Genomic DNA, 72,089 nt, shown 5'->3' with positions numbered 1-72,089 from the left:
TTATTCTGAATATGACAGAAATTAAAGAGAATGTTTTAAGCATGAGCATGATGCGACTTGAACTATGCTTTAAAAGATCAATCTGGCTAGGAATATTAGTGTTGATAAAATTAAAATAAGGCCCACAGTACTGGTTTGCTCCCCTTTCTCCCAGCAGAATCTCTACTGGGATTGTCACAGAGAATAAGGAAGTAAGGTTGTGAGATGTGATAAATAAAAATACAGAATGCCCAGTTAAATTTAAATTTTACACACACAAAAATTTAAATATCACATAAACATTTTTTTGTATAAAATTTCCCAAATGATGCATTTGTTATACTCCTACTAAAAAAAATCACTTGTGATTTATCTGAAATTCGAATTTTACCAAGTACCCTGTTATCATAGCAGGGAAGTGGCTATTATAAATGCTATCATGCCTTCTTTTTCTTCTCTTTTTTAATCACATCCCCTTGTACCTTCTTTTCTGAACCCTCACAGGCTCTCCTTTTCGAAGCACACTCCTTGATGGTAGGGCTCATGTTTTTCTCAGTAAACTCCTTGAGGGCAGAGCTTATTCACCCCTGTGCTGAACATAATGCCTGCTTGTAGTAGTTACTCAGTAAATACATTTGGAGTGAAAAATAGATTATGGAAACGCTTGAGGTAAAGATGACCTGAAGTACCACAAATCTCATTGTTTTTGGTTTCTCTTCTATATTTTTGAGTCAGTGTAATCTTACCAGTCTATTGGGAGATGATTCTAATTAGGACATTGGGTGACTTAGGGAACTTGGAATGTTAGGAGGAACTGCTTCCCATTTTTTGAACTTCCAGACTTAGGATGATGTACATTAGCTTAAGAGCTATGAGTGAGGCCTCTTGGGCTGTGTAGGCTCTTACCTTCTCTTCAGCAGCACCATTTACTCCTTGGCTTCCTCACTCTATTGTATCCCCGCCACCGTGCCCTGTGGGAGAAAAGCTCAAGTCTTTTGACTACTGGAAAATCCAGCCTCTTAGTTCTTCAGAATTGTTTTTTAAAGCTTTCTTTTCTCCTTCTGAGAAGGATAAACAGAAACTTGCAACTATCACATGTATTTTGTGTGGTGCTAAATAATTCAACCATAGATACTTTTTATCAGGTAGAGGCAGAAATCCAATTCTAATGACAGTGTGTATATGTGTAACTGAATCACTTTGTACAGCAGAAATTATCACAACATTGTAAATCAGCTGTACTTCAGTCAAACTTAAAAACTTAAAAAAATACTAATTGTGGCTCGACTATATTGAGAAGGGGCAGAATGAAAGACATTTTCCTAGGAAATGTAATTATTGCTATCTATATATTTTTGCCTTGAAACTTGGTGTCATTAAAGAATAAGGCTGGGACATGTGTCTATCTCTGCCACTCCCATACAGCACAACATTTATGCATATATATGTATTCATGCTTATATATATTTGCTGTTGTGCATTACACATGTGTATATGTATATCAGCTTATGAATCCAGGTTAAATCAAATCTGGTGGGAATAATAAACACTAAGACCTACCTTATAGGAGAAAAAAATGGCACACAGATCCTCAGAGATGTATGTGGAGGGGAAAGGAAAGTCAAATTTGAGAAAGAAGAAGTGAGATTGTATGGGTCAACTGAATACGTATCAGCCTAATACCAGGTAGCATTCTTTCTTTATCTTCTCAGTTCCTCCATGAATTTTAGAGCTTGCCCTGTAAAATCAAATGTGTCTCTTAGGGATGAACAGCTTGTAATTAATTTGAGACAACCAGTAGCTAAATGTATCTTCAAAACTGGGGTGCCTGATGTTTGAGCTGATGCCTTGACATATATGTACATAAGGAATTCTATCTTTACTTTATGGAAATCACCAATCACCTTGGTTATTTTGGTCTTGATTTTTTTTTTTTTTTAAGATTTCCGTATCGTGTCATTTTGGGTTTCTTGGTTCAATGTTGTTATATTTTTATCTCTTGGACTGTTTGTAGCACATGGAAAAGAGAAGTTCCTTATTTGAAACACCACTGACTAAATACTGTGGAATTTACTTTGCATTTGGGTCCTGAATTGGATCAGAGACAGGGATGGAGGTGAGTAGATAGTTCTTTGCTTGGTTTGCAAGGAATTGCTAAAATACCTTTATTGCTCACTTTCACTGCCTTCTTCTAATGTGAGGATTGACATCCCACTTGTGTTTGTAATTTCAAAAGACACTGTTCCTAGGCAAAGAGCCGTTCCAAATATGGATCCCAGGTGTGATTTTCCTGGATTCTGTGCTCTAGAGCGCCCATTGTGGATCATCTCAGTGAACAACAGCTCTAAAAGGGAACTGTTAGGGAAGGAGAAAGTAAATTTTTTTTTCAATTTTAGCTCTGTTTTATGCATTTTTTAAAAGTTTAATTTATTTATTGTTATTTCCCCAATACAATTTTTTTTCTTCTGTACAGCATGGTGACCCAGTTACACATGCATGTATACATTCTTTTTTCTCCCATTATCATGCTCTGTCATAAGTGACTAGACGTAGTGAGAGAAAGTAAATATTATATAATTAGGTAAAATTGACCATTCTACCATCATAGTAAGAGAATTTTGTATACTTCTCCAGGTAATTGATAGATCAAGCAGATAAAACTCAGTAAAGTCTTTGAAAACTAACAAAAGAATAATAAAATTAACAAGTTTGATCTAGTAGACGTAAGAAATTCAAATACTGTTTCAACTGCTAGAGAACAGAGATTTGTTTCAAGCATATAACAAACTAATCATCTAGTATGTCACAAAACATATTTTTAAAAGTTTTAAAGAATCTTTATCAGCAATTCCCTGGTGGCTCCGCTGGTTAAGGACTCGGTGTTGTCCCTGCTCTGTCACGGGTTCTATCCCTAACATGGTAATTTCTGCATGACCATTGCATGTCCAAAAAAAAAATCAGTATAATACAGATTATATTCTCTAAACAAATTACATTTAAGTAAGAAGTAAGACAAACAACCAATCTCCATATATATATCAAAATTTAAAAGGATGTTACTATTTTCAACTCATTGGTCAAAGAAGAAAACAGAGAAATTAAATTCATCTAAAATCTAATAATAAATAGTACTTATCAATGTACACTGAGGGAATACAAATAAAGTGATAGTTAAAGGGAAATATATAGCCTGAAATACTCAATGTAGATGAAATAATTTTCTTAATAAAATATCCAGACTCAGAAAGAAATAGAAATGGTAAGTTTTTATCTCAAAATTTCCCTCAAAGGAAAACATCATACTGGTATGGTTTATAGTTAAGATCTATGAAAGATGTAGGCACTGTATAATTCCAATCCCACATAAAATACAGAAAAATAGGTAACAGGCCCAAATCATTTTCTAGCCTATTAGTAACCTTGTCAAAAATAAGATGATATTAAGACAGAAAATTATAGATTGTCTAACTCACTAATATAAATTTTAGAAATAAAAAAAATCAAAATATCAGCAAATGAATTGAGCAATGTATAAAAGGGATAGTACAACATAACTATGTTACCTTTTTTAGGTATTAAATTGTTCAACATTTGAAACTCTTTGCAATTGGCCAATATCATCTTAAAGAATTAAAGCGGTATGATTGGTCACCTAAAGATATGCTAAAAACATTAGATTAAATTTAACATCCTTTGGGAGTTCCCATCATGGCTCAGTGGTAATGAACCTGACTAGGATCCATGAGGTTGCGGGTTCCATCCTTCGCCTCACTCAGTGGGTTAGGGATCCGGTGCTGCCATGAGTTGTGGTGTAGGTCACAGATGCGGCTCGGATCCCATGTTTCTGCGGCTGTGGCATAAGTGTTAGTTGCAGCTCCCATTTAACCTGTAGTCTGGGAACTTCCATATGCTGCGGCCCTAAAAAGCAAAAAACAAACAAACAAAAACTTAACATCCATTTGGAAATTCTATCCTCGTGTAGTGGGTTAACGATCTGCTGTTGTCACTACTATGATTTGAGTCACTGGTATGTCTTAGATTCAGCTCCTGGCCTGGGAACTTTCGCATGCTACAAGTGCAGTCACAAAAAAAAAAAAAAAAAAAAAAAAAAAATTTTCATTTGTTATATAATAAACACTCCTGGGAAATTGGGAATATAAGAATACTTCCGTCACCTGACAATATGTATCTTCAAAATGCCTTTATTAACTCATAATTAATCAGGAATTATTCAAAAGCATTGTTTTAAAATGATTTAATAAAAAACAAATGAAGCACTTGATCACCACTTTCCATCAGTTATACAGAGGTCCTAACTAGTGCAATGAATGACAAAAATAAGATTATATGGTTTAGAAAGATAAGAACAAAATATGGAGTTCCCGTCGTGGCGCAGTGGTTAACGAATCCGACTAGGAACCATGAGGTTGCGGGTTCGGCCCCTGCCCTTGCTCAGTGGGTTAACGATCCGGCGTTGCCGTGAGCTGTGGTGTAGGTTGCAGCCGCGGCTCGGATCCCGCGTTGCTGTGGCTCTGGTGTAGGCCTGTGGCTACAGCTCCGATTGGACCCCTATCCTGGGAACCTCCATATGCTGTGGGAGCGGCCCAAAGTAATAGCAAAAAGACAAAAATAAAATAAAATAAAATGCTATTATTTGCAGGTAAGATGTTCTATTTAGACCACTGAAAATACAAATCTATTTATTAGAATAAGATTTTAGCCATGTTGGTGGATACAAGATCAATATGGAAATACACAAAAATATACAATAATTCAGCATCTGCAGACACCAGTAACAATAATTAGAAAATGTTATTAATTATTTTAAAATACTATTTAAAATGCTACCATTTGAATGTGTAATATATTTATGGAATAAATTTTGAAACTCGTCAAAATCATTGCATTGAGAGATTTGTATTGTTCATTGAGAGGAAACCTTAATTTTATAATTATGTCAATTCTTTTCAAATTCACCAATTTCAATAAAAATCCCAATGAGATATTTTGTGGAACTTAAAAAGCTGAATTTATTTGTTTATGTTCATTTTAGGGTGGCTTCTGTGGCATATGGATGTTCCCAGGCTAGGGGTTGAATCAGAGCTATAGCTGCTGGCACACACAGACAGCCACAGCAATCCAAGTCGCATCTGCGGCTGACACTACAGCTCACAGCAATGCTGGATCCTTAACTCACTGAGCGAAGCCAGGGATCAAACCCTCATCCTCATGGATTCTAGCCAGGTTTGTTCATGCTGAGCTAGTGCAGGAACTTGTCAAAAGCTGAATTTAAAAATTGCAAACAATAAAGGAAAAAGATTGATAAATTAGATCACAGTAATGTCATGAAAGTGAAAACTAAAATAGGAGTTAAACCTGTCGACACATAAAATAGACAAGGGATCAGGTGCCGAAACCTGTAAATAACTATTCTGACTTGAAAAGACAAACATGGAAATGTTAATTCCAACAAATCAGTTCCATATTAGAATTATTGCTTTAGGGAGACAATTAACTGACAGTATAACACAAATTTCCAATAAAAATAATAGACTACAATGAGATTCCTACCACTTTACAATGAGATAACCATCCACTCTCATGGCTAATATGAAAAAGACTCATGGCACAAAATGTTGTCAAAGTTCTGGACTAACTGCAGTTCATACATTGCTGGTAGAAATGTAAAATGATAAAACTACTTGACAAAATTTACAGATTTTTTTTTCTGTGACCCAGTAATTAGACTCCTAGGTATTTATCCAAGGGATATGAAGACATCGTACACAACAAATCATTGTTCAAGAAAGTTCATAGCAGATCAATTCATAAAAAATGTCAAACTAGAAATAATCTGAATGTCCATCAACAGGCGAATGGGCAAGGTGTATATGCATACAATGGAGTATTAATCAGCATTAAAAATTACTACTGGTATATGAAATCATATAGATGAATCTCAAAAATACCCTGAGTAACAAGAGCATATATACTGTATGCTTATATTTCCATTAAGTTCTATAATAGGCATAACTATTCCACTGTGAAAGAAATCATATCAGTGGTTGCTTCTGGTCTAGGATGATGGAATTGCAGTGAGGACTTAGAAGGGACAAGAGGAAAGTTTCTTAAGCAGAGGAATGTTTTATATCTCAATAGGGATCTGTGTCACACAAGCTGTATGCACTTGAGAAATAATGATTTAAGGGCTGTGCATTTGTAGTGCATGTAAATTACTCCACAATTTAAAAATGTCTTATAAATGCTGAAAAACATTACTTGGTAGAAATAAAAATCAAAAGTTTATTTTAGTTTTAGGATATAATTTCCAGTTAAAACATCATGCTTAAATTTTAAAAAATTATATCTTCAACAATTTAAATAGAAGAAAATATAATTTTTAAAGTGACTGGGGAGTTCCCTGGTAGCTCAGTGGGTTAAGAACCTATGTCGTCACTACTCTGGTCCTGATTTGGTCCCAGCCTGGGAACTTCTGCATGCAGTGGGCATAGCCCAATAATGTGGCTCTGGATTTGGTAAAAAGAAGACACTTATGCTCTTTATGGATATAAAGAGAACAAAATTATGTTATGGACAAAATAAAAGTTCAATCTCATAAGTCATCATGGAAATAAAGGTTATAACTTCAATGTGATACCATTTTAATCCCATGAAACTGGCAAAAAATTTTAAAACCTCATAATATCAAATGTTGGGGAAGTGTGGAACTATTGGGATTCTTAATATACTAGTATCAGGCGTGTACTGATGTGGTTGAATTTGAAAATTATTTGACATTTCTTAGTAGGTTGAAGATACGCCCATCCTATGATATAGACATTCTAGTGCTGTATACTCTAGAGGTGCATGTTCTGTAGTTTTTCACATCTCCTAGCATAAGGGACCAAAGTCTAACAATTACCTACCAGATTCTGTAGAAGTCATGTTGGCACAACTTCGGATTACTTATCTGACTTCATGTCTTTTTTTCTCTGTTCCATCTTTTCTTAATGATTTTTTCCACTATAGTTGACTTACAGTATCCTGTCAATTTTTGCTGTACAGCAATGTGACCCAGTCATACACATATATACTTTTTCTCACATTGCCCTCCATGATATTGCATCACAAGTGACTAGATAGAGTTCCCTGTGCTCTTCAGCAGGATCTCATTGCTTATCCACTGCAAATGCAATAGTTTGCATCTATTAACCCCAAATTCCCAGTCCATCCCACTCCCTCTCCCTCCCTCTTGGCAACCACAAGTCTGTTCTCCAAGGCTATGAATTTCTTATCTGTGTAAAGTTCATTTTTCACCATATATTAGATTCCAAATATAAGTGATATCAAGTGGTATTTGTCTTTCTCTTTCCTACTGACTTCACTTAGTCTCTAGTTGCATCCATGTTGCTGCAAATGGCATTATTTTGTTCTTTTTTATGGCTGAGGAGTATTCCATTGTGTATATATACCATATCTTTATCCATTTATCTGTGGATGGACATTTAGGTTGTTTCCGTGTCTTTGCTATTGTGAATAGTGCTGCAGTGAACATAGTGGTTCATGTATCTTTTTCAGTGAAAGTTTTGTCCAGATATATGCCCAAGAGTGGGATTGCTGGGTCATATAGTAGTTCTATATTTAGTTTTCTGAAGTATCTCCATACTGTTTTTTATAGTGGTTGTACCAATTTACATTCCTACCAACAGTATAGGAGGGTTCTCTTTCTCCACACTCTACATTTGTTATTTGTAGACTTACTTATAATGACCATTCTGACAGGTGTGAGGTGATACCTCATAGCAGTTTTTATTCTCATTTCTCTAATAACTAGTGGTGTTGAGCATTTTTTCATGTTCTTGTTGGCCAACTGTATATCTTCTTTGGAGAAATGTCTAATCAGGTCTTTTGTCCATTTTTAAAATGGGTCTTTTGTTGTTGTTGTTGAATTGTATAAGTTGTTTGTATATTTTTGATATTAAACCCTTGTCAGTTGCATCATCTTAAACTATTTTCTCCCTTTCCATAGGGTGTCTTTTTGTTTTATTTTATGGTTTCTTTTTCTGTGCAAAAGCCTGTACGTTTGATTAGGTCCCATTGGTGTACTTTTCCTTTTATTTCTGTTGCCTTGGGAGACCTGAGAAAGGATTTATATGGTCAGTGTTATAGAATGTTTTGCCTATGTCCTCTTCTAAGAGCTTGACGGTGTCTTGTCTTATGTTTAAGCTTTTAAGCCATTTTGAGTTTATTTTTGTGCATGGTGAGAGGGTGTGTTACAGTTTCATTGATTTACATGCAGCTGTCCAGTTTTCCCGACATCACTTGCTGAAAAGACTGTCTTTTTGCCATTTTGTATTCTTGCTTCCTTTTTGAAAGATTAAATGACCATAGGTGTCTGGGTTTATTTCTGGGTTCTTTATTCTGTTCCATTGGTTTGTCTGTCTGTTTTGGTACCAGTCCCACACTGTCTTGATGACTGTGGCTTTGTAATATTGACTGAAGCCTGGGAGAGTTATGCCTTCTGTTTGGTTTTTGTTCCTCAGGATTGCTTTGGCAATTTGGGGTCTTTTGTGGAACATGCAGGTGCATGTGTATTTTTTAAGGAACGTTTTGTCCGGATATATGCCCAAGAGTGGGATTGTGGGGTCATTTGGAAGTTCTATGTATAGATTTCTAAGGTAGCTACATACTTTTCTCCATAGTGGTTTTACAGCTTTCATTCCCACCAACAGTGCAGGAGGGTTCCCTTTTCTCCACACCCCCTCCAGCACTTGCTATTTGTGGACTTCTTAATGATGGCCATTCTGACTTTTGTGAGGTGCTATCTCATGGTAGTTTTGATTTGCATTTCTCTAATAATCAGTGATGTTGAGCATTTTTTTCATGTGCTTGTTGGCCGTCTGTACATCTTCCTTGGAGAAATGCCTCTTCAGGTCTTTTGTCCATTTTTCACCTTGGTTGTTGGCTTTTTTGGTGTTGAGTTGTATTAAGTTGCTTGTATATTCTAGAGATTAAGCCCTTGTCAGTTGCATCATTAGAAACTGTTTTCTCCCATTCTGTATGTAGTCTTTTTGTTTTCTTTTTGGTTTCTTTCGCTGTGCAAGAGCTTGTCAGTTTGATTATGTCCCATTGGTTTATTTTTGCTTTTATTTCTGTTGCTTTGGGCAACAGACCTGAGAGAACATTTGTAAGGTTGCTGTCAGGGAATGTTTTGCTTATGTTCTCTTCCAGGAATTTGGTGGTGTCTTGTCTTTAAGCCATTTGGACTTTATTTTTGTGCATGGTGTGAGGGTGTGTTCTCGTTTCATTGCTTTGCATGCACCTTTGCAGGTTTCCCAGCAATTCCTGCTGAGTAGACTGTCTTTTTCCAATTTTATGCTCTTGCCTCCTTTGTCAAAGATTAATCGACCATAGGTGTCTGGGTTTATTTCTAGGTTCTCTATTTTGTTCCATTGGTCTGTATGTCTGTTTTGGTTCCAGTACCCACGTTGTCTTGATGACTGTGGCTTTGTGATATTGCCTGGGTCTGGGAGAGTTATGCCTCCTGTTTGGTTTTTGTTCCTCAGGATTGCTTTGGCAATTCTTGGTCTTTTGTGGTTCCATATATGTTTTTGGATTGTTTGTTCTAGTTCTGCGAAAAATGTCATGCGTAATGTGATAGGGATTTCATTGAATCTGTAGATTTCTTTGAGTAGTATGGCTATTTTTACAATATTCAATTTTCCAACCCAGGAGCATGGAATATCTTTCCATTTCTATACATCTTCTTTAATTTCCTTGATTAATATTTTACAGTTCTCAGCATATAAATCCATTACCTCCTTGTTCAGATGTATTCCCAGGTATTTGATTTTTTTGGGATGCAATTTTAAAAGGTATTTTTGTATTCCTTTTTTTTTTTCTTTCTTTTTTTTTTCTTTTTTTGTCTTTTTGCTATTTCTTTGGGCCGCTTCCGTGGCATATGGAGGTTCCCAGGATAGGGGTCCAATCGGAGCTGTAGCCACCGGCCTACACCACAGCCACAGCAACGCGGGATCCGAGCTGCGTCTGCAACCTACACCACAGCTCACGGCAATGCCGGATCGTTAACCCACTGAGCAAGGGCAGGGACCGAACCCACAACCTCATGGTTCCTAGTTGGATTTGTTAACCACTGCGCCACGACAGGAACTCCTGTATTCCTTTTCTAATATTTCATTGTTAGTATACTGAAATGCTACTGATTTCTGAATGTTCATCTTATATCCTGCTACTTTGCTGAATTTGTAGATCAATTCAAGTAGTTTTTGGGTGGAGTCCTTAGGGTTTTCTATATGTAGCATCATGTCATCTGCATATAGTGACAGTTTTATCTCTTCTCCTATTTGGATGCCTTTTATTTCTTTTGTTTTTCTGATTGCTGTGGCTAGGACTTCCAATACTATGTTGAGTAACAGTGGTGAGAGTGGGCATCCCTGTCTTGTTCCAGATTTTAGTGGGAAGGCTTTCAGCATTTCTCCATTGAGTATTATATTTGCTATGGGTTTGTCATAAATGGCTTTGATTATGTTAAGGTATTTTCTCTCTATACCCATTTTGGTGAAATTTTTTATCTTAAGTGAATGTTGGACTTTGTCAAATGCTTTTTCTGCATATATTGAGATGATCATGTGGTTTTTGACTTTTCTTTTGTTAATGTGGTGTGTGATGTTGATTGATTTGCATATGTTGAACCATCCTTGTGCACCTGGGATGAATCCCACCTGGTTGTGGTGTATGATTTTTTTTTTGATATGTTGTTGGATTTGGTTGGCTAGAATTTTGTTGAGAATTTTTGCATCTATATTCATCATAGATATTGGCCTATAGTTTTCTTTTTTGGTGACATCTTTGTCTGGGTTTGGAATTAGGGTCATGGTGGTGTCATAGGATGTCTTTTAGAGTGTTCCTTCTTCTTCAACCTTTTGAAGTAGTTTAAGGAGGATGGGTATAAGCTCCTCTTTGTATGTTTGGTAGAATTTGCCTGTGAAGCTTTATGGTCCTAGACTTTTTTTTGTAGTGAGTGCTTTTATGATGTATTCAATTTCATTTCCAGTGATTGGTCTGTTCACTTGGTCTATTTCTTCTTGATTCAGTTTTGGCAGGCTGTAAACCTCTAGAAAGTTTTCCATTTCTTCCAGATTGTCAAATTTGTTGGCATATAATTGTTGATAGTATTCTCACATTGTTTTTTGTATTTCTGTAGTATCCATTGTGATTTCTCCTTTTTCATTTCTTATTATGGTTTATTTGGGTTCTTTCTCTCCTCTTCTTAGTGAGCCCATCCAGAGATTTGTCTATTTTTTTTACCTTTTCAAAGAAATAGCTCTTGGTTTTATGAATTTTTTATTGTTTTTTGAATGTCTATTTTATTGATTTTCTCTTTGATATTTATGATTTCCTTCCTTTTGCTGACTTTAGGGTTTTCTGGTTCTTTTTCAATTTCATTTAGGTGGAGGGTTAAGTTGTAAATTTGAGATTTTTCTTCTATTTCGAGGAAGGCCTGTATTGCTATGGATTTCCCTCTGAGTATGATTTTGAGGCATCCCATAGATTTTGAGTAGATGTGTCTTCATTATCATTTGTCTGAAGATATTTTTTAATTTCCTTTTTGATTTCCTCATTGAGCCTTTGGTTTTTTTAGTAGCATGTTGTTTAGTTTTCATGGTAGAAGGTTTTTTTCTCATTTCTTTTCCTATTGTTGATTTCTAGTTTCATGCCATTGTGGTCAGAGAAGATATTTGAAATAATTACTATACTCTTAAATTTGTTGAGGTTAGCTTTGTGCCCCAATATGTGATCAATTCTTGAGAATGTTACTTGTGCACTTGAGAAGTTATATTCTGATTTTTTTGGTTGTAATGTCCTGAAAATGTAGATTCAGTCTAACATTTTTATTGTTTCATTTAGAATATCTGTTGCTTTATTGATTTTTCTCTCTAGAGGATTTGTCTATGGATGTGAGTGTGGTTTTAGAATGTCCTATTACGATTGTATTCCCATCAATTTCTTCTTTTATATCTGTTAGTATTTGTTGGAGGTATCTTGGTGCTCCTATATTAGGGGCATATATATTGATGATAGTGATATCCTCTTCTTGAATGGATACTTTACCCATTAAATAGTGTCCCTTCTTTGTCTTTTAATTTTAATGTGTATTGTATTTTTGTATTCCTGTTCTAATATTTCATTGTTAGCATACAGAAATGCTACTGATTTCTTAATGTTAATCTTATATCCTGATTCTTTTCTGAATTTGTGGATCAGTTAAATTAGTTTTTGGGTTGAGTCCTTGGGGTTTTCTACATATAGTATCCTGTCATCTGCATATAGTGACTCTTTTACTTCTTCTCTTCCTATTGGGATGCCTTTTATTTCTTTTGTTCATCTGATTGTTGTAGCTAGGACATCCAATAGTATGTTGAATAATGGTGGTGCGAGTGGGTATCCTTGTCTTTTTCCAGATTTTAGTGGGAAGGCTTTCAGCTTTTCTCCATTGGGTATTATATTTGCTGTGGGTTTGTCATAAATGGCTTAGATTATGTTAAGGTATGTTCCCTCTGTACCCACTTTGATATGAGCTTTTATCATGAATGGATCTTGGACCTTGTCAAATGCTTTTTCTGCATCTATTAAGATGATTATGTTGTTTTTGACTTTCCTTTTGTTAATTTGGGTATGACATTGATTTTTGTATGTTGAACCATCCTGTTGAACCTGTGATGAATCCTACTTGGTCATAGTGTATGATCTTTTTTATGTGTTGTTTGATTCGTTTGGCTAAAATTTTGTTGAGAATTAGAATAGTTTTATTGCTTTAACAATCCCTCTGTGCAACAGCATTTTTTCAGTAGTAAACATCTGGAAACAGCCCAAATATCCATTAACAGGAGAATGGTAAATATGTCTTGTGAGAAATATTCAACAATGGTTGTACACATCAGATTGAATGAATCTTACTAATTTGATGAATAGTTAACAAGCCGTATAAATGCACATGCTATGGTTCCCTTTATATAAACTAAAATATGTCAGAAATCAAATGTGCAGTATAGGGCCCCATTCCAATTTAATAAAACTTTAATGGAGACATAAATATATAATCAATCTGTCTTATGGTAGTCCTTATTTATCTCAGTGCAGGAGGTGATGGGATTGATCCCATTTTCAAATTATTGGCAATATCCTTTATTTTAAATCAAGTAATGGTAATATGCAATTTTGTTTTACTCCATATCCTCATGTTGTACATACAGTTTGTATGTGTTATTTTGTATACATACAAATTAAATTTTTTTAAAACCACAGAATGTAACTCTGAAGTTTGTACTTTAGATGGAGAGGTCAGAGATCATCTCTATGAGAAGATGGCATTTGATCTGATACCCCAACAATGTGGAGAAGTAAGCCGTGCAAAGATATAGATGAAGATGGTTTATAGGCAAAGAGAGAGTAATTCTCTGGACTCTGAGCAATGACTTAAGGAAGCCCAGAAAACAAAATGGTTGGAGAAAAGGAATAGGAAAGGTGATCCATTATATCTTAAGGACAGAGGTGGAAAAGGAAAGTTTATTCTGGATTGCCACAGAGAGGGTTGAAGTAGGCTGGTGGGTAAAGGTATAATGAAACATACATAAAAACAGAATTTTTACGAATCCAAGTCTTAAGAAGATACTATGTCAATAAATAGCAAGTTGGTAGTTACTGAAGTGATTCTTAGTAACTAGGTTTTTCATGTGTCTGTTTATGTGTATACTTAAAGTACAATTTCATTTCCCCTCTGTATTCATTTCCTCCTCTTTAGGAAAATAGTTGTCAATTTCCTTCAAGATGCCCTGGCTTATTCTATCCAAGTGGTGAGCTTGAAACTCAAGCTAAATACTTTTTTCCTCTCTCTGTCTTTCTTTCTGTCTCTCTCTTCCCCCTCCCTCCACTTCCTCCCATATCCTTAGTCCTCATCTTCCTGATCCCTATTAGGACAAGGATAGAGGCAGAACATCCATTCTAAAGAGCTTTCCAGTGACTAATGTCTGTCCTGGAGGGTTTTATAAGTGGTTGCCAGGTTTGATGACAAGGGCTTGAAGCTGTGTTTGCCTAACATTTCATTCACTTCACATATGATCAAAAATAAATTGTCCATGTATAAGAAGAGGGCAGCTCTTCTCTTTGATTGCATCTACTGGTGTACACTGAAAAGACTGTTGGTTAGTTTCTTTTATCTTTATGCCTGAGACTAACTTGTTCCTGATTCTTTTGGTTCCTGTTCTTTGACAGTTCCTTTCATTTCATGGCACCCTATTCCAATAATTTCGTTTTGTGTTGTTGGTTTCAACTCAGTCATCAAACTCAACATAGACTCTTTTGAGTTTCTTTACATTAATTAAATAGTGTGGTGCAGTAGTTTTGCTTCTAATTGTAAGATCTCAAAAGGATGGAAATACTTGGTAAATCATGAAAACTTTCAGTTGGCCTTTAGCGACCATTATGAATGGTGAAATTAATTGAAGTGAGATGGTTTCATCATATTCTCCCTTAATTTGGTCATTGAAATCATCCTACACCACTGCTTGAGTCCCTGTGGGCACTGCTAATAATTTGAGATGGTCTTTTAGTTAATTTAGTTTAATTTTGCAGGTGCTGTTAGGAAAAACCAGCTGGCTTGAATAAAATTACCCTCTAGATGCCAGCTACCCATGATACTATTGGCTTTTTGAGGGTTTTCAAAATAACAGATGAGAATATGGTAGTTTTTGAAAACCCCAGTTTATATCTGATTTTAGATCCAATGATTTCGAAGAAGCAGTTATTATTCAGTTTTATGCCTAATAAATTTCCCCCTCTTCTCCTCTTTCTCCATTTCCCAGCAAGTGAAATCTCTTCTGGCGTCTATCCCTCTCCCTTCCTCTCTCCCTCCTTCTATCCCTTCCCTCCCATGCTTAGTTTCTCTTTTACACACACAAGTGGACATGCTAAAACATAGTCGTATAGGTAGTGAGCAGTTCTCAAGCCATCCTTGATGCAACAGGAAAGTTTAACTTCCAACCCAACAATTGCAAATTGTAGAAATGTAAGATGGGCCTATGTGATAAAAGTTATCCACAGCAGTCTCTTCCACTTTTAAGATCTTTAGAGAAAATAAGACAAAGTATATCCATGCATCCTTTTTGAAATAAATCCCTTTTTCCTTTGCCATGTTTCCTGAAGTGTCCATGGTTATTCTTTTGAGCTAAATTATTAATGGAAAGACACAGTAACTTGGAAAGTTTTGCTTTAGGGGAAGTTATCTGTGAAAGAGGTTCATATCCTGTAAAGAATTAGGTGATGGTAGGTTTTTGCAATAAAACTATTACCCATCATCAAATCCTTTACTATGTTAGGGGATTTTTAAAACTATGGATGAGAATCAAGAGTTTGGGAATGGTTGGTAATTTGGATTGATAATAGGAAAAGCAGGACTTTAGGTTTCCTTTCACAGCTTTCAGTAGACTAATTCCATTTTCATGTATTATCTATTTAAGATTTTTATCGAAGACTTTCTTCAAGGGCTGAAAAATGTTTCACAACACTATTGTGACAGGAAAGGCATATGATTTTGGCAATGGGAAGGGTCATAGAGATCATCTCATTTCACAGATAAGGAAACCGAGCCATACACAGATTACATAGTTTACCCAACCTCATGTAGCTAGCTATCGGTCATAACCTCATGATCTTGGTTTTGCATATGCTGTCCTCATATTCTTGGCCCCCAGTAGATGAATTCTTCTAGAGTAGAGGTGATCAAACTATGACCAACTTTCTAAATCTTGCCTTGAGGCAGCTTTTATAAATAGTATTTTTTGCAACACAGAACCATTCATTTCCTATTGTCTATAGCTTTTTTTGTGCTGCAATAGCATCGTTGACTGGTTGATATAGAGACCATGTGGTCGTCAAAGTATAAAATATTTCCAATCTAGCTTTTTACAGATAAAGTTTGCCAAACCCTGATCTGGAACCTAACGTCTGATCTAACCTCTAACATCCCCATGAATGGAATCAGAAGCAACAAAAAAAATGAGATGAGATGGATGGCATGTTTAGTGGCTTCAAGCCAGCAGAGTGAATCCTTGAAATAGCCCTTTTCCAAATTAGCCCTTTCCTTGTGTGCCAGCTTCCAAGTCACTCCAGGCTGCTACCCCCCACCCCCCACCATTTGTCAGGCCATCTGCATATAATCGATCTCCCTCATAATATTTCTAGCATTACTTCTGTTCAGTCTAGCTTCTGATTTTTTTTAAAGGCCCCACATCCATTTATTATCAGAAGATATTTTACAAAGCACAGATATTCAAAATATAGCAAGATATATAGGAGGAGAGATGCTGCTTCTTCACAGGAGAGAAGCTACTAAATTCCATAATAATGAGCTGCCACATTTGCCTTGTGGCCTGTGAGATATTTTGCAATGAATGTAGAGGTAGGTCTGGTGATACAGATCAGAATGTCCCAAAGCCTCTGAAAGTAGTCTAGTCGCTGCCTCTGACTAGGGTAGGGCTTTGGGTGAGGAATGAGTGGTTTTTAAAAGGGCTATATATTTTTTTAAGTTCCATTGAAGTATAGTGGATTTACAAGGTTGTGACAATTTCTGCTGCATAACAAAGTGATTCAATCGTATGTGTACACATATCCATTCTCTTTCAGATTCTTTTCCTACATATAATCTCACAGAATACTGGGTAGTGTTCTCTGTGCTCTACATCAGGTCCCCATTGGCCAATAATTCTGAATACCTCAGTTTGTGCAAAATGCCAGTCCCAAACCCCAGTCCATGCCTTCCAAAGTCTGTGAGTCTGTTTCTGTTATGCAAATTAATTCTTAACTCTGCTTCATTCAGGGCCTCTGGCATTTATTTCTGGGTTATATATTGAACCTTGATCATACGTTTCAATATTTTTGGCTAATGCTAAAGTCTAACTCTCAAATTCCTTGCTGCATATTTAATGTGGGGACTTGGTATTTATGTTTCTCTACATTTTATAGGTGATGAAATTGAGATTCAGATCAAGTAACTTGTTCAAGTTCATGCAAGTAGCAAGCAACAGAATTTAGACCTAGATTTTTCTGAATCCCTTGACTTTTAATCTTCTTAACCCCCACTTCACTAACCCCATGTTTCAATGAACAATAATACAAAGCTTTTTAAATGTTAAGATGAAGAAATAGAATATAATCTTTCTCTGAGGAAAGAAGAAAGCTCCAGGAGGAGTAATATCTTTGCCTAAAGACTATTCCAAAATCGTTTTACTTACTGGTCTTCCACGCATAAGAAATTCAGGTTGTAGTGAAAGGTTGGCAGTGTTTTATAACTGATGTGTTAATTGAACAAACTTTTTCTGGGCACCTTTTATATGCAAGGGGCTCTGCTATCTATGTTCTAGTCATTTGGTGGTGTCAGTAATACAGTCATTGTTCTCAAAGAGTTCACTGACTGGCTAAGAAGATAAACATAGGTAATTAACAAATACTTATTGAATGAGTAAAAGAAGTGTTGGGGATACTACACAGATTGAGAAAGACATAGGTTCTATCTTCCACAATCTCAGTTTTCAGTTTGTAAAACAAACGTATAAAGATAATGAATGTGTTGGATGATAAATAATAGAAGTGGATGTAAGGTGAGAATTTAGGAATCTGGCAGATAGACAAAATGAATGAGGACACTTCTGGTAGGGAAGCCTAGAATGTGCAAAATCCTGGAGATTTGAATAACACAGTGTGGTGAGGGATTTATAGACAGATCATTATTCCTGGGTGTAAAAGCGGTGAAAGGATATGCACCTGGACACATAGACAGGGAAAACAAGGAGTGATTGTTTTTTTGTTTTTGTTTTTGTTTTCATTTAACCAGCATTTACTGAGCATCCTTGGTGCAAGGTACTGGGATGTTAATTTGTAGGAGCCAAGAGAAATAGAACCCTGCATTTCTGTAGAACCTTGCACCTGTAGATAAAATCAACCAGGGCATAGAAGCAAGTGCATGCACATGCACTCCTCACTGGATATTTGAGTTCTGAGTTTTGGCAGCAGCTTTCTTGACTTGGCCAGAAAATATGTTTTCACCATATTTTTTCCCTCTTTTCCTAGACACTCTTCTATTTGTCTTAATTTATGCCACATCACTTCCTTTTCTGTTTATTATTACTATTCCTTCATTTATCTCCTCCTCTGACTTGTTTCTACTTCATCTTCACTCCCTTTTCTCCACTTTTTTCTTGGGAATGTTAAGGAAATCCCTCTAATCAGTCTGTTTCTCTGTCTCTCCCTGTTTCTGTCTCTCTCTCTCTGTAAGGCCTGACAAGTTGGAAGGAGAATTGGGGAGAATAGGGTAATCTTAAAAATTATTTTTCATTATATCCTCAGACAGAGAAATGTTAAGAGGCCCCTGATGGCCAAATAGGGTTTTGGACCTAAGTTGTGCTCTTTGAAATTTCGATAATGTCAGGGCGCTATCCTCCATTCTGTTGGAAATTCATTACTACCCTAGCTGTTTTTTTTTTTTTTTTTCTGTAAATTAAAAGGGCTTACTTTTTCTTCTCACTTCTGATTCTGAGTTTTTGCTTCCACTGAGTTCTCACTCTTACTGCCGTGTTTCTCCCTCTGCTTTCTTTCTTTCTCCTTTGACCCGTTGCAATCCAAAATTGGGAACCCAGTTTTATTTCCTTGATTTCCAAAACAAATACCCACTTACACAGATCTTCTTGACTTACAATGGGGTTACATCCTGATAAACCCATCATAAATTGAAACTATTGTTAAATTGAAAATGTATTTAATATACCTAATCTACTGAGAACTATAGCTTAGCCTAGTTCATGTTAAGCATGCTCAAAACACTTATGTAAACCTATAGTTGGGCAAGATCATCTAACACAAAGCCTATTTTATAATGAAGGGTGGAGTATCCGATATAGTTCACTGAATAGTATACCGAAAGTGAGAAAGCATGGTTACATGGGCACAGAATTGTGTTTCAGCTGTTTACCTTTGTGACTGGGTGGCTGACTGGGAGCTACAGCTTGCCGCACTGCCCAGCCTCCAGAGAAGAGATCTGTCTAGACTGGCAAAAGATCAAAGTTTGAAGTATGGCTTTTGTTGAAGGTGTATTATTTTTGCTCCATTGAAATGTCAAACAATCAAATAAATCCATGATAAGTCAGGTGCCATCTATATAAACTTTTATGTTTGGGAAATGTCGCGGCATCACAAGTGTCACACAGTATCACAAATACTGTGTGTCTTCTTTCCTTAGCACAAACCTTTATTTAATATTTATGCAGGAAAGTTTGGCTTGCTCTATTTTTAAACTTTTTATTTCCCGTCCAGAACCACCTGATCTCACCTTTTATACCCTATTGACCATCAAGATATTTTGTTCTAAATATGATCATTCCTTTACTGAAGGATTCTGCCCAGTTATTAAAATAACATTTTGACTCTGATATAAGAATAGTTCAAAGACTACCTTTTTTCCTGGGGATTCTGCAAAGCCCCCCCCCCCCACCCCCCAGGAGCCACTAAGAGAATGGGGAGAAGATGGAGGCCCAGGCAGCAGGGATCCGCACACCTACAGCCCTGCTTCAACTGTACCAGCTGCACTTTGATCACTTTTTCATATTTGATTTCTTGACGATTTAGGGTGGGAAAAAAAAGTTACATTCCTAATATAAAATTAGAAACCCAACACTTTAATAGTTGAAAGTTATTAACCCTGAAAGAGACTCTGTATATAAATTTGTTCCAAAAGAAAGCAAGAGACCAAATTCTTGGTAGAGGCGAATCTGGGAGCATGACGGAATTTCTGGGAGGAGAAACTCTTTCTGTTTATGGCAGAATTTCAAGTCCTGTTGTGGAATATTTGTGTGGGACAGGATAACATGCCAAAGGAGCAATTAAACATAGAGCTATACTTGAGAATCCCAGCTATTAGATCCTTTCCTTTATTTCCCCCCAGATGTGAATAATGAACAGTTTGACATTTGATTTTAGGATGATTTTACTATTTGATGCCATCCTAAAATCCTGATTTTGAGTGTGCTTGACGATGTGAGACAGGACCCCCAGCTGTCTCTCAGAATGAATTGGTTTGATATGCAGCTAGCAATTAAGAAAAATAAAATTCTATTAATTATGCATTTCTTCCTCTGATTAACTCCGGGGAGTAATTAAAAATAACCGCTGGGTTACCTAGCATTTAATAGAAATCCATGACATTTTGGCTTGTTCTTCAAATCGAGGTCGTTCATGCACATCTTACTTCATTTAGAATTATCATCTCCTTTAAGGTAGGAGTTTAATTTGATTTATGTTTGTGTCCTCCATAGTACTCGGCAGATACTAGGCATGCATAAATAATTTGTTGGATTGAATTTTTGCCGAAGTAGTCCATGGCCCACCTTAGCATTATTCCATGTTTGAAGAAAGGGGTCCTTTCTGTTGAAAATAATTTGAGATTTGTAGGGAATTGAGAAGAGAATTGGCAATTTTATACAATCACTATGTGCTACACATTTTCCTTCGAATTTGTTCTATGTCATCTCATTTAAGGTGCTTAGACAGAAAGGCCACAAGTTCCATGATAGATGTTTGTATCTTCTTTGGCATAGTTTTGTCTTCTTGTTCAATATCTTATATAGATTTATGATTCACAAAGTCCCATTCTGTCTTTGCTGCTATGACTTAATCGTCATTACTTCTTTGGGGCTCTGACCTGAGAGATACAACATCCATGCAGGTCCCAAGATTAGTTTAGGTACCACCCCATTGGGCTGTTTGCAGTAAGTTTAACAAATATACTTTATGTCTGAGGCTATTTACTGCTGGGCACAGAGTATTAAAGAGAAACAATTAGACATACAATTAACCTTGGTACTATGGACTTGAAAAGCCCTCCAAGTATAGCCCCTTTTCTGACCAATATCCTTCCCTTCTTGATTCTCCAAGTAGTCTTCCCGTTCTAGTTCCTCTATGGTCATACCCTAAATCAGAATAGAGCTTCCCCTAAGCTACTTTACTACTGAAGGAACTAGTAACTCTCTTGCCACCTAATTGCTTCTCTAGTTTGCTAAAAACATTTTAAGCTTATGGCCCTTGAGCTCATAGTTACATCTCTTCACAGTTATGGAATTTTTCTCTTGGTTTTACTAACCTCTTCCTTTTTTTTTTTTTTTGTTTTGTTTTGTTTTTGTTTTCCTTCCATACAGGGACCTAAGCTGCTTTGATCTTTTATCCACCTGGCTCCTGGCAGCCCTTCAGTCCTATCACTCTTAACTTGCAACTCTACTTGTATGTTTTTCTAAATAGTTCCATGTACATCACAGAATTGTGAGAAGGTCACATGTTGAACAGAGGCTAGCCAAAAGGACCTAGACAATGGGGAGAACATTTTTCCCAGCAGGTGAACTCGGATATTAAAATCTGAACTCATGCAACAAATAAATCAAGGGATAATCTTTCACTTTACAGGAGGATTCACCATGGGGTTCCATTACATAGCTCGTTCCCTTAGCACATGTTACAATGGTATTCTATTGCAAAATAATCAAATCCAAGTGCGAGTTTCCAGCAAATAGACAATTATTATGACATCTGATAAATTTTATAGATTTTTTTTTCACCTTGAAAATATGTTTTTGAAAATTAGGCCCAGAGGCAACATATACAGCATGATACTACAATATTCTGAGGGAAGATAGGGTGTTGACCAAGATTAGCATTTCTCCCCTTAAACTACCTGCAGCAGAATCTCCTATGGTCCTTTTCAAGTGTAAACTCTCTGGGGGGAGGGCCTGAGAATCTGTACTTTAAACTCCTCCAGGTGATTATAATTCATACTGAGGTTTTGAGAATCATTGGACTAACTCATGCTTGAATCTTTCCAGCTTGTATTTCCTTGGCTTTAAGCTCATGACCTTAACCGTTTTAGTTGTTCTATCAGTGAGGAAACAGTGGGAGTTTAAAGAAGGTGGTATTAGGACCAGGATGGTTGAGGTGGAAATATATGTTAGTGTGTGTTTATGTGTAGAAAGAAATAAATCTTACAATACACAGAGAAAAATCTGGAAAATGTTCTTATGTACATCCTACTCATTTCTTTTCAATCTGACTGCATGTGATAGGTGAGCACACATTCTGCAGTGGGTACTGCTCTTCTGTGTTTTGGTTTACCCTGTTTTGGTAATGTCTAACTACGTAACCTTGTTTTGAAGGACGGATTTTGTCCTTCACAGATAACCTACATTTTTCTTCTTATTTACTCTATTACATTGTTTCTCTCAGCTGTGTCAATAAAATTTCAGTCCCCATCTGGATGCTAAGCTTTGTGCTAGTCATCATGTCAAACTTGTTAGAGCGAGATAGCCATGGTGTGAGGGGGCTAAGTCAACCAAGAAGCCAGTCCAATGTGATATGAAGTGATTTTCTGACTCAGACAATAAAAATTAAAGTGGAAGACTACAGAGTGAAAATACATGTTATAACCATTGCACAGGTCAATATAAATAGCTTTACAAGCTCCCAGAAACTTCCTTTGTTTTTCTTTCTTTTTTTTTCTTTTTCAATGGCTGTACCTGCAGCATTTGGAAGTTCCAGGGCCAGGGGTTAAATCAGAGCTACAGCTACAGCCTATGCCACAGCCATGGCAATACTGGATCTTTAATCTACTGGGCCAGGTGAGGGATCGAACATGTGCCCTCACATAGACAGTGTCAGCCCTTCCGAGCCACATGGGGAGCTCAAACTTCCTTTGTTTCTTACATTCATTATCCCTGCTCACCGCTCCCAAAGATACTACTATCCTGCTTTTAACTCTGTAGATTAAACTGCTTATTTTGAGTTTTATAAAAAGGGAATTAATTTGTACTATTTTGAATATGGATTATTTTGTTAAACACTGTGTTGATAATTAATTTTTTATTCTGGATATACAACCTTTGTCAGTTATATATTGAAAAAGCCATTTGCTGACTTTCATTCTTTTTCTTAAAGGTATCTCCTTTAAACAGATGTTACAAATTTCAATAAACATCCATTCATTTTATTTTCCTTCATATTCAAATACTTTCCCTACTCCAAGGACTTGAAGATATTGCCCTGTGCTATTTTTTGGATTTTTTGTTGTTTCATCTTTCACATGATGTTCTATTATCTGTCTTGAAATTATTTTTGTGCCTATTGTGTAATAAGGGTCAAAGTTGACTTTTCCCCTATTGATGGCTATGTGATGCAATACTTCACTTTCCCATTGCTTTCAAGTGCCACATTTGTCATTAATCAAATATCTATATATGTGTTGGCCTACATCTGGACTTCATGTTCTGTTCTATTGAAATTTTTCTATACCATACCATCTTAGTTACTAAATCTTCATGGTAAGTACTTGTTATCTGGTACTATGTGTGCTCCAAACTATTTTCCTTTTAAAGATTTACTTCATCATTCTTGGCTCTTTGCATTTCCATTTAAATGTTAGAATTACTTGCTGATTTCCATCAAAAGTGTAGGATTTTAATCAGAATTGTAATAAATCTGCAGGTAAACCAATTTGGGAGAATAAACAACTTCAGAATATTGAGCGTCCCTATCTATGAGCTTGGTTTATTTCTCCACTTGTTTCAGCCTTCTTTACTTTCTATGAATAATGCCTTATAGTTTTTCTGTAACGAAAATATCTTGCCTTAGATTTATTCCTAGGTATTTGCTTTTTCCTTTTTTTTGGTTGCTGTTATAAATGATATCTTTAAAAATATGTATTTTTTTATTGATACTGTATAGAACTACAAATGATCTGTGTATATGGACAATGATTCTAGTTATGGTACTAATTATTATCATAGTTTTCTTTTAGATTCCTTTATATTTTCTATATATACAAGCCTGTCAACTGACAATATACAGGGGATTACTTCCTTTCCAGATCTTAAATTTATTGTTTTTTTTCTTTCTTGACCTCTTTCTTGTGAGGTCACCTCCAGTAAGACTCTTGAGTGCAATGCTAAAATAGCTGCAGTGATGGGGGACATTCTTGTCTTATTCCTGTAAAAGCTTTCGGCATTTCACCTTAAGATGTTATGTTTGCTGTACATTCTTTGTTAAGTCCTTTGGTACACTAAACATTCTTTTTATTATTAGTTTGCTAAGAGTTACTTTTTAAAATCATGAATATATTCTGAATTTCATTAAACACTGTACATCGCTGAGATGATATTATTTTCTTGATTTTGTTCATACATTGAATTTCAATTATTTGTTTTTGAAAGTTAAAGAAGTCTTATAGTCCTGGAATAAATCTGACTTTATTTGTTTCTATTTTGGTTCTATCAATTTTTGGCTCACATATTTTGATGCCATATTTTTAGGTGCATGCAAATTAAAAATTATCTTTTTAAAGAAATGTTACTGTCTTTTTCACCAGTCGTGTATCCTATATAAACAGTCTACTTTTTCTGTTTTTCTAGAGGTATACCAGCTCCCTTTTTGTAGTGGAAGCATAACACATCTTTGCTGTCTTTTACTTTGTAATTCTGTTCTTTAACATTCAGACTTTCTGTGTTCTTATATGTAAGTTATAGCTCTTGAAAGCTGCATCTATTTGTTTATAATCAAGTTTGATAATCTCAGTATTTTTATTGAAGTATTTATGCCATTCATATGTAATTAAACTATCTATTTAGTTTTATGTATTCATTCATCCCTCGGTATCTGCAGGTAATATGTGCTAGGCCCCGTGTGGATGCCCAAATCAATGGATGCTCATGTACATTATATAAAGTGGTGTATTATTATTGACCCTCTATATTCATGGTTTGTGCATCCATAGACATGGAGGACTGAGTATAACTTCTAATTGTTTTTAATCTTCTATTTTTTCTGATCTATTCTGTTCCCTTCCATCTCCTTTATTTCTATATTTTAAATATATTTTGAAGAGTTCATTCCCCCTTTCTATTAGTTTATTGGTTATATATTTTTCTCATTCTTTTAGTGGTTATGATAGAAATTATTACATGTACCTTTGACTTATTAAAGATTAAATTTATTAGCATTTTTCTGACTTCATAGACAAAAGAATGCCCTGAGAATACTTTAACTGTATCTATCACTTCCATCTTTGGGCTATTATTATTACATATTTTAATATCATACATTTTGTAAACCCCAGAAGTCATTATTATTGTTTTGCATAATTAATACTTATTTAGATTTTCTCATATAGTTAATCTTTCCTTTTCTCTTTACTCTTATCTGCATCTTTATTAACGTGTGTCTGTTGGTAATTGTTTTTCTCAAATTGTTAAAATATTTATCTTGTCATCTTTTTGGTTATTATTTTCTTTTTTTATAATGATTTTTATTTTTTCCATTATAGATGATTTATAGTGTTCCGTTAATTTTCTACTGCACAGCAAGGTGTCCCAGTCACACATAACGTGTATACATTCTTTTTTCTCATGTTTTCTTTAATTTTAGAGACGTTTTATATTACAGAAAAATTGTCATTATAGTACCCATATATCTCATATCCATTTTTCACTATTAACATCTGACTTTAGTATGACACATTTGTTACAATTAATGAGCCAATATTGATAAATTATCATTAACATCAGCACATAATCAGATGCTATCAGATTCCCTTATTTTTTTTCCAGTTTTTATTTTTTCCCTTGTTCCTTTCCCTTGCCATTTTTGGTGAACCACACTGGTGAGATATTTTGTAGACTGTCCCTCATTTGGAATTTGGCTGATATTTTTCTCATGAGTAGACTAGCATGTTACGTTTCAGGGAAAAAAACATAAAGGTAAAATGAGGTATCACTATTTACATTAACCTTGATCCATCTAGCTAAAATAGTGTTTGCCAAGTGTCACTACTATAAAGTTGATACTTTCCTCCCAATTTCTATATAGTTCTCTTCTTTCGTTTTTTTTTAGTGGTACTTTCAGTGAGTATAGACTCTTAGGTTAGCAATTTTTTTACTCCCTCCCTTTGAAAATGATTTCTATATGTCAATTTTAATGTGTTTTTGAAGTACTTTTTTAATTTAGTGATTTTTATTTTTTCCATTATAGTTGGTTTACAGTGTTCTGTCAATTTTCTACTGTACAGCAAGGTGACCCAGTCACACATACACATATACATTCCTTTTTCTCGCATTATCATGCTCCATCATAAGTGACCAGACACAGTTCCCAGTGCTATACAGCAGGTTGAACTACTTTTATGACTTTATCTTCATTGATTTTAGCATCTTCACTGTATTTCTAAATGTGGTTTTCTTTGTTTTTATTCTGCTTCGGTTATTTGAATCAATGATTTCTTAAATTTGTCCCTTGATGTTTCTCATCAGTTTCAAAAATAACAGCTATTATTTCTTCAGCTATTACTTCTGTCCCCCTCTATTTCTATCTCCTTTTCGAACTGATGTCATCCATTTGTTAGACAATTTCATTATGAACAATATATCTCTTGAAGTCCATTTTGCAATGACTTATTTTTGTCTATTCATGCTTTGCCCAGGTCTATATATTACTTACTTTCGTATCTTCTAATTCAAAAATCATTTCTTCTGTTTTGTTTAATTTGCTTTTAAAACCATGGAATTAGTTCTCAATTTAAATAATTATGTTGTTCTTTTTTTCTATTTTTATGGCTGCACCTGTGGCATATGGATGTTTCCAGGCCAGGGGTTGAATTGGAGCTGCAGCTGCTGGCCTTTGCCATAACCGCAGCAACTTCAGATCCAAGCTGCATCTGTGACGCATGCTGCAGCTTGTGGCAACATCAGATCTTTAACCCACTGAGTGGGGCATCCTCACCATAACTAGTCAGGTTCTTATCCTGCTGATCCAAAATGGGAACTCCCAAATTGTGTTTTTTAATTCTAAAATTTCCATTTTATAATTTCCAGTTCCCTACCACAATTCTTCATTTTGTTGTTTAAATTTATAAATTTATTAATCATAGATATTTTGGTATTCTAGATGAAATCTTTAATATCTGGATCTCCTATGAGTCCCTCTCAATTTCATTTTCTTAGCTTTTAGATAATTCTTGTTATGATTGGTTATTTTTTATTGAATACCACACTTTATCTTTTAATAATCATAATGGTATTCAAAACTCTGAATGATACCTTTCTTTAGAGGGGATTTGTCTTTTGCTTCTGGTATGCAGTTAGTTTAGGAGATTAAAAGTGATTCGAAGCTGGGTCTCAGTCATTTGAGGTTTTATCTGTTTTTCATTCATCTGTAGTATTAGGTCATTGCTTTTGAAAATACAATACAATTTAATGGGAACTTTTAATAGGATCTAAATTTACATTTTTGTACTTTTAGTCCTATGAGATTACATAACACTCTTCTTAGTGTCCAAGCCTCAATATGATGTTTTCTCTTTCATAATTGTTCATTGCCAAGAGAAAGAGTAACCCCCAAATCCATACTTACCTCTCTCTCCCTTCTTTCTGATTTTTAACCCTACATATTTTCTCTTGGTATCTTTCCAATGTGTTCAAACAAATTTCCGTTCCCTTTTCCTAACTGCTTTTAGTGAAGAACATAAAATCATAGCCAATCATTAATGAAATTTGGCCAAATTTTGGGGCTACACTCTTTAATAATCTAATTTAGTAAGTTTGGCATTTGGGCCTAATAATCTACATTTAAAGAAAAGCCACAGGATGAGTATGAGCTAAGTGGTCTGCAGATTGTCCATGCAGAGAACTTTGAGAAAAACTGTCTTATAGCATGGACTATCAAGGAAAATAGACTATGTGGTTTAAGTTTCTCTTTAGCCTATAGTATTTGGTTATTTATAAAGCTGCTGCAAAAGTCTGTGATTTCATATTCGTCCAATAAATGGTACTATGTAAAATCAAACCACAGATCAGCAATTTTTCTTCCTTTTGGTGACTTTGTCCCATCACTGCGCACCTAACATCCCCCCGAACATTAGCATCACTATCTTCCTTTATCCTGCCTAGTACTTGGAGCAATAAGAGAGAACATGGTTGTTTAATAGAAAGTAGGACTGGGAATTTTTTATAGAGGACATCATATTTGAGTTGGGTCTTGAAGGATGTGTGAAATCTACAGAGATGTAGAGAAATAGCATTCCAGAAAGAAGCAGCAGTAGGTGCAAAGGCATGAAAAGTGTAGGATGACATTTCTTAAGCTTTATTGTGATTCAGAATCAGTTGGAGAAGTTTTAGAGCATGCAAGTATCAAGTTTCCACCTGCAGAGATTCTTCCTTAGTAGTTGAAGTGTAAGGTCTAAGACTTTGCTTCTTTCATAGGCTCACAAGTAATCCCTCAGCAGGCAGTCTATCGATCATGCTGGACAAAACACTAGTTTAAATAGAAAAGAAAAAAAACCTATCCTACTTGAAATAATTAGAGAAGATTTCAAATGCTAAGATCATTATTATATAAACATCCAAGATATCATGTATTGAGAAAAGAAACACTTTGTAGAAAGGAAATCATTTATGACATTTGAGAGTGTAATTGAAGCAGAAAGGTAAGCAAAGAACCTGTATTTTAGGGAAATTACCTGTTTTTTTGCCCACAAAAAGATAAATATTTCAAAGCTATAGTATACTGGAGTTCACATCGTGAGTCAGTGGTTACCAAATCCAACTAGGAACCATGAGGTTGTAGGCTCAATTCTTGGCCTTGCTTAGTGGGTTGAGGATCTGGAGTTGCCCTGAGCTGTGGTGTATTTCATAGACACAGCTTGAATCCCGCGTTGCTGTGGCTATGGTATGGTCTGGCGGCTATAACTCCGATTAGACCCCTAGCCTGGGAACTTCCCTATGACTTGGGTGAAGCCCTAGAAAAGTCAAAAAACAACAATAACGACGACAACCACAACAAAAACACAAAGTTACAGTATACAGATCCCAGAAGGTTTTTCTCCACTCTCCTCTTGAAGAAGTCAAGTTTTGTGGAGTAATTTTTTGTTCTGATTTGTCCACCTTATTCTTGAATCTTATGCCCTGTGAGAAAGCACGCTTTACCATACTATATACTCATCCTTGCTATCCTCTATTCTATCAGCCTGCTAAATAAATTCCCTTCATATTGCTCATATACTTTAAAATTGCCTTTTTCTTGGTTATTTTCTTTCCTACTAGAACATGAATTCCCTAAGTTCAGGGACTTCAGGGACTTTATCTTTTTTAAAACATTTGCTGAAGTTCTTGTGCCTGGCAAAGAATTAGCACATAGCACCAATAATTATTTGCTGAAAAACAATGAGCAAATTCAGTAGGCACTTCTAAAGGGCCTCACTGGTCTAATCTCTTCACATTATCACTGTCAAAAAAGTCCCTGACATTTTTTTCTCATTTTCCTACACTAATGCTGCTAAAGGCTTTTACACTGAAATATACCTCTGATATATACCTTCACATCTGATCAGCCTCATATATCCCAGTTCAGATAATGAAGGAAGAGAAGTTGGGGTTTTGAGCAAGATAGGAGGACCTAAGAGGGAACATTTTGGAATAACTCTATCTTATAAGGAAGGTAGACCTAACTGGGTTACTGCTGTAGCCCATTCTGACATGGGTGCGCTGACAGAATAGTTTCGTCAAGGGCTAAATCTAGAATGAAGACACCCTTTCTCCATCTTTAAATTTGTAAGCTGTTTTCATTTCACATCCAGGCTCAGCACCTGCCCTCCCTTTAGAAAACTGTCTTTTCAAATTCCTGGAACTTATTTGTCATATTCTTACATGCCACAACCAGTTGTGTCTGCTATTGTATTGTCCTCGTGACATAACATAATCTACTGAGACAGATGCAACTATGGCATCTCAGTGACTCATAAATGGGAGATGACAGAGTGTTGGAGTCTGGAGAAGTGTGATGGCACATGCCTTTGCTGACAGAATCTTAATGAACAGATGTGGTTCCAAAACATTCATTTGTGGGCTGAAGCTTTAGTGTTTCCATTTAGGCTTTTAGTGGAGATAGTAGGTTTAGCAACACAGTATGAGAAACTCCTTTGAGCTGAAGGTACCATTGGACCTGTAAGCAGAGCCCTCAAGATGTTTACCAAAATACTGAGAACAGTAGGTAATATTGATACGGCACTCTATCTGTGCCAGGAACTATTTCTAAGTGTTTCACATATGTTAGCTTATTTAATCTTCACAATCCTATGAGGTGGGCAAGGAAATAGAGGTACTAAGGGGGTTAGTGACCTGCCCAAATATACTAGGCTATGGAGTGTTGGAGTCCATACTGAAACTCAAGTCTTACTGCGAAACCCAAGCTCTTAATGACTCCCCTCTTTGCTATTGGTAACTCTTGAGATAACTGTGTTATAGTAGTGGTAATAATAATAATAACAATGACTATAGCCACCATTATTTTGTGCTGTTGACTGTGCTAAGGACTTTACCTAAATTACCGCCTTTAGACCTGTCACCAGTTCTACAGTATGAGCATCTTAGGAGATCTTGTGTTTTGTTGGCAAAGGTGAGACTCAGGGAATTTAATCTAAGGTCTTTTACCTGTTAAGGGGGACAGTCAGAAGTTGGACCCAGATTTCTCAAAGAAGCAAATCCTCTTCCCACAGGGTTGTGCTTCAGTTAGCTCACAGGCCAACATGCAAAGGTTTTCTTTGAGGTACAATAAGGCTTTCTGACCAGGTGGGAGAAATCAGCGACTCCCTCTCAGCTTTCTTACAGAGGGGCAGTCTTTGAGTAAATATATTGACATCGCCCTCCTCAATTTTAGCCAATTGGTCAAAAATAGTGGTCTGCCTACCACTCAGCATCATAGGGGAAACTCCTGTCTTAAGATCTCTAAGGCAAGTCTTCTTTTTCCTTTCGACAACCCCAGTTTTCTCTTTGCTCTTCTTTCCACCAACTGTTCCAAAATGTTACTTGCTATAAGGATGGAGCAACCCGATGCTTCCAATTTTGCCTGGTTACCGATGTAATGTTTCAAACAGCTAGTCAAGATGAGGGCCTAAAGCTATGTTCAGAGTTGAGGGTCTCCAAATTGTCACAGGAAAACCTTTAGGCAGTGATGACCTTAAGAGCAAACTCACTGTCTCCCTATACCCATACTTACTGGTACCGCCATTTAGACAGTCATCAGTGAGGCAGCAGGGGCTTCAATTTTCTGGTCGTTAGTAGTGGCATTTACAATGCAATTCAAATTTGCTCAATACAGTTTTTCCTGCTCCCACCTGCTGTCATTTATTTGAGTCCCCTGCTACTTCAACCCCTCTACAAAGTGTGCAGTAAAATGAACCTGTTTTATTTCCCTCACACAGTGGTCGCTGATTCTTGTTGGCACCCTGAGATATGGCAAGGGTATGGATGGCATCCTAGCTACCTGCCTGTTTGGATCTGCCTTTCATAAGTCCTTTTTGAAATCCCGCCCCAGGTCATCTTTCAGATGGTAACATCTGAAGAATCCTTATCAAAGTTAGAGACCAGCTTCCTTCCTCACCCCCAAGGCAGAAATATCACTCTTTCAGGGCAGAACTTAGCTGAGCACGGTTGGCAGTTGCTCTTTGTGTGCCCCCTGCTTCTGTTTCTAATGAGTTTCCTTTGGCAATAAGCTCCACTTCACTGCCAGTGGACCCCTTCACCCACTGTGGATGGACTGAGATGGGCAGGCTGCTTTGGTTTCATGAAGTAGCACCAATATCTTCTTGCCAGTTACTGTAACATTAAGGTCATCACTTTCACAGGGAAAATACAGTTTTTGCACCTTAAAAAGAGCATCACATCTCCTTGTTAGCCTCTGTGACAGAATAACATAATATCTGAGACCTGGCCTTTTGGCAATAGAAGGAAAAAGGCATTGTGAGGAAGGTGATTCCTGGCGAGAAGACATCCACCCATACTGGAAATGCACCCTCCTCACCATTGTCCCAAAAAGAGCATTCTCTTCACCTGAAGGTTGTGTCTTGCTCTACAACCTGCCTCCTGTGTGGAGCTTTGTGTCTAGGCCAGTGAGTTTCGAGGGATGGGCCAGTTTGTCACTGAATATGTCTGTGTTTGGGGGATGTACGCAAAAGGGAACAGCACAAGGACAAGAATAGATCCAAATAGGGCAGGGGCATGCGTGGCCTAGAAAATGATTTTCGACATTTTTAACAATTTTCATGGTAGAAGGCAAAGTTTGATCAGTTTTTTTTTGTCTGCCAGAAACCAGTAGCCACACTCTATCTGACAAGCCCCCTCTAAGAGGACTTGTCACAACGAAGGGAAACATCACAATTTATGTTTATCAAAGGAGATAAAGGGTTAAGAACAAATGGGAAAATCAGCTTTATCTTTCAGGCCTTCCTTGCTCATGCATTTTCCCTGACTGTTGGCCCTTTGAGTTCACTGATGTCCGGAATAGGACAACCAGGAAGAGCCCCTTGGTTGACAGAACCTTGCTGTTTAAGGGCCGATCTCAGGGTTCATTCATTCATAAGGTCTTTGATTTTTTTTGTCCCCTTTGCATTTTCATTTCACTTGTTTTCTGCTTTGATTGCTTCTGCCTAGTTCACACTTCTAGTTACTCTTGAATTCTCTTATCTCACATTTGGCAACTTTAGGCCATCTCTCTCTTGGTGTATCTGTGTCTGCCTGCTTGTATCTGTCTTTCCCTTTATTGCAGTCTGTCCCTTTGTTCCAGTTTGTCAATCTCTGTCATTTTTCACCTTTCTAGCTTTTTTGTGTCTCCTCTCTGCAAAAGCTCTACCACAGAGTTATCATGAGGGTCATCCATGTGAAACTGCTTTGAAAACAGTTATCATCCACATGTAAGTTGGTGCTATTGCTACCAGTTCTGAAAGTGTGTCAAACCCCCAACGGTTTTTCATGAAAACAAAAAAATACCAGAGTCATCCCCTTGAGAGTCCCCACAAATCCTCTTTGGAATTGATGGAAGTATGGAATGGAGACAACTAATACCAGTGAAATCAGTGAATCTGTATGTTTGGAAAAAGTGTGTTTGTTATAATCTTGTCACATGTTAGTTATTTGAATTTCTTCCTGGTGTTTGCTAAATCTTGTGTGATATTAGTTAGCATTTGTGTTTTAGCCAAATTGATCTGGGTACAGGATACAGAGAAATGGAGGCCCAGGCCTTTAAGGAGGCTGAGGGCTGGAGGACTGAAAAATTAGCACATGGAGATGAGAGAAGGAAGTATCAAAGCCTCTAGCAGATGGCAATAATAATGAAAACAACTACCAGAGATATTAATATGTAATTAACATCAGTATACAGTTCCCTAGCCATGCTCCTCTGCCACCAAGGCCGCATAGATAGTACAGAGGTAAGACTGCTGCTCTATGTCCCTACAAACAAAAAATCATGTTCCTAGGGCTTATGTCATGTCATTATAAAGATTTCTTGTGTTAAGTACTTATTAAGTGTCAAGTATTAGGTTAAATTCTTTGCATTAATCACACTTTGTCAATCCTCAAAATAATCCCAAGAAAAGAGAGAAGTGTTATCATTGCCATTCTCAAGTTGCAGATCTGAAAACAGGCTTGGAGGAGTTGAGTTTCCTTCGCAAGGCATAACAGTTTCCACATGGCAGTGCTTGGATTTGAATCTGGGTCTTTTTGACTTCATTTCAGATACTCATGCATTTTGCTTCTCTGAGCTCTACTTTCCCAGATGTATCACCTCCGCTTGATAAAGTTTCAGAATAAGCCGGGCAGAGAACCAGTGCCTTCCCACTGTATACCACCCAACAAAGTGTTCTTAGAGCACAGGGAGGGGAATTATTTCCCCATGTTCCCTCCTCACTCAGAGAACTTTCTTTCCTTTGAAAATGCACTGTAGCTTATTCACTTTCTGAGTAGCCAGTGTAAAGACCTGAGTTTGATGCAATCCAACCTGTTCACCTGTACTGCATATGCAAGAAGTGGCTAAGGGACAGAAGGCCAGGACTTTGAGAGAGGGTCTAGAGCAGTGAAGTAGTTGGTGCAGCTGCCAAAAATAACACCCTTTTGGAGTGGGTGTGCTGAAAACAGGTGCTAGTGCTGCCCTTATTTCTTTTTTGTATGTGGCCCTATCATCCAAATAATGCAGAGAGCTTTGTGGCCATAGCCTATAAAGCATATCCTCTCCATACCCCAAATGTCTCTTGAGGTTCCTCCATGAAAAAAAATCCGTTTTGCTATCTATCCATTACCCTGTGTGTTACTGAACATCTGCTATTTATCTAGTACTGCACAGTGAACTTTGTGTAACTGTTACACTTGCTCTTGGACTGCAGGTGGTAAGATTAGAATAAGGCATTAATCTCTACAGGAAGAGGCCTTTATACATAATTAATGTAGTGTCTGCATCTTTTGCCAACTTCCCTTGGTCATTCGTTAGTTGGTCTGCCAAGTTTGGGTGACTGTTGCTCAAGCTGCCTTTTCTCCAGCCCAATCAATGATGCCTTCCTTTCCCCATATTTTAGTTTCCCTTGATCTCAACTGATGTTACCATTTCTTTCTTTCTTTTTTTGTCTTTTGTCTTTTTAGGACCATACCCATGCCATATGGAGGTTCCCAGGCTAGTGGTCTAATCAGAGCTGTTGTTGCTGCCTGCCTACACCACAGCCACAGCAATGGCAGATCCGAGCCGCATCTGCAACCTGCATCAGAGCTCATGGCAACACTGGATCCTTAACCCATTGAGCGAGGCCAGGGATCAATCCTGCAACCTCATGTTTCCTAGTTGTATTCGTTTCCACGGCTCCATGACGGGAACTCCACCGTTTCCTTTTTTATGAATGTTCTGAATTAAAATTCCTTCTCTAATTTAGTTTTTCTCAAGGAATGGTCATGAGACCACTGCTTCAGAATTGCCCACAGTGATTCTTATTCAAGTGTAGATTGCTATAGCCTATCTTAAAATGAAGGAAAGGAATTGGAATCTTCAAGAAGTTGGGCTTTGGAAGAAACTTTCTTATCACACTGAGAAGCTAAAGAACCCTTGCTGTAATTGTTTCCTGTCTTCCATTCCAAACCTACACCTGAGTCCTCTTTGATCTTACTGTTTCCTACTTCCAGATCAGTTTAGTGTCTCCAGGAGATGCTTGAAAGGGTCTTTTATGTACCTAGGAATTAACTGCTAGTCATTTAAGGGAAATACTCTCTGAAGGCATAATGGTAATTAAAGCAAATGTATATCATCCATGCCCTGAGGAGTGCAAGGGCAGTTATGAAGAAAACGTGTGGACAGTGCCTCCTGCAGGCACAGGATGGCCCTATAAACTAGATCTGAGTACAAGCCTATAACCCATTAACTAACAGCATGCCTCTCATTTCAACCTTAAGTGCATGGGCTTGTCAGTGGGGTGGCTTTCTACATCTCAGTTCATCAGCTCCATTGAACTGTGGAGACACTTTTGCCTACAAAATAACCTTACAAACACCTGGCCCTAAAGGCAGAGTTGGGAAAAGGGAAATTGATTTCGGTTTCCAGTTGTAATAGCTAAAGGTTGCCAGTGTACTGTTGGGGTCCAATATCATGTCATTTTGGTGCACACCCTGGCTTCCAAGGTCATGTACAAAGCATGCTTAATAAAACACTAGAAAAAAATAATCTCATAAGGAAGAGGTCCCAAACTGTAGAGCTGGCCTGCAACTGTTTATAAATCATGATTCCCTTCCGCTCAAAGTTGCTAGCCTTGAAAATATCTAGTGGTGGATACACAGACAGAAATCTAAATATTCATTTAGGGAAGAAAACCCCCCAAATCAGATGACCCAAGAATCACTATGTTTATCTCAGGAAATGATTTTATTCATAGTTCAAACTGGGACAATCTTTAGAGTGAAAAGGGATGCTATTAATCAAGCCAGGACAATAGGCATAAACTGGTATGTAAGCAAAACCTTACCTGCCATTTAGCCTTAGCAGGCAAGCTTCGATATGTAATTTCCTTCCCTAGCTCAGGGAATCAGTATTTTGGGATGCAAAAACACAAATAGATTTGGGGAGAAGAGAAATAGAAAATCAGCCTGTTTTTTTCCCCCCTTCGTTCTGAATATTGAGACAGTTTATGTGTGTGTGTGTGTATGTGTTTAATATGAACACTGAGAATATGATGACAGGTGACTGGATGATCCATCCACCATGGCAACAGTCACAGTGTTTGTCAGCTGATAATAGCCAAGTGCAAGTTTATGTACATTACTCTGTTTGAGACCATGCACTAAGCATTTCCATTACAAAAAAAAAAATAAGCTTGGAATGCATATGGACCATTTTAGACTCACCTTTAGCTTTAGAACTGGGGTCATTGGAAGCCCAGTTAATTTCAGGGAGAGTCTTTACCCTTTAATCCTTTTCCTATGTTATTTGAGACACATAATAACTCATACATGTTCTCAAGACATAAGAGCTCATGCACATATGTGTCCATACATGCATGCTTTGTCATACTTGGCAACCAAATCCAGCCTGATGCTGAGATCAGGGTCTAGAGACAAGAGATTATAGGCTAGCATGGAGTGAGATAATTCTGTTCCCTCTAAGGTGTTTAGGGGAAGAATTTATGTTCCTAGAGGGAACTGAGTGAGGCACCTGCTACGAAACACATCTCTTATGTGGAGCCTTCCCTATTCTCCATTACTTGTCCCATGTTCTTCCCTGTAGACCAGATCTTCAACTTTTAGCAGACTCACAAATTTCTAGCAAGTGTGTGCCTGTCACTGAGGATGTATATAATTGAAGTGGCTTTTGTATGCAAATATTGGACTGATTTACCCCTCACAGCACCCCACGGGCACACTCTAAAAATCATCTCTAGCTCCTGTTCTTTGACTTCCATGGGTCCCCTGGGGACTCTTTAGCTTCTATGTCACCAAGCCATGTGAAGGTTGCCCAAGATTTAGCTGCCTTTTGTAGAAGATCATTTTCAGAAGTTGATAGTGAACTTTCAAGAGCTAATGTACAAAGAGTATTTAATATTGATTTCCTGTCGGTACTATTTGTCCTCAGGGTTTAGGCTGCTCCAAGGATATGAACTAAGATTTTGCAGATATTTTCTTACTCCTAATTACCCCTTTCTTTCCTCTGGCTTTTTCTTAGGAGGAGCCTGAGGTTGCTAGTTGATTGGGATATTACTTTGTTTCCTCCTTACAATCCCAGAAGCAGTCAGCACTGTCCCTTCCCCTTCTGTAGACCATTGGATATACAAAAGTTATATCATGGACACGATGTATAACCCCTCCTTCTGCAGGAGACATCTGCAGCTGGTGCACTCCCTGGCTTAGGCTCATGTTTGGCTTTGGGATTGGTGGTATGGTAGTCAAACTATATTAATTTTAGGAATGCCTTAACATATTTAACTCTTCTTTTAATCAATATAACCTTCTCTTTCTTTTTCTTTCTTTTTTTTTTTTTTTTTTTTTTGGCTTTTTAAGGCATATGGAAATTCCCAGGCTAGGGGTTGCATCAGAATTACAGCCGCCAGCCTCTACCACAACCACAGCTACGTGGGATCGGAGCTGCATCTGTGATCTACACCATGGCGCACAGCAACGCCAGATCCTTAACCCACTGAGTTAGGCCAGGGATCAAACCTGCATCCTCATGGATACTAGCGGGGTTTGTTACCACAGAGCCATGATGGGAACTCCATTTTTTTTTGCCATTTCTCTCACGACCAGACACGGAATTCATAATTCATGCTGACTTCCGTGTCAGGATTTGATCAGGCAGCTGCAACTCTCTTGGGCTTCTATGTCCCTCAGCCACAAGTGGGCATGTCACAGGCCTTCCCTTTCCCCAAATCGGACCGAACAAATAATCCTATTTGTATTTCTCTACACACGCCTTCTGGTGTGTGGGGAAATAGAAAGCACAGGCTTTTTCTAAAAGGTTCAAATCTACCAAGGATAGATAACTGCTAGTTTCTATACATCTCAGATTCAAACCAACATGCAAAAAAGGCTGCCACCTCAGTTATTTCATTCTCCTAATTAGAAGTCAGTCTCCCTCAGCACTAGGTTTTCATTCTCTTTAACAGAAATCTCATTAGGGCTGGTATTACAGTACTTGTCTGTCTCCTCCACTGAGTTGTTAGTTCCTTGAAAGGAGGAGGGAGCAATGAGTTAATCCTTTCTATGTGTCCAACCCTATGAATTGTGTCTGCTATGCAGAGATACCCAAAATATTTGCTGAGATTTATGACATTTAAATGGAATGTTTATTGCAAACCAGCAGAGTTCTAGATACCACAGTGATTTCACAAAGAGCATGTGCAGACCCCTGATTATAAATTCATTCTTTAAATTAAAAAAAAATCAGATACCTAATATATTCTAAGTAAGAACATGGTGGGTTTTTTTTTTTTAATAATTTTGGTTTGGAGAGATGTAACATATATAATATAGCTGTTTCATCATATTCTAAGCCTGGACAGCTTTACTTTGTTGTTGATTAAGCCCATCCTTTGCACTCGTAGCAACCTCAACTCAAATGAATAAATCTCCAAATGCAAATCTTTCCTCCTGCCCTCTAGGTCTATCTATTTCTAGAGACCTCAATACTCCCTTTCACTTCAGCTCTCACTTTTCCCCATATCTCCCACCACGTAGCAATAGGAGAAGACTTAATCTACCTATTGTGGTGGGGAACATTAAATCAAGGAAGGCTTTTGGAGAAAGGCAGCAGTTAAGCTGGTCTTTGAGGGATAGACAGAGATGAGGGGAAAGGACAATCCAGAAAGGGATGTTAGTAGGGGCCAATGTACAAATAGTACAGGGAAGTGCTCACCAACTTTGCTTTGAATTGGGATTAACTGGTGTTTGTAGGGTGTTTCCATAAATGTGAATTCCTGATACCCCTCTCTATCTCCAGAGATTTTGGTAAACATGGTTGGGTTTTGTTTGTTTGTTTGTTTGGTGTTTTTTTTTTTTTTTTCCCAAAAAGAAGCTCAGTTTCCTTTAATTATCACCATTATCTGCTACATATTTGGCCAACTTCAAGCTTTCCCTTTCAGTGACTTTGTCCATACTTCTTCATGACCATAGCCTGTCCAGTTCCTTCCCCTGTCCCTAGCCAAGGCAGACCCATTGATGGAGATACAATGCAGTCTTTATCTCCTACCCATAGCCCTTCTTTTTTCCCCACACCTATGAACTATGGAAGTTCCTGGGCCAGGGATCAAATCTGAGCCACAGCTGTGGGCTATACCACAGTTGTGCCAATTCTGGATCTTTAACTTATTGAGCCACAGTGGGAACTCACCAAAAGCCCTTCTTTTTTTTTTCCTTTCCTTTTTCTTTTTTTATGGCCTTACCTGCTACACATGCAAGTTCCCTGGCTAGGGGTCAAATTGGAGCTGCGGCTGTAGGCCTAGGCTACAGCCAAAGCAACATTGGATCTGAGCCATATCTGTGACCTATTCCACAGCTTCCAGCAACACTATGTCCTAAACCCACTGAGTGAGGCTGCGGATCAAACCTGTATCCTCACAGACACTGTTTGGTTCTTAACTGCCCAAAAGCCTCTCTTGCCTGGAGATGCCAGCAGTGTATCCTCCCTTGTTCTGAATGTTGGTTTGTAAAGCACTGATTGGCCCTACCAAGTATTAGCAGACTGATATTCTTAAGATTCCTTCAGGTAGTGAGAATTCTAGGTTGAGGCAAATTTTATCTGCTTTGAATTTCCCACATCACTTTGTACAGTGCCCTACGCATAGTATATACTCAGTATATGTTCACTAAAATGATTTGGCTCAATGTAGCAGACTGGCCTTAACTGATATTTTACTCTTAGTTACAATGGGGAGTTTTGGGTCCTGAATATATGTGTGATCATAAGAATTTCAGTAATGGAAATTGAGCATGATAAAAAGGGAATGAAAACAGCCTCTCTACAGATTTTCTGGCTTGAGTCATGGCCTGAATAGTTTATGAATGTAGAACCTTTTAATGAAAGACTTCCTGGCAAGGAGAAATCATCTATCTCTGTAATAGTGATTTTCCCATTTTCCCTATTAGAGTTGTTAAAGCCCGAAAGCTATGCCAAGTATGTAGGGGTGTGTATGTGTGTGTTTGCATGGATGCACACATGCTGGTTGGGATATTGGCAGCCTTACTAAAGAACATGCATTCTTCATGTTATCTTGCATCAGAATTTCTTTCATCTTTAATAGAATTCACCCCCAGGAACTCATGTCTTCCATTTTATTATTTTCTTTGATAATAGATTTTAGGGTGAGAGAAGTTCCTTTATCATTTTTGAAAATTTATGTTTATTCTTTATTTTTAGGAAGGGGATAGATGATTATTGAAGAAAGAATTCTCAATGAGTTCCCAATTACTGTGAAATAAATAGGTGGAAATCCCTTTAAGTTTTCCCTTAGGGCCAAAGAGCTAAATACTTTTTATATCATTCTCTTCCTGAACCACCATCTCTCCAGAAGCTTGAGTGCTATTAGCATCAAGGGCAGCTTTTATCAACTAATGTAAAGGTTTCTTTTCATCTTTTCTGGAATAGGGCAGTCTCTGGGTATCTAATTTCCCTCTCCTTTTAGATACATGGGGAAGATTGTCTTTAGGCAATGGTATATGAGCAGATGTGACTGTCACTTCAGCATGGCTGTGTTTGCTTCCTGGGACTGGACTCTATAAGCCTCTCTTCCAAGGTTGACAAGATTGTGGAGGCAGTTATCAATATGGCAGTCTAATAACAAGACCTTATATAGAAATCAGCTACCCTGGGAGTTCCCGCTGCAACACAGTGGGTTAAGGATCTGTTGTTGCTGCAGCTGTGGCATAGGTCTCAGCTGAGTCTAGAATTCAGTCCCTGGCCTGAGAACTTCCATATACCATGGGTGTATCCAAAAAAAAAAAAAAAAAACAAAAAAAAAACACAAAAAAAAAAAACAAACAAAGAAAAAAACCCGATTACCTCCCCTGGAGAGTCATCTGGGCCTGTAGCACATTTTTCATTACCATAAACATTGAAGAAGTATTGTTTTTGTCCTGACAGGGATCACTCTGAGCCAAAACAAAACATAAGCTATTTCCCTCTCTGGTTTGCACTAGTTCATGCATTTAATCTCTAAATGGCATGAATTAGTTAGTGAATGGCTAACACAATGTCATCTTAATACATTGCTTATATTCTGCATATAACTGAAAACTTTTCCCTGCTGTTCCTTTGATTCTGCGCTGAGATAGAAGGGCACATTTCTTTGAACTCAGTCCTTTCATATCAGACACATAGCCGATATTCCAGAAATACCCACTCCTTTTTTTGTACTATGAGACAATCCTATTCTAAGGAATTTGGCTCTATTGGATCGGGTTGATCCTTAGAAGAATTTCTATATCAATGTAATTTGTAACACTACGACCTCTCCTCTTCTATCCCTCCCATATATTCCCTAAATCATCTTCTTCCTCTCTACCTTCATTCTCTACCAAATATTTGTGTGCTGTTCTAAATTCCTCTCACTAGGAAAGTCAGTTGATAAATTCAGTAATAATAAGGAAGAAATTAAGGCATGTGTTATCTTTCCCAGAGAAAGTGACAGGTATTAGGGTAGACCATTTGTCCTCAAAGTGTGTTGTGTGGCTTGTTCATGAAGCATCAGCATTATTTGACCACTTGCTAGAAATATGAGTTTCAAGGCCCCAACACAGACCTACTAATTCAGAAATTATCAAAATTAGAGTCCAGCTATTTATAAAAATTTTTGATAAATATTTGTTTTAAGAAGCCCTCCAGGTGATACTGTGATACTGAATACAGTAAAGTTTGAGAACGTAAGGTGATAGAAGTTGCAATTTTTTGTTAAATTTAGAACTTTATGCAATATTGTATATTCGTTTTGCGGGTGATAATTCTGTGTTTGGGAACTTTTCACTCTCTTTAAGCAGCATCATCACTATATAAATAGGAATTTGTCTGTGTAACCTGCATGCTTAGTCAGATTCTGAGTGCAAGGGTTGTACATACACCCAAACTTTTGAGTAGGTAGAATAGTTTGCAGCCTAATGTACATGATTTCACAACTGCTGGAACAGCATGAAGACTTACATTTACTGTTTGTCATATTCCGTGATATTTCACCTTTAGAGATTCGTGTCATAGTTTCTTATGAAAATTTTAATAGTGTTTATGTTATTGAAACAGACTTGAGACTGCTTGCCCACACACAGTAAAGCCAATCTACTGACACCAGGTTTTGGTAAATGAAAATGCAGCATTTATTACACGGTGCCAAGCAAGGAGTCCAGGGCAGTTAGTACTTAAATGACCTGAGTCTTTCAGAGAAAGCTTTTTCAAGGTGAGGTAGGCAGGTTGATGGAAATGTGATGAGCTCGTAGACATTCTTCTGATTGGGTGTTGGTGAGATAATTGGGAATTAACATTATCAACCTTCTGGTTCCAAGTGACTTGGGATCTAAGTGGTTGTGGGCAGCAAAGAGTTCCACCCAGTGGGGGTTTCTGTATCTGCAAAACAGCTCAAAGAACATGGCTTAGAATATTATCCATAGCCTTTGAGAAGGATCTAAAAGTTCTTGAGTTTGTTTAATGGCTAAACTATTATCATTTTGTCTTGCATGACCGCTTTCCTTTCTTTTTCCACTTTCTCATTCCTCTGATTAAATTTATTCTTTGACTACAGGTTTTCTACCACCAAAAGGCAGGACATAGAAAGGGGTTCTCTTCTGGGAAGGCCCTATAAGGTCTTGCTTGGTCATATTTAGAGGGGGATGCGTTCAACCAGTATCACCTAATATTCTGCTGAGAACAAGAACCTATAGGACTGGCCACTATGAGACATCTGAAAATAGAGTAAAGACAAATTTTGCTAACAGCGGAGTGCTGTTTCCATCTCTGTGTACCATACCTAGTGATGTTGCTGTTTCTCAGTAGCTGTGGGCCTGAGAGCCCAAAGCAAATTCCTCATGGGGCATTCTTCTCATTTACAGGAATTTTTGAAATAAACTTTCCAGTCCCTTTGTAATCCCTTTAATAGATATAAAATATAAAATCGCAAAGTCAAGTTTATGTCCCGATAAGACAAAATCATATTCTAGAGAATAGGGAGATATAGTATAGGATAGATTTTCTGGGAATAGACAAAAAGTCATTTGAAATTGGGTTATCACATTCTGTGCTAAGCAATTCACAAACCACATGATTCACTCAGCCCACAGATCATCATCAAAAGGAAAAGTGAAGTGAAAAACAAAGTTCCAGGGACTAAATGCAGCTGAAATGCCCTTTAGCCTACAGGTACAGGTTTCCATCAGACAAGCACACTCATTTGGACAGTATAGGTGAATAGCATATAATTGAACAGAACCACACAGTATGTATTTACTTCCCTCTCAAATGCTTCAACGTTGACCATTTACAATTTCACACAACTTTCAGCGATTAGCGCATGTATAAATATAAGTAAAACATATATTTTGGCTATTTTAGGCCATTCATCAGAGAAAGGGCCCCATGGAGACGCTACTCTGAATCATGTACACAGGTCTGAAGGCAATGCTAAACACAGCACACCAGCTCTCTCCAAGCACAGGGACAGTCACTTGGTAGCCATGCAATTGCAAGTTGACTTTGATAAGTATGGGAAAATACAAGACACTTCTGGAAAATTTTTTTGGTCAGGCATGAGAGGATCTTAAAACCACCAATATTTGGGGTCAGCAAAACTAATGAAGAAGCTCTTTTCTAAAACACTGACTAAATTAGAAAGATCACTAACTTAAATGATAGGTATTTAATTAAAAAAAACCCATCAACCTAGCTCTGGCTAAGAGCTTTGCCTTCCTTGGCCTACTACTTCTGCTAGGGCTCAGGTAAAGTTGAGGACACGGAAGATAGGCCATTTGTCTCGTGGCCAGTGCCTGGCCAGATATTGGAATAAATCTACCTAGCAACAGCACTTCTGTTATCATAAACCCAGCCTTGGGCAGAGCTCTGTCACCTAACAGGTGGACCAGTGTAGCTGTTTTAGAGGGGGCTTGCCTCAAATTTTTCTCCACAAATATTTCCTGCAGCTAAGGGGACCAAATTCCTCTAAGAGACATGAATTTTATTCTCAGCAATCAGTGTTATTGCCTAAATCCAGAGTCTAGTTCTAGGGTCCAATTAAGCGTAGATTCTGATCCCTCAATCGCACTTAAATTCCTGGCCTCTGCTGACCATTGATGGCAGGCATTTTTCTTCTCCCTGAATTCTGTGTGTTGGAAAAGTCCTCCATGAGTGAATATGGGAAGCCACCTAACAGCATTAACTTGTTCATATTGTGCTCCTTTTAGTGTATATATAAAATACACCCAAGTTTTAAAATAAGAAACTAGACTGCTTGTATAACATAGGGAATTTTCCCCAATATTCTGTGATAATCCATATGGAGAAAGAATTTGAAAAAGCAAAAAAAAAAAAAAAAAAAAGATACTAGAGTCCCATTTCTTATACTCATGTAATATTGTCCTTAGCATTCCCATGGCTATATTGCCAAATGCACTGGTCAACATAGAGTTACCCAGAGGCAGTAGCCAGATGTTCTGAGGGCATAACACTGGCTTATGCACCCACATTAACACATGCAATCTCTAGAAACATTTTCTGACATTTGTGAAGCCATCCTCCGAAACTTATCACTGTCTTGGCAAGAACAATTACAAATTTTCCCTGTGACCTCTCATGGTTCAGCTAGGAAAGTCAAAGGTTCCAACTCTGACCATCAACAGTCTAATACTGATGAAAAAATATGTAACAGAAAATACTCAAATCCATAATATCTATTATGAGGTATAGGTGTCACTTAGCTCCTGCCATGCTGAACGTCCTTTGAATCCTGCTTCAGCAAAATCTACATGTCACTCATTTGAAAAGAACCACTAGCCTGAACAACTCCATCTGAACTCTAAATTCTCCTTAACACCCTTTAGAAAAAATAGCCATATTCAAGGAAGTGTTGATTCTATCACATTAATGTAAAAAAGCAAGTAGCCCTTCTTCTTCAGAAGCATAGTCTCTTTCTCAACAGTAAATCTGATTACTTCTGATTTTAGAGAGTTGGTCTTGGTTCCCCATTAAATCAAAGCAGTTGATCATGCATTGCACATCTTCTAGGTTTCCATATTTGTTGGCAGATAAGTTGGACCTGGCCTACGATGAGCCTTCATAATGGCTGGTGGCCTCTTCTTCTGTTCGGCATGCCTACCTCAGCCAGAAACTCAACAGGAATGGTGCTCAAGACTGGTGCTGGCGACAGGGCTAGTTATGATAAATGTCACCCAGCTCCCAATTAGAACCTAGGTTTGCCACCTGGAAAGTTCTCCTTCATTTTCACAAAAAAATAAGAAACTTTTTGTAGCTTTTAGGGGAAAAAAAAAACCTTATCAATTTCAGCTGGACCTATTATTTCTAATGTCCCATGAGCAAATAACTTAGTTGGTTAAAGCCAACTGATAATGGAACTCATTAAAAAAAGTCACACTCTGACATGGGCTCCAAACTACCTGGAGAAGTGAGATGCATAGGGAGGAGAGAGGTTCCCTACCTATTGAATTTGAGAAATGCTTCCAGCTCTTTCTCAGCCATCCTGAGAACTATATAAGCAATAGGCAAGTTGCTATCTCCACACACTCTTTTTGAATTGGGTATGATAGAGAGTTGGAAGATCAACTTGTGCCACTGTTTTCTCTTGCATTATTTCCTCCCACCCCAAGACTGAGGTGATTTTTTTGGAGGTGATTTTATTTTTTTTTTCATTTATTTTTAAAAATGTTTATATAATATTAAAGGTTACTTTCCATTTACAGTTATTATAAAATATTGACTATATTCCCATGTTGTACAATTCATTCTTGCAACCTATCATATGCCCAATATTTTGTCACTCCCACTCTCCTACCATTATACAGCCCTTCCCCCCCATCATCACTGGTAACCATTGGTTTGTTCTCAATATTTGTGAGTCTGGTTCTTTATGTTATATTCACTAGTTTGTTTTATTTTTGAATGTCATATATAAGTGATATCATACAGTATTTGTCTTTCTCTGTGACTTATTTCACTTGGCATAATACCCTCCAAAAACATCCATACTGCTCTGGATGGCAAAATTTCCTTTTTTTATTGCTGAGTAGTATTCCATTATATAACACATGTTCTTTATCCATTCATCAGTTGACAGACAGTTGGGTTGCTTCCATATCCTACTTATTGTAAATAATGGTGCTATGAGCATTGGAGTGCATGTCTCCTTTCGAATTAGTATTTTTGTTTTCTTCAGATATACACCAAGGAGTGGAATTTCTGGGTTCTATGCTGGCTTTATTTATAAACCTCCATGCTATTTTCCACAGTAGCTGTACCAATTATGTATGAGTTTCCTTTTTGTCCACATGCTCACCAACATTTGCTATTTTTGTTCTTGTGATGATAGCCATTCTGACAGGTGTGAGGCGATATCTCATTGTGGCTTTGATTTGCATTTCTCTGATGATTAATGATTTTGGGCATCTTTTCATGTGCCTGTTGGCCACCTGGATGTCTTCTTTGGAAAAATGTCTGTTCAGTGAGATGTGATATTTTAACACCTTTCTCATTCATTTTCTCCTTGCCCTCCTTGGCTATTGTGAAAATACATTTGGAGGAAGGTGGTACTGTCAGATAATGACAGTTGATTCCTATTCCCATGTATTTTTCTACCTGTTTTATGGGCCTTCCATGCCTGTATGCAAAGAATTAAGCAATTTGGAGATATTAAGTCCATGTAGTAAGGATTTTCATTAGCAGTATTCTGAGGCAGAGAATTTTCCACTGTCTTCTCAAGCTACTCAAGACTCAATTATTTTGGAGCTTTCCTAGCTCCCACTCTCCTGCCATCCCATGCTCCTGTAGCCCTCAAGACTTATCAAACAGAAAATGAATAAAAATCAACCCAAAGTTATTTTTGTTTATTTTTTGTCCTCACCTGCAGTATGTGGAAGTTCCTGGCCTAGAGAATGAACCCAATGCTGGATCCTTAACTAACTATGCCCCAAGGGAACGCCTCAACCCAGTGTTTAACTCTACAGGTTTCAATGCATAAAGCCTTGAAATTCAGAGAGAAGTAAGAGTTAATTAAAAAATTTTTATAGCCTAGTACTTTCCACTCCTAGTTCCTTCCTTGCTATTTACACAGACACTTGACATTTCTAATTAGGAAGTTTTACTTCCAGGCAAGTGGAATTTGCCCCCAGCTGGGAAAACATGGCTTAGTAAGAGTTTGACATCAGCCCTCATTGATCTGAAGATTATCTCCCGTTTGAGACTGAAAAGCCTCTGGGAGACTGGGGAGGGAAAACAAATGTGGGAAAGTGTGTGGAAATTCTTCCTTTGACTTTGGGGTTAGGTGGATAAAGACTGGCATGCAGAGACTTGGGAGCAGAGATCATTTTCTTTCTTTCCCCTACTGTAGCCTTCCTCCCCTAGCTCCTCTTGTCAATATTTCATAATCTGAATTTGCTTAAGGAAGGCAGAGGACTTGTTGATCACAGCCACTGGAAAGATTTTCACTTTGTTTTACCTTCACTGACAAAATAGGTTATTGCTTTGTGATTTTAGGAAATTTGGTGGAGATGTTACAGGACATTTGAGTTAGATGGGGAAATGAATTACCTCTATTTCTGTCCAAGGACCAAGTGTATTAATGCTTCCATAAAAGTGATCAGACATAGGAAGTCTTCCTCCAAGTTGGAAAGCATATTTCACTTCCTTTTGAGCCTTTGGCATATTGACATTTCCCATTACTCTGTGTCTCCACTGGAGCTTAGAGACATCATGTCAGGCCATTTATGTCCTTACTGTGTATCTTGATCATCCAGCTCATCTCCCTTAGAAGATACCTAATGGCAGGAAGTATCTTCTGTGTAGTGAAAGTCCTCTTTACTGAGAAGAAACACTGGTCTCCAAACACACTAGTCCTAATGTTTGGGAACATGTCTGGGAAGTACAGTCCATCCATCTCATTCCAGACCTGTGTAGAGGCCACTTTCGTCTCTCTCGGTACCATGCTGCTGTATTCTTGACATGCTGTCACTGTGGATGGTGATGTTAATGAAATAGTTAACTTTGTGTTGCGCTCCAGTGCATGTTTGTTCTTCAGTGAAGAGTTGTAATGTCTCTAAATCCTGTAGCTTTGAGAAGAGTGGATAGGATGCTGAGGTAAAGTATGATTCAATTTATGTAAGTTTGATTTGCACAGGGAACTTGACAAATATGGCTATATTGTTAAACATTACATATGTTTGGACACAGTATTATGGAAAATGTTTGAAAGGAATTGAACTTATTTTGTAATGGTGACTGTATCTTCATAATCCACCCTGTTGGTTAATGGTAGAAATTGCAATTTGGAAGAACCAAGAGACATGGATTCAAACTGGGCTGAAATGATCAGTTTTTATGACCTGCATATGCTTTCTGTTCAGGATAGCAGGCAAATTTAGCACACTAATTCTTTTGTTCTCAGTTGAAGTGAAGATAAAAAGAGCTGGTGCAGGAAGCAAAGTATTTAGTAAACCTTGTTTTTCTTGAAAATTTCAGCCTTCCCATTTTGCTTCCTTGCCTCTCGAAGTACTCATCTTCTTCAAGTTCTCAGTACCTGGCTGCATTTTACCTTTTTCCCTTAATTAATCAAGATATACCTTGATCACTTTACTTTCTCTGCTTCCCTGTGATCATAATTTTTCTGGCAGATGGTGTTTGTAGTTCCCTTCTAATCAAATCAATCGCCATTGAGCATCTATTGCATGTGAAGTACCAACTGGGATAGAGGTGGTAATAGAAAGGCTTATGGGTCTTGGTCCCATCATCAAGAAATTAACATCCTCCTAAATGGAAGAGATGAAAGTCAGTCTTGAAAATAACTTAAAGATTATAAGACATGCAATAAACAAAATTCAAATTATAAGATGCGTATATAAGAAATGTGTTATCCTTAGCAGGTTATTATTTTTTATTTTTCTAAATTATTTTATTGGTCCTTTTAGGACTGTACCCAAGGCATATGGAAGTTTCCAGGCTAGGAGTTGAATCAGAGCTACAGCTGCCAGCCTACACCACATCCACAGGATCGCCAGATCTTAGCCACGTATGTGACCTACACCACAGCTCATGGCAACATAGGATCCTTAACCCACTGAGCGAGGCCATGGATTGAACCCACATCCTCATGGATACTACTTGGGCTCCTGACCATTGAGCTGCAGCAGGAACTCCTCTTTGCAGGTTTTCAATTGGGACCTGAAAGCTTATTATCCAGTAAATACTGATATTGGAGAAGGACATAATGAACAGAAGGAATTGCAGGGGAAAGATCCACTAAAAGAAAAGCCTAGCATGCGCTCTAAGAAGAGTGAGGAATTTCATGTGACTAGAAGGTATAGTACATGCATAGCAAGGTTTTTTTTAAAAACGTGAGCAAGACATTTGATTATTAGGAAGAATGGTTCGATAGATTTCTTTCTTTACAGAACAGTGATCCATCAGTCACTTTTGAAGAGAGGACCCCTAATTTAGGAATGTCAGTCTAGTGGGAGTATGAATGTTGGGTTGAAGTGAGGGATATTGAAGGATGGGAAACATTTAAGAAGCTCCTGTAATTGTTTAGGTGATGTGTGATGATACTCTGAACAAGTCTACTAGCAGAGAAGATGGAAAGGTGGAACAGATAAAAAAACAGGAGGAAGAAGATCTATAGAATTTTAGTGACTAATTTGAATTAATACATAAAGGGGAGAAAGGGTTTAAAGATGCACCATCATGTCATTCCTGATCACTGGAGTGAAGAGTGATTTTAAACAAGATTTGGAATCACTGGAGCAATTTGTTGGTGGAGGTCAATGATTAGATCAGATTGGTATATGTTTAGCTTAGTTGTTGCTTGTGTATTCAGATGGAGGCATTCAAGAGGCAGCTTGGATATGCATGTAGTGTGTTTCTCAGGAGAACATTAAGAGTGGAAAATTACAGATTTGGGGCATATTTTTCTAAATGTGACCAATTACTCTATGGGACTGTTGACATCACAAAAAATGGTGATCTAGTGTGAGAACAGAAGACTGAGGACTTTTCCTGGTGGAATTCCGATACTCAGGAAATAGGAGGAGGAAGAGGAGCTCATGAATGATATTAGACCAAGAATAATCAAAGATACGTGATAATTAGATTAGTGCATATTTACTGGCCCATTTGTTCGTGAGGATAGGAGTTTTTATTTATTCTTTTAAAATAATAATTACTCAAGAAATGCTTGGTAAATGAATGAATGAATATCACAGAAGCCAATGGGGAAGAGTAATTTTCACAAAGGAAAAATGTTCTTAGACACTGCAGGATGCTGGAAAGTTTTAATTAAAGGAAGATTTGAATAGGTTTGCAAGCCAAAGAGAAGGAATCAGACTGCAAATGTAAGAGGCAGAAGGACTGAAGTCACAGACTGAGATTTCAGGAAGCCAGAGAACTGAAAGGGCCAGAAGAGAGTCAGAGATTAGTCTTCAAAGAAGTGGATACTTCTTCCTTCAAAACAAGAAGTAGGAATGAGAGGAAATAAAGGAAAAAGTATGGATGACTTGTGGTTGGATCACTGAGTGCTTAAAAAATTCATATGAAATATTTTTCCCCTCAGAAAAGTAGATAGAAGAAGTTATCTGTTGAAGTTTAAGGCTTGGGGGACTTCAGAAAAGTAAAATATTTTTGGTATACTTACCTTGAAAAATTCTCCAAGTAGGCTTGAGTGGTGGAAATAAAAGCATTGTCCATAGGCTTTGAAAGCCCAGTCAAATTTGGACAGCAGTGGTTCATGTAAAATACCCCATCATGATATTCTTATAACTTGCCCCAGCAATGCTTAGCCCCCCTAGAGTAGCAAAAGAGTAAATGGGCTTGTGAATAATCTTAATTACCAATTTAATTTTGGAGTTTGGTTGAAACACATGTGTGAAAGACAAGGGAGTGAGGGTTTTGAAGGGGCTGGTGAGGGAGAACACAATTGAATATATTTTTCCAATTTGTTGAGGATCTCCCAAGCGAAACTCATTGTAATAGATGTTTTTCTTGCCTGTTCTAATTTGCATCTCAGGATATACCTGGAAGATCAGGTGGTTATTATAGCATCCAATTTACAGATAATGAAACCTTAGCTCAGAAAGAGTGCCTAAAATTTCACAGTTAATTTGAAGGAGAGCTGTGATTCAAAGACTCTCCAAATACCATAAATTTTAAGTCTTTAGCAGTAAAGAAAATCTACTGTCTTCCTTACAGGTACAGGGAGGAAATGAGGTTAGGAATTAAGGATATTTGGGAGGGGGAGAGGCTTTTCCTTTGTTTCTGAAAGAGTTAAACAACTCTCTTTTGATACTCAGAATGTTTTTCCTTTATATGTTGGCACCCAGGGTGGAGAATGACTCAGTTCCTACAGTGGCCCTTCTCCCTTCATCTGCTAGACTGCTATGTTTATGCTCAACATTCTAATGTTTTAGTTTTGAAGTTCGAATGACCCAGCTTTGAATCCTGCTACATACTAATTGTGAAATCTTGGATAACTTACATAACTTCTTGGTGCCTTAGTTTCCTCTTCTGTGTAATGGAAACCATAACTGCATCATAGAATTAAGCAAGATAGAATCTGTTATTTCCCTAGCAGAGTGTTATAGGAGCACAATAAATGCTATTATCATACCAAAATGTCTGTTACAATCAATGTTATATTTTACAACTTTATGAACACTGGCCTCATCCTGTCCTATTGCTCTGCCCCAGAACTCATTTTCATGTCTAATTCCTAAGGCCTAGAAAGCAATTCAGAGTCTAGAGTATCAGATGTCTCAGGACATCCTGCATCCAAATTATTTGACTGGGTCCCCTGAGGTTTGGGCCTCAGGCATGAGAGAAGCCAGGAACTTTGGCTGCTAGTGGGTGAAATACACAGAGAATTAGTTCTGAAGCAAAGCAGGGAAGACCAGTTGGTTGCATGGTAAGCTCAAAAATTAAGGGCTAAAATCTGAAACCTGTGTTTCCTTTAGTTTGTGTAGTAAGAATGATGATTAAGTTGGGTCAGTATAAATTGTCCACAATGATACTAAAGAACTAAAGTTACAAAGAGTAATTGATGAAGGCATTGTCATCACACTCTCTTAATTCTTTCTTAATCTGGCTCTTGCTCATTTTTAGGCCTTACTCATGCTTCACAATTCATACTTCAGCAGTGATAAGCTGCTAGTCTTTATAATGCTTTTTCTATCACCCTGTCTTTGCTTCTAGAGTCTGTTTGTGTTGACTGCCCTCCCATCCTTTTCCTAGTGCATTCCTACTTCTCTATTAAGAATCAAGTCATGTATCACCTCCTCCAGAGAGGATTGACTCCCCATCCCCCAGACCAGATTGGCCTTTCCAAACACACTGTGCACATTTATATCACGACATATCTAAATCATTTTATCAGTTTGTCTTCTCCCTCTGAATGTTCAGTTTTGGGAGGATCAGGATTGCGTCTTATTTATCTTTGTACTCATGACACTTAGAATAGCATTTGGCACAGAGTTACTATTCAATAAATATATATTTACAAAAACATATGAGACTGTACGTAACATAGTAACAATTATGTAGATCATTTAACTTGCATTTACTAACAACTCTTTTGCAAGTTTTATTGGATTAGAGCCGTGATCTCTCTATATGTTTTCTCAGTCTTCATAGTCTGTTGCTGATAGATCATGGCTGTCTGCTCGCAACTTAAACAAATTACTGGGGACACTGCTTACAAGGCACACATTTTTCTTTATAGTCTTTTGTTCTTTAATCTCCGGGGATTTTTGAATCTTTGGATACTATCTAGTTTGGAACAAAATCCTGAAGAATACAACCTCCTGCAAAAATAAGTTAAAACCGTATATATAATATTTCAACAGCCATATTTCATTGTAAAAATAAAAGCTGATTTACCTGCTCTCCTATCACCAATGACTCTCCATTAACTGGCCTCTTTCCTCAGTTGCTATTGAAAGAGAACTGATGTTCCTAACATGAGCCCTGAGATTCCGTATCTTCCTGAAGTGCATTATGAATCATCAAAAGAATATTCAAACTCTCTTCAGGCTTGTTTTAATATAGATTATATTTTCTCTTCTTATTCTTTGAAAGTTGTCTCATGCAGAATGGAATTGTCAATAGAATGTTAGATTAACCACATCCCTTGACCATGCCTGAAAACAGATTTCCTTAAATAGGTCTGATGACAGTCATTGAATTATTGTATAGAATTTCAATAGCATGCCAAGGGTGATTTCTGTCTTTAAATTTAGGCAATTAGATGCTGTTTCTTTTCTTTCAGAGAGAGTTATTTTAAGGACTCATTAAATGATACCTGAGTCATACCTCTGGTCTTTCGAAGAATGGTGCTAGATAAGTGTAATAGCAAGTGAAGCAGGCATTGCTTCTTTTAGTCAACATGGAAAAAAAACCTTACAGTTTCATCTGAGTGGTGCAGATGTTTTTCTTCTTATAGTTAAGGTCAACCATCTCTTGCTTCAATCGGATACAGAGTTTTGAATTAGCGTCTTACAAAATTTGCTTCTTCTCAGCTCTGTGGCTGGCATTCTATTTTGCTATATCCTGGAGTGATATCAACACTTCCTATTTAAATGATTGCAACTCCAGATAACAAGTTAATGTCATTTTTTGAGAGATTGATCATTTCCTTCTAGGTAATATGCTTATAAATGGCAGCTATAACTTTAAATGTTACAATGTGTCCTTTGGTTCAGATGTCCAGATATTTCTGAATCAGCTGAGCACAAGGGATAATATAAATCAAGATGCAGGTGCCCACCTCCAGGAGAACAGTTGTTAAAGAATGGTATATGGCCTGGCTGACACCTCACATGATACCTACTAAAATGTCTAGAGTAGAGGCTGATTAAGTTAAATAGTTTTCTTTCCTGGGAAATGGAATCAGGACCAAAGATTTCAACTTGTCTCTTTTGGACACTCAAACTGGGACATCATATGAGGTTGATGCTGCAAAAGACTTGTTTTGGTTATGTGCACATACGACAGAGAAAGCCAGGAGGAAGAGAATGCGAGAAAGAGAGATGAGAGAGACAGTTTGTGTTACAGCCTGAATGTTTTCGTTCCACCCAAATTCGTATTTTGATACCCTAACCCCCAATGTGATAGAATTTGGAAGGAGAACTTTCGAGACATAATTAGGTTTAGGTGAAGTCATGATGGTGGACACCTATGATGGGATTAGTATCCGTAGAAGAATGAATGAGTCCAGAGTTTACTCTCTCTTTCCACTATGTGAGGATACAATGAGAAGGCAAAGTGAAGAAGAGAGCCCTCACTGGGAACCATTTCTTCTAGTACCTTGACCTTGGACTTCACAGCCTCTAAAATTGTGAGAGATAAATGTTGCTTAAGCTTCTCAGTCTAAGAGCTACCTGAGATGACACGGAAAGAGCAGAGGTATAAAAGATTACGAAGAGGCAAGATACTATTTGCCCCCAAAGAAAAAGAGAGAAAACGAATCTTTGTTCTGATCAGCTTTGCAGTTCCTGGTTCCTGTCCTCTTGAAACTTGCCTATATTCCCTAACCTAGGTTCTTTCCATACTCCTATACTCTTTTAATAAATTCCAGCCCCCTTTTTTGTCTTGGCAAGTTCAATTTACTTTTCGTTCCTTGTTCCCATAAGATGGCCACTGGTTTTCCTCTTGATTTACTTGGGAAAAAAAAAAAAGCAAAACTGAAATAATATTTTAATATGTATTTTAACAACTGGATATTTATCTTATATTGGAAATTTGCCTGGTATTTAAAAGGATGATATAAATAACTGACCTTTCTGCACAGACAATTTTGTAGAAAATATTGAAAGAAAATAGATGCTCAATTTCCCTTTTTACCTTTACAATACTGAGACTCATGCTGATTTTTCCACATTTTGGGAAATCAGTACATCTTTAGTCTAAATACTGTGGGACACTCCATTATATATGTGTGAATGTATACACACACACACACACACACACACACACACACACTTTACCCTATTTACATCCTTAGTGAAGATATTTAAAGGTCATGTTGCCTTTATGATTTTAGCACACTGTTGCTAGAGACTGCTGATATTTAATTAAAAGGTCAGATCTTTCATCTTCCTCCGGTGACTTATGATTATTTTCATTACCAATGAGCTGAATTTGTATTATTTAATAAATCTGGATTAAAATAATTATTTAATCTCTAGATTTGTGGAAAGATTTATTAGTTCTGAAAGCTAAATTAAACTTAAATTACATTTTGTTCAGATATACCCTCCATTAAATAACATTGTTAGAAATCTCCAAAGAATATTTTGATCAACACCTTTGCTTGTTCCCCTTTGGAATCTTAAAAGCCATACCATCTTTCATTTCCTGGTTCTTAGAAGTAAGGCAAAAGCCACTGGCTTTAGTGCCCAACTCATTGGTAGTGCTATTTCACTTCCCAGGCTCATCCCAAGAACCTAATACTTTCAGAATCCTGGCTCCTATAGGTGCTGTCTTCACTAAGCTTCATCCTCTTTCCAGGTCTCAATACTTAGCACTTGCTACCCCATATCCTCATGTAAAATTGTAGTGGCTGAAGTTTCATCCTATAGGAGCTCTCCTTTGTCTGCTGTGATCCTGGGCTAAACCAATGCCCATGACCCTGCCTAAAACTATGATGATTTCAGATTCTCTACCCTGGGACAACTAAAATTGAAATTGGAGGTTATGTCTCATCAATGTTGTAATGACTTAATGATAATGAAAACATTGGGGGTTTAGGGTATGAGGTGGTCCAAGGTAGATTTCTATAGGATTTCCTACTTGACATAGTAGAAGGCTCTGTCTCTATTAAATCCTAGCATGGACTCTGGGAGACAAAGATGGCAATAGAGATGAAGAAGTTGGAATTGCTTGTTCTCCTCTGACACTCTACTGAATTCTTTGTTCTGTGTTATAATTTCATTCAACCATTCATTAATTCAACTATCCTATTTTACTAGGCACAGTGCCATCTGCTAAGCATATAATGATGGTTAAAACACACACTCTGCAACGATGGAAGGTGGGTGAAACTATGGAAGGAGAGAGAAAATAAACAGACCTTTTCATTTTCAACATGTCATGTTATCTAATTTACACCTGGTTATTCACAAAAGGTTCTAAACAAAGTAACCTCTAGGAGATGCTTTAAAGGACAAGGAGAAGTTAGCTAGGTGTGTGTGTGAGAGGGAGTTGGAGAGACAGAGAAGAAAGGTACATTGGAGGTTGAGCAAGAGAATGTGCAAAGGCTTTGATATCTGCTAGAGAATAGAAATTAATTTGGCAAGGCTGGATGGAGCATGGACTACAAGGGCAATTTAAAAAAAGCTGAAAAGAAAAGCAGGGCCCAGAATGTGAAAGGCTTTTTACGCCATACTAAAGGGTCTGAAGATCACACTAAGGACAATGGACAACCTTTGAAAAGTTTTAAAGCAGGAAAGTTAAATCATCGTTTCATTTTCAAAAAGTCACTTTGGGAGCTTGCAATGGAATGGACTTGATTAGGGCAAAGGAAAATGCTGGGAAACTAGAAAGAAGTGTATTTCACTTGGTCACGTGATGGCAGTGGCAGTGGTGATGAAGAGAAGTGAATTCTTCCAACTATATTGGAGCGAGGTGAACACTTCGAGATTGTCTCTATCCAATGTCAACAAACATAAGTAGGACAGAGTAGCCATTCAATAATATTTGCCTAGTGATTGGTAAGAAACAAGATGTCCATATCCTATTCTCTAGAACCTGTGAATAGCTTACCTTACTTGGCCTAAAGGAATTTTCTAGATAGGGTTAAGTTAAGGAGCTTGAGATGAAGATTATCCTGGATGATCTACCCAATATAATCATAAGGTGCCTTAAAAGAGTGCGAGGGTCAAGTTGTAATGAGGAAAGCAGAATGTGAGGGTCAGACATAAGCTTGCTACCCTGCTGGCTCTTAAAATGGAGGAATGTGGGCAGGAGCCAAGACCTGCAGGTAGTCTGGAGAAGCTGGATTTTCCCCCGGAGGCATTAGAGTATAATACAGCCCTGCCATTGCTTTTATTTTAGCTTGGGGTGACCAGTATTAGACTTCTGAACTCAAGAACAGTAAGATAACAGTTTTATATTGTTTAAGCCACTAAGTGTCTAGTAATGTGTTGCAGCAGCAATAGGAAACTAATACAGGCACCAGTGGATCTGTGTGCATTGGAACGAGGACTGCACCTCTTTGTGAGACCGGAGAAAACACAGAGAGTGAATAATGTAGCAGAGGGATTCAGGTGTAAAGGTGCTGTGAGAGTTTTTGTTTCCAGGTATGCTCTTTTAAACATACTGGAAGTTGAACTGAATGAATCAGGACTAGTTAACTCAGACCCAAATGTCAGAGGCAGGCATTACCCATCATTGGTTGTGCTCTTTTTAATGTGATCTGGCTCTATTTTAAGTAAACATAGTATACTGTGATTGAAATATTCCAAATAGATACTCATACTCCTCAGGATTGTTTTTTAAACTGTAAATGTTCCACTACATTTTCAACTCCATGAGGGCAAGGAATATACATGTCTTTTTTCTTTCTTACCTCCTATGCCTCCCACAGCACCTGGTGTGTCAGAGGCGCCCAGTAAATATTTGCTAAATAAGCAAATGAAAAGAACTGCTTTACTGTAGGGAGTTTCCAATGTACTAAGAAGCATTTAATATATATTTTAATTACATGACGATGTTTGCATGACGATAGGTTTTGTGTGAAGATGGGGATGCCAACAACTGGACTGATAATTTACTCAACATATTGAGCATTTTGGGGCATTCACTGTCTGCTCTATGAATAGGGGACACAGCAGCAAACAAAACCAAGTGCCTTCTGTCATATAATCTATAAAATGTTAGGAGAGACACACAATAAACATGCACAGTATGAATTCACAGTTATTTCTGTACTTTCTACAAAGAGATGTCATTGTGTATCCAATATTAATAAGGATTGAGTTTTCAGTGATTTGCCCAAGAAAATAGTTTAGAGCCATCTATATTCTTACCTCACCCCACCCCCTTTTTAAGGTTCTATCGCAGGGTGGTTATTTGATACAGTAAAGCAGAAAAACTACCATTTGTTGAATGCATTATATGGACTAAGCACTGTGCTGGGTATAGCCCTCTTCTCTGTCATCTACCTACCTAAAATTACGATGTCAAGATAAATTTGAAAGCAGGTTACATAAACTGTTTTCTATTAGCATCTTCGTTTCACACATGAAAAAAGGGTTCAGAGATGGAGGAGAATTGTTCAAGAACACACAGCTATTAAGTAGTGGAGACAGGATTTGAACACTCATTTATTGCTGGAACCCATCAGGCACAAACTATCACCACCATTTTGAATATGACCTAAACTCCTTTACCTCCGTATTTCAGCAAGTTCAGGTGAACGAGTCTCGAGTTGTCACTGTGAATTGGAGTTACAATGAGCCACTGTATCGCTGTATAACATAATACTATTGCAGAGGATGGCCTTGGTTCACTAAATCCAATGATTTGAGAGAGTGCCAGATATTGGGGATGTGAACAAGGACCAGTGCCATTGAGGTCAAGGTTGTCAATGTGCTATTAGCATGTGAACCCAGAGGCTGCTTTTTGAAGGTATCTCCTGAGCCATATCTTTCTCTGAACTCCCCACCCCATCATGAAATTTACCTTTGCATTTACTTGCTGACTTGCTGGCATTCATGGTGATCTTATTAACTGTCTGGGTCCTGATGCAGGTCGGTGATTGGAGAAACATTCCAATCTTGGCCAGGTCAGGAGGAAGGGCTGGGACTCTGGGGTGGGAGGTGAACAGTGCTTTTAATTAGCAACAGCTGATTTCCTATACCTTGGATGTAGTTTGGGAGTTCAGCAGATCCAATCATTTGAATAACAGACTGCATTGACTGAGAGCTCCCATCACCTGATGGGAGTCTGTCTAGTTTGAGCTCAAGAAGCTGATGTGATTAAGTGCAGGGTTTTTGATTAGGTGGACTTTGACAAGGCTTATTTGATTGTGTCAGGCTGGGGTTTCTTGAGGAATTGCCTCTGTCTCAAAATTTAACCACAACTTGACATGTCTGGGAACTTGGGATTTCCGGGCTGTGAGGCTGAAGGAATTAATTTTAATTGGCTAAAAGTAGACTGAGGACTTCAGAAGACTATGCAAGTCCCCATTATCTCACCCACCCATTTGTTTTCCTATCATGGACCCTAATTTAAATGACATTTGTAGTCAGATCATTTTTATCTCTGCACTGGGCCTGAGAGTTACAAATGTACCGAGCCAGAGGAGTTTCTTGGCCTCACCCTATAGGATTCCTACCTAGGCTGTGTTTTAATTCAAACATCCTCAATAGAGCCTCTAGGCAGGACATCTGTAGCAAGGCAATGGAGGGAGAAATGGGGGTCAAGATGGGCTTTATGTTTACACCATGTGCGACTAATTATTCATTTTACTAAATACCGTAACATCATGTCCTTTCTGGATAGTGAAAACCTATGGGACCTGCTGTAAAGATCGAGTTCAGTAGTTCCTTAATTACTGCAAGGCTATGTCTTTTTGGCAACTTCAAAAGAATTTCCAGGCTACCTCCCCTACGAAAGCCAGGAGTGAGTCAACATTGTGGGGAATGGAGCTTCTGTATGTACATGTTTCTTGTGTTTGAGGGTTGCTGACCGTTTAGCCTATATAAATGCATAGTAAATGCCACATCACAGTCTGCCTTGGAAATCCATCTCAGTGTTTAACCTCTGACATTGCACTTGGAATAGTTTGGGGGTGAATGGGACTCTCTGAGATAAGTGAAGCTGACCTCACATTGTAAGCACCTCTATTTGGAGCAACAATTTATTAACTCCCTCCTCACCATTCTTAGATGGATCCAACTTTGCTTAGAAATAATTCTGCAATGAACTTCCATCATGAGTGGCATCTTCTTAATGACACAGAGCCTCAAACCTGATTCTTTTTTTAAAGGGCATGAATATCTCTTGAATGAGAGCTGTTTCTAAAGAGTAACAGATGTGATTCCCAAACTCAGTTCCTTGGAAGATTCTATAGTAATTGGGTGCCAGATCCATAGGCTTCCTCCCTCCTCTGCTACCAACGTCTAAACGGCAAATGTCTAAAGTAATGTAAAAGCTGAAAGAACCCATCTAGCCTAGGATTCAGCCAGTAACCATGTCAGTAAAGGACAGAATGTGAGGAACTATGGTTATTTGTACCATGCTCACCTAGTATTTCTAATTTCCTGAATGTTGGGAGAAACCGACAACTAGACATACAGGCTGTTCCATGCTTCCCTGGCTGCAGCATCTTCCTTATGAATTAAAATTAAGAGAGATTAATTAGTGTGCTGCTGTAGAGCATGTGGAAGATGGCTGCTCCCACGATGCATGTAGAGAGGGTGCTACAGGCCTGTGATTCATTGCTCTGTCAGCAGTGTGAGATACACTGTATGAAAATGCCATATAAATGCAAATACAAATACAAACACCACCTTCCCTGTTGGCTAGTGATAAGGTGCTCATCCAGATGAGACATTAAGATTTAAATGCAGAAAAGTAATAGGTGAGAGGAGAAAAAAACCCGTAATTACTCTTCAAACAAAGTTTCCTTTTTAAGAAAGTCATTAAATTACTTGTTGCCCCCTCCTCCAACCAATGACAGTTGTTCAACAGCCTGAATGGGGAGACCATCATCACAAAGGATGCATCTGTGATGACTTCAATTAGGAAAGGGACAAATTCAGAAACAGGATTGGGAGATGGGGATTGTTGAGCAAAGGAGGGTGTTTTCCCCAGAGGTGATTAGCTCAAGCCAAGTTGCCTCTGATATGGACTCTAGTCGTTGCTCTTAACTTTATATATTCCCTTATATACTTCATATCCTTATCCGATAAGGGGAAAAAAACAATGAAGCAGCTCAGCGGAAGGCCTAGCCATGTGCCTGACACTTCTTGAAGGAAAAGAGCTTTGCAGAGAGCCATTTTCTCCATTGTGCTTTCCAATTGTATTACAGCTTAATGGCTTACTGTTGATATATGAAAAAGTCCCTTAAGATGGATGTGAAAGGAGAATAAATAATGGAATCAGAATTTTAGAGTCGGAATGAGCCTTAGAGGATTTTACCATTGCTCCAGAACTGAAAATTTACCCAGACCCTGCCAGCAGTGAAGCTTTTCAATGCAATCAGCATTCTTATACCAGAGCCTGAAATGAACTCCCATTTGGGTTTTATCCAGTCTAGAATTAAAAAAAGGGGGTCCCCAAAGCAAAAGATGTCTGGAGGTTAGACCTGTTTGTCCTTCCTGACATCACCCTCAAATCCAAGGGGCCTTCTGTTTTTTTTTTTTTTTTTTTTTTTTTTTTTGTCTTTTTGCTATTTCCTGGGCCGCTCCCACGGGATCCGAGCCGCGTCTGCAACCTACACCACAGCTCACGGTAACACCGGATCCTTAACCCACTGAGCAAGGGCAGGGACCGAACCCGCAACCTCATGGTTCCTAGTTGGATTTGTTAACCACTGCGCCACGACGGGAACTTCCCCAAGGGGCCTTCTAAACAACCCACATTTCCCTTTATAACCCATCGGACAGATGACACTCACTGAATTATTGAAACTGTTCTTGAACCAGTTTATATTGTCTGCCTGCCTCCTGTCTTGGAACACAGTGTTCACTACAACTTCAGTTTATTGGTCCCAAAGCTATTGTCCTAGAGTTCCACATTTGGAATGTGGCCAGGCAGCTTAATTCTAAATTTCTGGGAATATGTGAGTCTTTCCTTTCAGACTTGTGAGCAAGAAGAAATATCAACAATGTCATTCAGGCTATCTTACTGCTGTCACTTTCCTCTGCCCAGTACTGCCAGTGAGTTCTAATTGTCTGTTGTATCTAAGCAGCATTGGTCAATTGGCAGCAGGCAATAGACAAACAATAAACTATTGTTTGTCTATTGCAGGTCTCGGCAAACAAACTATGGCCCATGGGTTGAACACCTGTTTTTGTAAATAAAGATTTATTGTAACAATGTTGTGCTCTTGGTTATGTAGCTTCTTTGGCTACTTTCCCACTATAACAGTGTAATTGAGCAATTGCAGCAGAGATTGTGGCCCACAAAGCCAAAATATTTACTATCTAGTCCTTTCCAACAAAAGGTTGATAGCACTGCTCTATATCACTGGATTTTAATTAGAAATGTTCAACACAAGAATAAGACAAGCTTTTTGAACATAGAGATTGTTAGAATCTACTTATTAAAAAAAGAATGTTTGTGGGTGCTTCTTGGGGTTGACGTTTTGAAAAAAATATAGTCCAGATGATAACAGTATCATCTGGACTATACTAGTAAGCACTGGACTTGACTAGTAAGAACTGTTCTCTATGAACATTTTATTTTTATTTCTAAGAGTAGCTTATCGGTAAAAATTTGAGCATCAAAAATAGCAGAGCAAGAGAACTATGTTCAATGTCCTATGATAAACCATAATGGGAAAGAAACTGGATCACTTTGCTGTACAGCAGAAATTAAGACAGTATTGTAAATCAACTATACTTCAATTTAAAAAAATAGCAGGGCAGATTTCACTGATGCTTGCCAAATAGATGACATAGAATCTCCATATCCCCTCCAAGGTCACACTGAAGATATTGTTGGGAGTTCTCTAGCATTTTTAATCTGTTGCCTTGAATAAATTTGCCATTTCTCATTGCCACCTACTACCAATTATCACTAAATATGCATTGTGTATCCTCATATCTATAAAACACTACCCCTTGCCAGGTATTGCCATGTCTGCCAGGTACCACTGTCTTCTGTCACTACTAGTGAACCAGCATTCCCCAAGATATCAATGATGCATTGTGTTTTATTGCCAAGTACAAACCGATCCTCCATCTTCAATCTGTGCTCCATTATATTTCAGGCATACCCTGGTACTGGTGTTAATGCACCATCTTATAGAGATCTTTGCAAAACATTTCCATTTTGGCTTTTTCTCCATTAGTCTAAAACATAAACTGCATATGGACTAGATCCAGTAACACACCTATTGTACACAGATTCTGCTCCTCTTTGCTTCTTTATTAAATTGTTTGTGTCTGGCTACTTCTTCCCTTAGGAAAAGCTCTCACCTAGGTTTCTCAGGCCCTCAAATAAGTAGACCACAAATTCCTCAGGCAGGAAAAGGTATGATAGAATCCTGTCTTAAGCTCCTGCTTGGAAACCATTTATTTGTCTGGCTGTTATCCTACAATCCCCAAAATACTTTGTGAAAATATAAATTCTGTAATGAGCATGAAGTTGAAAGACTCAGAACCTAAGAGTACTTTGTTCTTATTAGGAAATGATGCACATTGTCCTGAAGGAAAGCATTATCTTGGTAGATACCCTCTTTTCTTCAAATGAACATATAAAACAAGTGTAATTGTATATGAGAGATGTTGCCAAATTTAAAAGGATCTAGAGAAGGCTGTTTAGGGTGTTTCAGGAGTTTAGAAAGCATTTCACTTGAGGGTGTGGAGATATTTAACCTCAGGAAGAGGAGGCAAAAGGGAGATACAATACATGTCTTCAGTCATTTGAAAGGATGCTGTATAGATGGATTTAACTTCTTTGTAATTGAGTTGGGCAGAACTCAGACCAATAAATGAAAACCAGAAAGAGACAGAATTAAATTTAATCTAAAAAAGGATTTTATGGAGGTCCCTGGTGGCCTATTAGCTCAAGGATCTGTCACTGCTGTGGCGTGGGTTCAACCCCTGGCCTGGGAACTTCCGCATGCTGTGTGCATGGCCAAAAAAAAATAAATAAAATAAAAAATACATTCAAATAGCACTTTGTGCCATTACAACAGACCGTTGTAAGAAGTAGTAAATTTACCCTTACTGTATAAATCCTAGTTAAACCTGGGTGGCCAACTGCCTGGGCTTTGGCCTATGGGAATCCTGCTCTGAATGGGAGGAGTAGCTAGGTAAGTAGATTTCAAAGTGCTTTGAGAAGCCCTAAAGTGTTCCACATTAGTATATTCAAAGCAGCTAGCTAGATGAGTCAGGAAGATAGGCCAAAAGACAGAAGTAAATCAATCAATAAAGCTGGTAAGGCAGCTTGTAGAGAAATTCTTTACCGCTGTGGCATCCCCAGCCCCTCAGACACCATGTGGCGCATATAGTAGGTGCTCCGTAAATAATGAATACACGAACAAACAAATGAATGAGAAGAAATAATTCATTTTAGGTAACAACAGCAAAGTGATAAAATACAAGAAGCAATGCCAGTAGTATATGTTTGTGTGTGTTGGAGGGGCAGTGAATCTATTATTTAAGTTTCCTGGCGTAGAGGAAAGGGAGTTTTTAGGTGAAACTGAAGGAGATGGCAGAGGCAAAATAAGAGAATGCTGAGTAACACTGCAGGTTTCCTAAGAGCAGGTACCTTATCTGTCTGGTTTACTCCTCTTTTCCCAGTGCAGTGTATAGTTCTGAGCATGCAGTATGTGAAAATATCATGTGTTAAATGAATTAAATATACATTTATGGTGATGGGAATGAGTCACGTACACAGCTCAATGAGTTAATTTTAGAATTTCATGTTTGAAACTTTAAAAACTTTCATGTTTGAAAGTTTTTAAAGTTATTTTTGCCAAATTCCCATCTTCAAACCATGCTCTAGAATTTACTTTTTCTGGATAATCATCCCTAATGTCTCTGGCCATTCTTTCTATTATACTTTGCTTATGCCATTTTTTAGTTGTGTGTCCTTGGAGAAGTTCATAACCACTCTGAGCTTCTATTTCCCTATCCGTGAAACAGAGGTAGTAACAATGATACCTCACAGAGTTGTGAGGGTTCAATGAGATAATTTGTGTGACATGTTGGCACATGACTGATGCCCTTTTTTTTTTCCTCACAGAAGTCCAACATGGTATAGTGGAATCATCCAGACATTGTTTCAAGTATTGGCACCATACCTTATGAGCTGTTTGAATTTGGACTTGTTATTTAACATCTCTGAAGCCTCAATGAATATCCCTACCCAAAGGACAGTTATTTGGACAAAATGAGATAATACATATAAAGTATTAAGCATAGTACATAAGTGCTTAATAAGTGGTAGGTATTATGTTTATGATTATATGGCTAGATCTCAAGGGCTTCTATCCTGATCTCCTGAACACATTGGTGCACTGCCTTCTGAATGATTGGTGGCCAGAAGTCCGTAAAATATAGGTTTATTGCAATCAGAAGATAATGGACAAGACCTATTATTTCCTTAAATGCCATAAATTTAATACTTCATATTAGAATGAATTAGCTTTCTTGGTAGCCCTTGAGGAATGCTGGTTCATATTCACCACACTGGGAGGGACATCACACATGATGCTAAATCATACTCTCCCTATCCTTCTCTTGTCTTTGTGCATGTGGTTTCGTAACTTCTTTGGGTCATGGGTCTCATCGATTTACTTCCTAAACCTGGACGGGCCAATTAACTTTGGTGCACTCAGCCTGCCAGTTATAGGATGTTTGCAGTAGATTACTTCTGTTCTAGCAAGGTGCCCAAAGAGTTGATAAGTTTGAAAGTTCCTTGGAGATTTCCTACAGAATATGATGGGAAACAAGTGACATGAAATAGTTTTTTCTTCTAAAATGGATAGCACTATTTTACTAATTACTCTAAGTACCCACTGGAATAATTCAAATGTTTCTGAAGGACATTATTTATACAGTGTGCCATTAAGCTTGCACTGGTGGTTGTATCGATGATATTTTATCCTGTACCTTAAAAAAGTACATTACTAAGACGCCACTGAAGTTCATGACAAGGGAAAGTTGAGTTGTCAATTGAAAGTATTTTTCTAAAATAGTAGGCACTGGGGAAGTTCTATCCTTATATGTAGCCATATTTTTGCTCTACTGTGAACAATAATAAATAATAAATCATAGCATTTAAGATCATGGACTCTGATATCAGGTTGCTTGGATTGGAGTTCTAGCTGTAGTATATACTAGCTGTGTGACCTTGGGAAGACTTCTTATGCCTCAGTTTCCTTATCTATAAAATTGGGATCAAAATAGTATCTATTTCTTACTGTTATTATGAGGATTAAATGAATCAATGCACCTATAGCCCATAGAATAGTGCCTGGTAAGTCGTAAATGCTATGTGTTTTCTATGACTCTTATTGTAGTATTAATGTAATTCCAGTATTGTTCTCCTCCTGGGCTTTCTAGATCTCTTAATAGACATTAGACCTCCAATTGATATCTAAAACTATCAGAAAATCCTCTGTTCTCTACTTTCAAAATATACCTACAGTTTGGATATTTTTCATCGGTTCAACCTCTACTGAACTTGTCCAAATTATTCTTGCCTCTTTAATTATCACCGTAGCCTTCAAATAATTCTCTACTTTCACTTTTGGTCAACATAGCCATTGCTGTGACTTCTTAAGCCTCAATTGGTGAGTTCCCTGTTGGCCTAGCAGGTTAAAGATCTGGCATTGTCATGATTATGGCCTGAGTTCCATTTCTGGAACTTCTCATGACCCAGAATTTCTACTTGCCACAGGGACAGCTGAACACCTCAGTTGGATTATGACTTTCCAATATTGAACATCCTCTAATAAGTTTTATTTCAGAGCAAACCCTAAAGTTCTTACATAGCCTTACAAGTGTCCTCTTGATCAAGTCCCAGTTACCTCTTTGACTTCCACTCCCAGTCTCTTTCTTAATTGTTCCATTCCCATCATCTTATCCTGTCCTTTGCTATTTCTCAAATGTGTCAGGTTTGCTTCTCAGGGACTTTGCATTTGCTTTTCTCTCTGCCCGGAAAATCTCCCCCCCCACCCCCAACATCCACATGATTTTCTTTCACCTCCTTTAGGTCTTTGATCAAATACCATTTTCTCTGTGAAGTCATTCCTTAACCTATGTTTAAAATTGTACTCCCTCCTAAATCAGCACCTTCTGCCTCACAAATCTTTCTACATATCACTGAACAGCAAGCAAAATGTATGGATTGGTGTTCCTGTCGTGGCACAGTGGTTAACGAATCTGACTTGGAACCATGATGTTGCAGGTTCGATTCCTGCCCTTGCTCAGTGGGTTAACGATCCGGCGTTGCTGTGAGCTGTGGTGCAGGTTGCAGACGCGGCTCGGATCCCGCGTTGCTGTGGGTCTGGCGTAGGCTGGAGGCTACAGCTCCAATTCGACCCCTAGCCTGGGAACCTCCATATGCCATGGGAGCGGCCCAAAGAAATAGCAAAAAGACAAAAAAAAAAAAAATGTATGGATTAATTTATTTTAATCTACTTGTCTCCACACTTCCCCATTAGAGTATGAGGTCAGGTACCATGTTTTGTCCAGTGCTATGGTAGACCTGAATTTGGCCATGTATATACACAATAAATATTGATTAGTGTTTAAGGTAGTCTCTGAATGTTGCTGGAATACATTTCATAATAGTACGAAAAATTATGTATTAAATACTTTATACTCTCTAAGGATCGTGACTTTTGATTTTCAGAAAGTGTCACTAGTCCCCATAATAGTTAATGGAAGGAGATCTGTGTATCTCATCAGAATCTAGAGTGAGAGTGAATACCTATTAGGAAAGAAAAAATAGCTTTGGTACCCTATTGGAAAGAGCATCACTGTGAAGTTAGAAAACAGAATTCTCAAGCTCAAAGCCTTGAAGATCTTAGTGAACATACAATTCTTTATTCAACTGATGGGCAAATTAAGATGCAAAAGATCCAATGGTTTGTTAGCACACATTGAGCTTTCAGATTTTAGTCTAGATATCAAGTTCAATGTCATTTTCATTATATGTGATCGTAATTTGTAAGTAGGAGCCAGTGTACCAGCTAGTTAAGAGACTCAACAGATAGAAAGAGAATAACTTGAGAACAACTCTTAATTACAGTGGGAGAAAAATAACATTATAAAACCTTAATCCTAAAGGGAGAGCAAGAAGAATGGTCAGAATTCCGATGGGTTGTTGAGATGTTTACTGATGTACTTTTGAGGCAGATAATGGGTTGAAGTGGAAAAGCAATATCTTAAATTGTGGCTGAAAAAGAGGAATAGATTGCTCAAAATCTTAAAATAGGAATTAAAAAGGTTTTTTGCTGGTCTGATTCTTCGTGGAAATCAAGGTTCCAGAAAAAGATAACTTCAGCTAGAAGAAAATGGTCTTCACACAGTGAGGATTATTTCACTGAGACCAACTTATTCTCTATGCTCATAGTTGACTGCTATACCACTGATGCTAAAACATGCTGTTTGTTGCACAATCCTAAATCGTGAAAATGATGTTAGTGGTTTGTGGGTCCTGAGAGGAGGCAGGAATTTGATAGATTGTTTTTCAATTGAGGTGGGTACAAGCTGACCAAATAGATGCTAGAATTGGAAAGGGCTTAGAAGATTGTGAAGTAGGGCCAAAATTCTGGAAAATAAAGGAAAAAGAATAAATTTGAGTATCATTCTCTACCTTGTCCACCTTTTGCTTTCTATCTGCTTTTGACAGAGATACACTGTAATAATTCCATCTTTCAATATATATTCCAGACAATTCTGCCTCTTGGTAGATATGTGACATTGAACATGATGCTTATCCTCTCTGAACCTAAATATTCTTGTCTTTAAAACAATTGATAATAGTGGGAACCTACCTCAATGTAATTAAGGCCATATATGACAAAGCCACAATTAACATTATTCTCAATGGTTAAAAGCTGACAGAATTCCCTCTACGATCAGGAAAAAGATGAGGATGTCCACTCTCACCACTTTTATTCATCATGATTTTGGAAGTCCTGGACATGGCAATCAAGAGAAGAAAAAGAAATAAAAGGAATCCAAACTGGAAAAGAAGAAGCAAAACTATCACTGTTGGCTGATGATATTATACTATACCTAGAAAATCCTAAAGACATTACAAGAAAACTGCTAGAGCCCATCACTGAATTTGGTAAAGTTGCAGGTTACAAAATTAAAACACAGAAATTAATTGCATTTCTGTATACTATATACATTTAATAATCAAAACAAGAATTTATGGAAACCATCCCATTTACCATTGCATCAAAAAGAACAAAATGCCAAGGAATAAATCTACCTGAAGAGAAAAGATCTGTATTCTGAAAACTGTAAGATACTGTTGAAAGAAATCAAAGATAACACAAACAGATGGAATGATATATCATGCTCTTTGATTGGAAGAATAAATAGTGTGAAAATGACTATACTGCCCAAGGAAATCTACAGATTCATCACAATCCCTATCAAATTACCAATGGCATTTTTCACAGACATAGGACAGAAAAATTTTAAATTTGCTTGGAAACACAAAAGACCTCAAATAGCCAAAGTAATCCTGAGAAAGAAAAATGAAGCTGGAGAAATCAAGTTCCCAGACATCAGGCTAAACTACAAAGCTACAGTCATCAAAATGTTTAGTACTGGTGCAAAAACTGAAATCAGTAGATCAGTAGAACAGGATAGAAAGCCAAGAAATAAACCCAAGCACCTATGGTCAACTAGTTTATGACAGAGGCAAGAATATTCACTGGAGAAAAGATTGTCTCTCTAATAAGTGTTGCTGGGAAAACTGGACAGCTACATGTAAAAGAATGAAATTAGAACCCTTTCTAACACCATATACAAAAATAATCACTAAATGGATTAAAGATCTAAATATAAGACCATATACTATAAAACTCTTAGAGCAAAATAGTCTGATCAGACTCTTAGATAAACTGTAGCAATATCTTCTCAGATCCACCTCTTAGAGTAAGGACAATAAAAACAAAATTAAACAAATGAGACCTAATTATACTTAAATGTTATTGCACAGCAAATGTAACCCTAAACAAAATGAGAAGACAACCCACATAATGGGAGAATATATTTGCATATGAAGCAACCGACAAGGGATTAATCTCCAAAATAAACAAACACCTTCTATAGCTCAAGATCAAAAAAAACAACCCAATCACAAAATGTCCACAAGATCTCAATAGACATCTCTTCAGAAACACATACAGATGGCTGCAAAAGCACATGAAAAAAATCCCCAACATCACTGTGTTAGAGAACTGCAAATCAAAACTGCTGTAAGTTACCATCTTATACTGACTTTAATGGCCATCATCAAAAAGTCCTCAAACAATAAATGCTTCAGTGGGTATGGAAAAAAGGGAACCCTCTTACTCTGTTGGTGGGAATATAAGTTGGTACAACCACTACGGAAAACGGTGTGGAGATTCTGCAAAAAAACTAAAAATAGAATTATCATATTATCTAGCAATCCAACTTTCTGGAGAAAACCTTTCTGGAGAAAACCATCATTTGAAAAGATGCATGCACTCCAGTGTTCATTGCAGCACTGCTCACAATAGCAGTGAACTGCTCACAATTTAGGAAGTAACCTAAATGTCCATTTACAGAGGTATGGATAAAGCAAAGTGGTACATATATATACAATGGCATATTACTGAGCCTTAAAAAAGCACAAAATAATGCCATTTGTAGTAACATGGATGGAGCTAGAGGTACATGCTAAGTGAAGTTAGTCAGTCAGTGAAAGACAAACATCACATACCACTTATATGTGGAATCTAAAGGATACAAAGGAACTTATTTGCATAACAGAAACAGACTCACAGATTTTGAAAAAGTTATGGTTACCACAGGGGGCAGTTGTGGAGAGGGATGGATTAGGGGTTTGGGATTGGTATATGCACCCTGGGGGTCTATGGAATGATTGGTCATTGTGGACCTGCTCTGTAGCTCAGTGAACTCTACCTAATATTCTTTCATAATCTATGTGGGAAACAAGTCTAAAATGTGTATACAAGTATAACTGAACCACTTTATTGTACAACCAAAATTATCAAAAAGTTTAAATCAATTATACCTCCCTAAAACTTTTTAAAATAGGAAAAAACCCCTTAATGCTAACTATGGCCATCTCTTAGGGTGACTATGATGAGTGAATGATATTTAATTAAAGTATTTGAAGTACAACCTGGTTCATAATTCATTAAATTATACGTAGATAACAAAGCTTCCTATTTTTATTATACTTCACCCAGTATGTAGCATGATATTATACATTTGTATTTGTTTCTCACATACACCTGGCGAGGCTGATGGCTTTTCGGTAGTGGTTGTTATTGTCAATAATTTTATCTTTTAAAGGGCTATTGCTTGCCATTATCATTACTTAAAACCAATTGCTAACTTATATGTAAAAATATTTTCTCCTGTTGCATTTTCTATGTGGGATCACTGTCTTTACTACACCGTTTCAAAATCTAGGGTCAGTGCCTACATCTTTTTAAATGTCTATTTCTGTAGCCACTTATGCCTTTTTTTTTTTTTTTTTTTTTTTTTGTAGCAAACAGAAGCAGGACATTTGTTGAAAGGAACTCTTTAAAGGGCACTATTATGTTTCTGCTTTTAGAGATGGACTTTTCTGACCTTTTAGAAGCTAAGACCTTTTATCCAGAGGGAGGCTAATGCCTGTGTATGTTGATTTCTCATCTATGAATGTCTGGTTGGATGATATGGAGCATTGTTGATGCTGAAGTGCCACATGCACTGTCTAGGCTGGGCTTTCAGCTCTTGGAATGGTGTTAGAGTGGGGAAGGAGCTAAGGACACTTCTTCCCTGTGTAATATCCATCTGGCCACAGGCTTTCCCAGTGTGAGCAAACAGCGTTCTGGGCGAGAGAAACTGACACAATGAGCACAATAGGGAAAAAAATCCTCAATTTCTCAGAGACTTGACTCCCAGAAATCCTTTCCACATTCTTTTAGACAAAATCTAAGACAGAGTGCTTGAGAGAAAGACAGAATCAAAGAGAAAAAACAGACATGCACATCCACAGACCAAAAAGATAGTGAAGCTAAAGATACAAATTGAGGAAAACATTGGCAGAGAAGGACCATGGAGAACTACATTATTCTC

This window comes from Sus scrofa, chromosome X (assembly GCF_054392235.1).
Source record: "Sus scrofa isolate SSC_HxYL_T2T_F1_AM1 chromosome X, Sscrofa_HxYL_maternal_Yorkshire_Landrace_v2.0, whole genome shotgun sequence".
In the NCBI taxonomy this organism is placed as follows: Eukaryota; Metazoa; Chordata; class Mammalia; order Artiodactyla; family Suidae; genus Sus; species Sus scrofa.
This window is presented reverse-complemented; position numbering follows the sequence as displayed.